Source organism: Saimiri boliviensis, chromosome 6 (assembly GCF_048565385.1).
Source record: "Saimiri boliviensis isolate mSaiBol1 chromosome 6, mSaiBol1.pri, whole genome shotgun sequence".
Taxonomy (NCBI): Eukaryota; Metazoa; Chordata; class Mammalia; order Primates; family Cebidae; genus Saimiri; species Saimiri boliviensis.
In genome coordinates, this window is record NC_133454.1 from 84,131,145 (window position 1) to 84,189,029 (window position 57,885).

The 57,885-nt window shown below is 38.2% G+C and overlaps 1 protein-coding gene, 1 non-coding gene and 1 pseudogene across 2 annotated transcripts; 2 read left to right on the forward strand and 1 right to left on the reverse strand.

The window, feature by feature from the left end:
- Nucleotides 1-6,240: 6,240 nt before the first annotated feature.
- COPB1 (COPI coat complex subunit beta 1) lies at nt 6,241-55,116 on the reverse strand. The gene is made up of 22 exons (XM_003919862.3): nt 54,970-55,116; nt 54,134-54,281; nt 51,283-51,512; nt 50,603-50,772; nt 47,393-47,507; nt 44,664-44,756; nt 42,213-42,350; nt 38,949-39,068; nt 36,650-36,757; nt 36,419-36,565; nt 35,230-35,375; nt 32,382-32,478; nt 31,249-31,409; nt 29,972-30,092; nt 19,442-19,669; nt 18,125-18,304; nt 13,532-13,676; nt 12,486-12,605; nt 9,164-9,309; nt 8,175-8,264; nt 7,250-7,405; nt 6,241-6,623 (listed from the first exon to the last, which is right to left on the reverse strand). The coding sequence occupies exons 2-22, from the start codon at nt 54,222-54,224 to the stop codon at nt 6,564-6,566; spliced, it is 2,862 nt and encodes a 953-aa protein (XP_003919911.1). The 5' UTR covers nt 54,225-54,281; nt 54,970-55,116; the 3' UTR covers nt 6,241-6,563.
- On the forward strand, nt 20,945-29,589 carry LOC104651059 (geranylgeranyl pyrophosphate synthase pseudogene; annotated as a pseudogene).
- On the forward strand, nt 34,583-34,644 carry LOC120364790 (U7 small nuclear RNA). The gene has a single exon (XR_005579930.1). It is a non-coding gene; the product is annotated as a U7 small nuclear RNA (small nuclear RNA).
- Nucleotides 55,117-57,885: the final 2,769 nt, after the last annotated feature.

Consider the following 57,885-nt stretch of genomic DNA (forward strand, 5'->3'; position numbering starts at 1 on the left):
TTTGGTCACTCAACAAATATTTATTAAACATCTACTATCTACTGGGTACTCTGGTACAGACTATAGACACGCCACTATTGCTCATTTTGGAGCATCTTGACCATTTTTCATTTTTATTATTAAAAATATTACTAAATCTTTGGACTTTTTTTTTAAAATAGTATTAGCAGGGAAGAGTCTGACCAAGTCCAAAAACTGTACAGATACTGTTGTATGTGATCAATATTAAGGCATAGGCTTTAACTTTAAAATTATATGTGAAATTTATGGTTAGGCTACTGTAGTAGACCATGTTAAGGATGACAAGAGTCTAAACCAGGACAATGGCACTGGGAGTAGGGAAAGAAGATTAGAAAAATACTGAGGAAGGGAAAAAATGAGGCTTGGTGTTGGATGAGATATAGGAGTGAGGGCAGAGTTTTAAGGATGACTACTGGGTGTCTAGCATAAATGACCGGAGAACACAGTAGAGGAACAAATTAGGGGAACAAGATAAATTCCATTTCATTTTGATGTACCCGTTGGTAACATCCAGGTAGAGAGATCCCAGTTGATTTATAGAGCTTGTTGAAGAGGTAGCTGTAAAAACACAAGGCTTTCTTGCTCCTTGTTTATGGCAATAAGGATATTTTTTAAAAGATAAAAACAAAACCAAGAATAAAACAGAAGGCTTTTTAGTATAGATTTTTAAGCTAGAAACTCAGAAAGTCTGCTCTCTAAATTATTTCATTTTACAGATAAGGAGATAGGTCCATACAGGGACACCTGTCTGTTTTCACAAAGCTACTTAGTGAATTGAGAAAAGATTTAGAAAAATTGATTCAGGACTGTTTCAGTTCTCCATGCTGCATTCCATTTGTGTATCATGTTGGTTTTACAATTGTGATGGTTAATACTGAGTGTCAACTTGATTGAATGATGCGAAGTATTGATTCTGGGTGTGTCTGTGAGGGTGCTGCCAAAGGAGATTAACATTTGAGTCAGTGGGTTGGGAAAGGCAGACCCACCCTTAATCTGGGTGGGCACCATCTAATCAGCTGCCAGTGCGGCTAAAATACAAAGCAGGCAGAAGAATGTGAAAAGACTACACTGAGGCCGGGCACAGTGGCTTGCGCCTGTAATCCCAGTACTTTGGGAGGCCAAGGCAGGCAGATCGCTTGATGTCAGGAGTTCAAGATCAGCCTGGCCAATATGGTGAAACCCCATCTCTACTGGAAATATAAAAAATTAGCTGGGTGTGATGGCGGGTGCCTGTAATCTCAGCTACTCTGGAGGCTGAGGCAAGAGAATCATTTGAACTCGGGAGGCAAAGATTGCAGTGAGCCGAGATAGTGCTATGGCACTCCTGCCTGGGCAACAAGAGCGAAACTCCATCTCAAAAAAATACTAGACTGGCCTAGCCTTCCAGCCTACATCTTTTATCAGTGCTGGATCCTTCCTGCCCTTGAACATCAGACTCCAAGTTCTTCAGTTTTGGAACTCAGACTGGCTTTCCTTGCTCCTCAGCTTGCAGATGGCCTACTGTGGGACCTTGTGATTGTGTGACTTAATACTTAATAAACCCCCCTTTATATATACATATCCTTTATATATATCTATATATATCTTTTATATATATCTCTATATATCCTTTATATCTATCTATCTATATATCTCCTATTAGTCTATCTATCTCCTATTATTCTGTCCCTCTAGAGGACCCTAATACAATAGTTATTCCAAAATATATACAATACAAAGTTTTCTCAGAATCCTATAATTACAAACAGAGCCCTACATAAAAGACACAAATCCCACTTGCATTCTTTTGTCACTGCATGACTGACTTCTCAGAGATTCTGCCACTGCTAGATGGAGAAAATAAAGAGAAAGTGGTCAGATTATTAGAAGTGACTTTTGATCACAGTGAGTAACCCCTAAACATCACACTGTTACTGTAACCTGGGCTCAATTTTAAAGAACCAGTCATTTGATTGTCATTCTGAAAGTAAACAAAGCCAGTATGTTCATCATAGATGATCTATCTTCATGTGAGGAACATGGGTTATGACAATCACGTTTAGCTAACAAGAGTTGATAGGTAAAAGTGCCAAGAGCTTATTAAATGAACTACACAACAAATAGTTAAAAAGTCAAGGGCCAATGATACCTCAATAATTCTCAAGACATGAAGATTCTTTTAAGTAAGTTACTGATGTTATAAAACAAAAGCATTCAAGTACAGTATAAAATGAAGACCTAAATTCTGAGGGAAGTATAAAGATAATGAAAACAGGATTCAGTTTTCTCCACAAGGTAAGGAAGGTGAATGGGGGTGAAATGGAAAGAATATTTACTGATGAGCATCCACTGTGTGCGAAATATTCATTAAATACATGATTTCATTTCATTTTCATATTACCTCCGTGAAATACATGTTAAAAGGACCTTACAAATGAGGAAACTAAGGTACAAATTGATTAGGCTGTGGTGTCAACGTGTGACTAGTTGCACAGGCTTTAGTGTCAGATACCCTGGCTTTATATCTGAGTTTGTCTTACTGTTAAGCCTTGAATAAGTGACTTAACCTCTTGTAAGACTTTAATCATCATCTGTAAATGACTATATTAACATTATTTGCCTTAGAGGGTCATTGTGAACATTGTAAATGTCATGGAAAAAGCACACAGTTATATTTGGCACAAGGAAGCACTAAGTTAGCTATTTACCATTGCCTGAGACTACACAGCAAATAACTAGCAGATTGGATTCCATACTTTCCTAACTCTAAACTGAACTTCTGTATCATACCTGGTTATTTCTGTAGGCTCCTGAGGTCCCAGAAGTAGAGAATGGAGTTGGGTGACACTGACGGCGTACTAAGAATCTGGGGGAGGAAAGCAAGGCAGGGCGCTGGTATCCCTAACCCTGTTTTGAGGACAGCATTCAGAACTGTTAAAAGATAAACTATAATTTAAAGTCAATCTTAAGAGAAAGGCTATACGTTACTAGCTAATTGAGTAGAACATTCATCAATGCGGAAGGAACAGTTCACAAATAAAAATACTTACTTTACCCAATACATAGCACAAACATTTCACCTTTGATACTGAATTTCTAAAGCTACTGTATTTTGGTTCTCTTTCTGATACTCCTAAAATTAGAGTTTGCCCCTCATGTTATTTCTCACTTAAGTAGAAAAGTTTCTGACAGGTGGCAAAATATCACTATCAATCTTGGCTTTCTGTTTGTTTGTTTTTCTGAGACGGGTCTCACTCTGTGGTCTAGGCTAGAATGCAGTGGGGTGATCACAGCTCACTACAGCCTCAACCTCCTAGGCCTTACTGGTCCTCCCACCTCCCCTTCCTGAGTAGCAGGGACTACAGATGCATGCCACCACACCTGGCTAATTTTTGAACCCTCAGGCTCAAGCCATCTGCCTGCCTCAGCCTCCCAAAGTGTTGGGATTACAGGTATGAGCCATTGTGCCTGACCTTAAGTTGTTTTTAAAAGAAGAAAAAGCAAGTTTTCTATTAGTAAGGTTAAGTAAACAGCTTAATGTATCTGCCAACTATATTAGCTTGCTTCTCTTTGTTCTCCTTATTTATGAATTACCTTGCTCATTGAAAAATAGCCAGGTGCAGTGGCTCACACCTGTAATCCCAGTACTTTGGGGGCCAATGTGGGTGGACTGTTTGAACTCAGAGTTCGAGACCCATCTGGGCAATATGGCAAAACTCAGTCTTTACAAAAAACACAAAACTTAACTGGGCATGGGGGCATGTGGCTGTGGTCCCAGCTACTCAGGAGAATGAGGTGAGAGGATCGCCTGAGCCTGGTTGGTGGAGGTTGCAGTGAGCTGCAATTGTGCCACTGCCAGACCCTGTCTCAAAAATTTTTTTTTAAAAAAGGAAAAATAATCTTGCTTTTTCTTTTTAAAAATTTTTTTTGAGATGGGAGATCTCTTTGTTGCCCAGGCTGGTCTTGAACTCCTGGGCTCAAGTGATCCTCCCACCTTAGCCTCCCAAAGGCTTGGGATTATAGGATTAAACCACCATGCCCAGGATTTTTTTTTTTTTTTTTTTTTTAATTTAAAAGAGAGGGTGTCTGACCTTGTCACCTAGGATGGACTGCAGTGGCACAATCATAGCTCACTGCAGCCTTGAATTCCTGGTCCCATTCCTGCTTCAGCCTGGGAATACAGGCACATGCCACCATGCCAGGCTAATCTGTAAATTTTCTTTGTACAGACAGGGTCTCGTTATGTCGCCCAGACTGGTTTTGAATTCCTGGCCTCAATCTATCTACCAGCCTTGGCCTCCTCAAAGTGTTGGGATTACAGGCACGAGCCACCACGCTTGACCCTTTTTCTTCTTACAAAACAACTTAAAGTGCGAATCACTTCTAATTGCAAAATGAAAATTACTGCATAGAGCTCCCTCTAGTGTTGTTATATTAGTGCAATGCAAGCCATTTAATTCTCTTGTAAGCTTTACGAGTTTATCCACATTCAATATATTAATATATTAAACTTTCATTTGGTATTGAATAATCTTTATTCTCTTACCAGACATTATGGTCCTAATTATATGGTATCTTATAATGTGAACAGCTACTACCCTTGAATGTATATTATATTCTAAATAATAAGGCATAGTATAAACAGTTTCTCTAAACAATGTACTGCTATCCAATTCAGTTCACATTTATTACATGCACAAAGCTAATGAAATGCTAATGAAGTAAACAGTTTAATGTATGTGATAACTTTGTTAACTTCTCTTTGTTCTCCTTATTTATGAATTTAAGAAAATGGCAATGTGAGGCAATCTGATTCCAGCAAAAATGGTCTCAATATTGTCAGGCAGGCAACTTTCTAAGAATATCAACAGAGATATATTCTAGGATGTACACATGCATAATCCTTCAGATCTGAAATATGATATTGGTTGACTGTGATTACAAAACTAGTATCATTAACAGGCTAAGTCACTTTTCTTGTCCCATATATTGTCAATAGGTCATGGAAAAAGGATTCCCTGGTAAAGTAAGATTAGGATATACTGGGTTAAACCAAACTAATCTGCTTTCCTCTCAGAATCTCTGGCATGCTAATGTGCACCATGAATCCCTGGTGCAGGACAGCACGAAGCTTTTCCCAACTTACTTGACTATGGAACTGCTTTTTCACTCAGAATATCTAATGACATCTAAGGAAACTAACGTTCAGTAGAACAGAGTTTGGGAAACGATCTAATCCAAACAAAGTTGCACTGGCTCCTTTGCTCTCACTGCAAATCTCTACCCTTGAATCAACATCCCTTCTCTGCATTCCCAGTATCTTTCCCATTTGATAAGCCGGGGCTTTGTTCTAAGATCTCAGTGCTGTGGAATCTCAAATGCCCTGTAATCTTCTGGGTTTTTTTTATTTTAAAGCAAGTAGCTTCACATACAAGGTATCAATCTCGTTGAATGCCAAACAAATTATTTCATTATTACTGAAACAGGAGACGCTGCTTTCAGTCCTTCACAGACCTTAACTATAGACTCATAGGGAATGCAGCCTAAAGCCTAGCTGGTAGACAAATAACAGTCTTTTCACTAAAAAAAAATCAGACTATCTCAGTCATCCTCAGTGAAGGTAAAAGCCAAAAGGACAGCACAATCAGACTCTGGGAAACTTAACTTGGAGAAGCATTTGGAATTATACTGCAGTGTGATGGTATCCAGCCCGTGTGAAGTGAAAAAAGGGGGAGGAGTGAGTAAGGCATAGACGCAATAGAGAAGACAGCTTTTTGAATCCTCTACAGTTGAATCCTCCCAGTTCCAGCTTCAGTAATTGGTTAGAACCAATTTAAATCCTCACAAACATAGAACACCCCAAACTAAATGTGAATGATTAAAAAATCTATTTTGGATTATCTGCTATTCATTATGATTCAAGTATATCTATTTCAGTCAGGGTATATAATACTTCTTTAAACTGAAGAGTGATCTGTTTTCTCAATTTATTTTGATACTTTCTCCCTGGAGCTAAATTTGGGAGAAAATCACTTCAAAACACGATAATGCATTTTTAGAGATAGCAATGCTGGAATATTAAATAAGTAAAAAACAACCAAGTGAATCAAGGCCTACCTTATTTTATGTCATTGACTTTGTAAATTCTCTGAATATGAGCTGTATAAATTCACAACTCAGCAATTTAAATTTATAATAGAAATTTATAACCCAACTAAAAGAAATCCATTGCTACATAACTAAAATTATGTAATCATTTATTTATAAAATAACAAATTTATGAATAGATCTGTTTATTGTCCTGTGAAAAGGGTCTTGGTACATGAGAGGAACATTATATACTTTGAGGACAGCATTCAGAACTGTTAAGTAAGACAAAAGACAAACTATAATTTTAAACTCAATCTTGATTTAAGGGAAAGGCTATAAATTATTGGCTGGAATGCATTCAGCATGAACTCAGATTCTATATAACATATAAGCATGAAAGAGTACAAAAGATGTTGGAGTCCAGTAAGCCCATACCTAAATTTTAACTGTAAAGCTTCAAGAACTTTTTATTTTTATATACTAGTTTTCTTCTGTGACAAGTTGATTTTATCTCCAAGACTTAAGGCCATTCCCTGTAAAGAAGAATGAAGATATTTATATTTATTTAAACTATATATAAGCAGTAGGTTATTCCATATTAATTAAGCCCCCATTCAATGACACCATTATCAACAATAAATCAAAGACATACCAAACAGACTCACCAAAACTTTACTGGGTTAATTACTTTTTAGTGCTAGATTTTCAAGTAGTCACGACTTTTTTTTTTTTTTGAGATGAAGTCTCACTGTTACCCAGACCAGAGTGCAATGGCATGATCCTGGCTCACTGCAACCTCCACCTCCCAGGTTCAAGTGATTCCACTGTTTCAGCCTCCTGAGTAGCTGGGATTACAGGCATGTGCTACCATGCCGAGCTAATTAGTAACTAGATTTATACCTTGGCTTTCAAAAAATTCTAGAGAACCCATTTCACAAACACTCCATAGAAATCAATCTGGTTTTAGGCAAATATCCCAGAATGAGGGGCCCAAAAGGTGAGAAATTTTAATGAGAAAGGTTATACTTTACAGCATACTATTATTATATATGTATAAGCATCTAATGCTAAAAAGATATTACATATAGAAATAAGAAAGTCCTAAATTCCTCCTCCCTTTGTTCTGTCCAGAGATACTCTCAAAAAGAGGAATCATTACCTGACTCTTTGCACGAATTCTTATGTGGCCAGTAACAGCAGCATCTGGTCCCTGGTGAATTGGCTTCTCAATGCTGACATTTGCAAGTGCATCTTCACCAAATATGGAACGAGCATAAAGGTTGGCTGCCATAAAGCCACAGTAACCAGAAAGGGCCTGGAAAAAATTTGTGAGAAATTCATTACTAGATACCTACATATAGGAAAAACCAAACAGCATAGGTGATTTTTTTTTTTTATTTGAGACAGAGTCTCGCTCTCCTGCCCAAGCTGAAGCTGGAGTGCAGTGGCGCATTCTCAGCTCACTGCAACCTCCACCTCCCAGGTTCAAGCGATTCTCCTGCCTCAGCCTCCCAAGTAGCTGGGATTACAGGCACATGCCACCACACTAATTTTTTATTTTTAGTAGAGACAAGGTTTCACCATGTTGGCCAGGCTGATCTTAAACTCCTGACCTTAAGTGATCCGCCCACCTCAGCCTCTTGAGTACCTGGGATTACAAGCACATGCCACCATGCCCGGCTAATTTTTATATTTTTAGTAGAGATGGAGTTTCGCTATATTGTCCAGGCTGGTCTCAAACTCCTGACCTCAGGTGATCCGCCCATCTCAGCCTTTCAAAGTGCTAGGATTACAGGCATGAGCCACCACACTTGGCATCAACTATTTTAGAATGTGCCTCTAGCTGAATAAGGAGATTGACAAGAAAACAAAAAAACTAATCTGACTATTCAGTTGAGTCACTGCACTAGGAACAAGTAGGATATTATATTCCAATAGAAAGAGGTAAGCAGATTCAAATATCCTATGAATGGCACTGCTTTTTTCATGTTGAATAACAGAAAATGTCCTAGAGGAAATACTGAAAGGCCAGGAAACTCCTATATAATTCCATCAGATTTAAGAGTTTCCTAGTCAAATTTTACCTTCTCTGGTGTCAGACATTTCATATTGGTTGACTTTAATATGTGCTGTAAGTAGTCATTTAAATCAATCATATTGGTGTTAACTGTCACCTGTAGAGAGGGGAAAAAAAAAGTCAAGATCATAAATCTTTTAGTGAGAAAGCTGTGAATTACTGGTATGTCATACTAAAAACTTGTTCCTACTGTTTAGGTTGGAAGGAATAGATACCAAGAAACTAAGTAACATCTATAAAATCCAATGAGCTGCAGGTTGGCATCAGTACTTCCCAATAAAGATAACTTCAGAGATTCTATATGAAGCATATAGAATATTTATTCCTTTTTTTGAGACAGCATCTCATTCTGTCACCCAGGCTGGAGTGCAGTAGTGTGATTTCAGCTCACTGCATCCTTGACCTCTCAGGTTCAAGCGATCCTCCCACCTCAGTCTCCGGAGTAGCTGGGACTACCGGCATGCACCACTACACTGGGCTAATTTTTCTAATTTTTTTGTACAGATGGAGTTTCACCATGTTGCTCAGGCTGGTCTAAAACTCTGAGCATGAGCAATCTGCCTGCCTCAGTGCCCCAAAGTGCTGGGATTACAGGCATGAGCTACCGCACCTAGCCTCATAAAGAGTATTTCTAATAAAAGTCAAGGCTTAAAGGGCCAAAGTTCCTCAACAGACCATGAACTTTGTAAAGCCTTTTTCAGACACTAGATTAAATGGTTAACTTTTAATCATACATAGAAGGGATGGAATATCATCCATAATGTCCAGACCTATCAGATTAGCTACAGAACTGCTACTGTAATCAATTTATAACAGCAAATTACCAAACTACTTAACATGATTTCTAGTTAAAGCTAATTTGCAAGAATAAATACTTAAAAGACTACTTGCTTTTCATTTCAGATACTTTTTAGCGAGATTAATTTTATTAGCAAACTCCTCAACATCAGGCAAAAGGAAGATAAAGGAGTATAAGAAAATCTCCCAAAGACTAACTTTGTTTTCCCATTCGAATTCGGCCCACATCTGACGGAATTCTGCATCAGTGCAAGTTGCAGGCTGGATATAGTCCATGATGTCAATGTGAATATCACTGAGGACCACACAATTTCTGTCACTTGCTGCTCCAGAGACATCATAAACTGCAATTACATATACAAAAAGATCCATAATCACTGGGGAAGCTTCAATTAAAAAAATTTTAATATCCAAATATCCAAACAACTACAATATTAACAATAAGATTGTTTATATAATACTATGTACAGAGCTCTATTCTACATGCTTTACAAATGTTACTTAATACTCCCATCAATTCTATCTTATAGTATTATCATCTTCCATCTTACACATGAAGAAATGAAAACACAGAGAGTTTTAAATAAGTTGTTCCAGATCACACAACTGATAAGTGGTGGGAACAGAATTTATTTTTTGTTGTTAAACCAGTAATTCAATTCAGTGAGTACTTACAAGGCAGTTGCAGCGTCCTAGGCACTGCAGTGGATATACAAGTAGATGATGTTCCCATAGAAGATGCTTAACTAATATTTTTGAATAAATATTGCTGACCCACACTACTTAATGATACAAGATTAGTCATCCCTCAGTATTAATAGGGAATTGCTTCCAGGACCCTCTATGTATACCAAAATCTGTAGATGCTCAAGTCCCTGATATTAAATGGCACAGTATTTGCATAACCTATACATATCTTCTCACATATTTTAAATCATTCACCAGCTTAATTAAAGTACCTAATACAACATAAATGCTATGTAAATAGTATACTGTATTGTTTAGGATATAATGACAAGAAAAAAATCTGTATGTTCAGTATAGATACAATCATCATTTTTTTCTTAAATATTTTTAGTTCATGGCTGATTGAATCCATGGATGTGGAACTCATGGATACAGAAGGCTGACTATATTTGCTTCTATGACCATCTCTTCCACAGTAGAGAGTTATAATCTGATTGGAGCCTGCATTTCTCTTTCTAGGCTCTTTTCTTGACATTCCGCCACATTTCTACTTTCAGAGAAAACTGAGGCTACCAAGAATGAGCTCCTTTAATTTTCAGCCCCACATCTAAAAACAAATCTCTCTCTGAATCAACTTTCACATCCTTCCCTCTCATACGTTATCAGAGAAGTACTGCCTCTTTTCTTCAAGATTAATACTTTCTGCTATCTGTGATCCCTGCTTTGGCACAGGACCCCATTCCAATCATTATCTCTTTCATTCTTACATCTTTACCTTCCCATTCTCTACCAACTTTCTTCCCTTATAGTCTATAAATATACTCAAGGTTGTCCTTATCTTCAAAAAATAAATCCTCACTCATTCTTGCCTTCTCTTCTTGGTACTACCCTTTCCTATTCCTAATTTAAGCCAAGTTCCTACACTCAGAATAGTATACACTACCTTTATTTCTTTATCTCCTATTTAGTCTTCAACCTACCACCAAGCCCAAGATGTCCCACAATAAATGTTTTTAAATCCCTAATAGCCAAATCCAAAAGACCTCTCTTTCAGACTTTAATAACTAGTTATTTGGTCCTGTGCAGCTTCAAATACTTCCTGAAGGTTTTTCCTTACTTTTCTAACCATACTTCAGATACCTTCGTAGGCTCTTTCTCCTCTGACCAAGCTTTCCGTATTGCTGTTTGCTTAGATTGTTTTCAAATCTCCCCTCTTTTTAGTCTTTATGCCCTCTGTGGGTGATTTCTTCTATTCCTGTGGCTTTTAAACAATGAGACAGAGCCTTGCTGTCGCCCAGGCTGGAGTGCAATGATGCGATCTCAGCTCGCTGCAACCTCCGCCTTCTGGTTCAAGCTATTCACCTGCCTCAGTCTCCCAAGTAGCTGGGACTACAGGCGTGTGCCACCATGCCAGACTAATTTTGTATTATTAGTAGAGACAGGGTTTTGCCATGTTGGCCAGGCTGGTCTCTAACTCCTGACCTCAGGTAATCCATCCACCCTGGTCTCCCAAAGTGCTGAGATTACAGATGTGAGTCACCACGCCTGATCTATCTCTAGTTTAGACCTCTTGTTCGAGTCCCAGACTCACATCAAACTGTCCTTGAATATCTTTAGACACTCTAATACCGAACCTGCTCAAAACTTAACCTATTATGTCTTTCTAAAGTTTGTTCTTCTCTCCTGTATATCCGGTTTTGGTAATGACATAAAAAACTCAAAAAACTCAATCTGGAAATCTGAGGGTTACTCTAGCCACTTCTTCTTTCACCACTAACCATACCCTTAACAAAATATTCATCCTTCTCTCCATTCCACTACTGGGTTGGCTCAAGTCCTCTGGCATCTCTCACTTGGGCTTCTGTAATAGTCTACTAGTTAATCTTCCTGCCTCTTCCAATCAATCTTCTATAGTACTGTCACAGAAAGATACAATGTTATAAGCCACTCGTTTATAATTGCTCAATGATAAAGTCTAAAATCCTTAGCATGACAAATAAAATAGGAAGGTTAGTTATCCTGCTAACCTTCCTAACTTCATTCTTTTCTTGCCATCATTCTCCAACCCATTCTAAACTCCAAGTATATCAAATCACTTGCATTTGTTCTAACTGCATCCTCATCTATGTATAGTGTTCTACTGAGCACTAGCTTCTCCATGAAATCTTTTCTAACCTTTTTCCCCAATCCCCCAACACTCTGACAATTGATCAAATCCCTTTACGGATTTCTACCTTACTTAGTACAGGCTTTTTTTTATCAAAGCACTTACCATTACTGATTGCACATATCTATCTATTTTATATGTCTGCTTTCCCATACTCGAACACAATCTATCATTTTTTCCTCACCATGGTAGCCCTATCCTTATGACAGAAATTGCAACAAAATAAGCTTATTGACTGAATGACTCTATATAAGTTGATCCCTAGGTCTGAAATACCCTTGTGTGCCTGGCAAAAAATGACTCAGGTCAAATATTATCCTTTGATAACATACCATCTTCCTTTATAAAGCCTTCCACGCTGTTAGCATTTTTTTTCGGAACCTCAAAGCATATAGTATATAAACCATCCTGTATCACATTGGACTATAATTATATATTTCCTTACCCATCTCCTTTTGCCTGACAGTTTTTTGAGGACAGTGACCCTATCTGGTTCATTTGTGTACATCCAGAACATACTACAATGCCTGGTACCATAGAGAGTGCCTCATAAATTAAGAATAAATGGATTTAGATCCTCTCCTCATACAATGTCCCCAGCTAGTCACTATAGAAATTCTTTAGTAAAAATATTCACACATTACATGCCATGAAACAGCACCTTACCTATATTACCAAAAATTATTCCATTTTCTGTTGATGCTACTTTGACATTAGCTTTAATATTTGCGAAATCATGAGGAGCAAGAGTCAAAGGAGATGGCTTTTCCACAAGTTTCAGATCCCCTGAAAGAAAGAGTTTGGATACGGTTAAAATATATATACATATATCACATTTAGCAAGATAAGATGTAATTTTTTTCTACACACACACACACACACACACACACACACACACACTCACCCCATAAATCCTTAAAATGTATGCAGCTTAACAGTTTCTTGTTTTCCCCTTGATATCCTGAAGTTCCTTAACTCTTGCATAAGCCATACGAAATTTGATGGGGGCACTACACTGTTCCCATAGACAATTTACATTTCCCAACCTCAAAACCAGATGTGAAAGTGAGCAGTCTGATTCATGTCTTTATTAAGAAGCTACACACATGCTTGTATATAGGTTTTATTTCTGGTTGAATCCCTTGAACAAGAGACAGTACCTTTCCCCTGCCCCTTTCATGGCCCATTTTATTGTCTACCTTTCAGTACTAAGTATGACCGTTCCTATCTCAGATCTTAATAAAAAAAAAATGCATTCAGGTTAAAAAAAAAAAAAAAAAGAAAAAAATACATATCTCATGTTGCTAAATGTGATATGATTTATTACTTTGGTCACGTGGTATCTAACAGTCATACATTCAGAAAATACTTAGTTCTGTAATGAGGCAATCAGAAATTTAACTAAGTGAGCCACCTGCTCAATCTGTGACTTAAATAGCTCTAATTATATCTAGAAAGACTGACATTCGCTAGATTAAGCTTATTAAATGAATGCATCTGAATGTGCCAAGAGCATAAGAAAGTCAGTATGACAGAGGTTCGAAAAACTGAAGTTGAAGGAAACTAAATGGTAATGAAAACTAAGCCTTGGTTCAAAATGTCAATAAAGGTTCAAGAAAGAATTTTTATACTGAAACCTGTGCACCTCCCTTAATCTGTCATAAAGATGTACTATGTGACAACATTCTTTCCTTAATGGTAAATTTCCTCACCTAGTGTAGCTAATTCTAATGTGCAGTTCTGCAAAGTATCACTGGTTTGGTTCACAACAAGTACATCCAGGACAATATCATATTGGTTGACATGAACATAAGCTTCTGCATATACAGGATCTGAGAAACCTGTCAACTGGGTAACCTGTCAAAACAAAAATAAAGATATAATCAAATGACAGCTGCAATTTCACCAAACATATCCTAGCCAAATGATTAAGTCTGATAGGTTATTAACAAAGTTGCTTCGATTAGAAAAGTCATTTTGAGATAGGTAAAATAAAATTGTTTTGTAATGCAGAAACGGAAATTGAAACTGGGACATCAGAAATAACAGGTCATAGAGGTTTTTTTTGTTTTTTTGTTTGTTTTTATTTTAAAGTTACTCAAACAATATAGAATTTAAAACTCTGATTTAAAAGATGGCATCCAAACATCTATTTGTTTTTAAGCTCAATAACTCAGTATAAGGTATTATATATGTTGAATTTTAAGCTTATAAATTCAGTAGCAGAAAGATGTTAAATATGTTTAGCAAACACATTAAACATTATCCCAATTTAACCAACTGAATACATTTGGATACACTTTCATTTAAATCCCTCAGTAAGTATCTAAACTCACTACTTGCTCTATGAAACACAGGATTCAAATAAAATTCAAATCATGTGGTAGTCCTTGCTACCTATACTCAGGAACTAAACAAATAATAAAGTAAGAAATGATGATAATACCACCAAGATAAAATTACAAATGCCCTCCCACTCTAAATTTAAACACACCCAAAGTATAGCACTTTAAAAATGTAATACTGTCACCAAAAGCATAGGCAATAAAAGAAAAAATAGATTAAACATCAAAATTAAATTTTTTTTTTTTTTTTTTTTTTTTGAGACGGAGTTTTGCTCTTGTTGCCCAGGCTGGAGTGCAATGGCGTGACCTCGGCTCACCGCAACCTCCGCCTCCTGGGTTCAGGCAATTCTCCTGCCTCAGCCTCCTGAGTAGCTGGGATTACAGGCACACGCCACCATGCCCAGCTAATTTTTAGTATTTTTAGTAGAGACAGGGTTTCACCATGTTGACCAGGAGGGTCTCGATCTCTTGACCTCGTGATCCACCCGCCTCGGCCTCCCAAAGTGCTGGGATTACAGGCTTGAGCCACCGCGCCCGGCCCAAAATTAAATGTTTTTGTGCATCAAATGATATTATCAACACAATGAAAAGGCAACCTACAGAACAGGAGAAAATATTTGCAAATCATGCATCTGGTAAGAGGGTTAGCATCCAGAATATTAAGAACTTCTGAAATTCAAACAAAAAAAACAAGCAACCCAATTTAAAAATGGGCACAGGACTTGAACAAACAGTTCTCTAAAGAAAACATACAAATGGCCAATAAGCACATGAAAAGACACCCAACGGCCGGGCGTGGTGGCTCAAGCCTGTAATCCCAGCACTTTGGGAGGCTGAGGCGGGTGGATCACGAGGTCAAGACATCGAGACCATCCTGGTCAACATGACGAAACCCCGTCTCTACTAAAACCAAAAAAAATTAGCTGGGCATGGTGGCGCGTGCCTGTAATCCCAGCTACTCAGGAGGCTGAGGCAGGAGAATTGCCTGAACCCAGGAGGTGGAGGTTGCAGTGAGCCGAGATCACGCCATTGCACTCCAGCCTGGGTAACGAGTGAAACTCTGTCTAAAAAAAAGACAAGACAGGGGCCGGGCGCGGTGGCTCAAGCCTGTAATCCCAGCACTTTGGGAGGCCGAGGCGGGCGGATCACGAGGTCAAGAGATCGAGACCATCCTGGTCAACAAGGTGAAACCCTGTCTCTACTAAAAATACAAAAAATTAGCTGGGCATGGTGGTGCGTGCCTGTAATCCCAGTTACTCAGGAGGCTGAGGCAGGAGAATTGCCTGAACCCAGGAGGCGGAGGTTGCGGTGAGCCAAGATTGCGCCATTGCACTCCAGCCTGGGTAACAAGAGCGAAACTCCGTCTCAAAAAAAAAAAAAAAAAAAAAAAAAAAGACAAGACACCCAACATCACTAATCATTAGGAAAATGCAAATCAAAACCACAATGAGATATCACTTCACATACACATTAAGATGGCTATTATCAAAAAAACAAAACAAGTATTGGCAAGGATATGAAGAAATTGGAACCCTTTTAAGAATGTAAAATGGTGTAGCCACTATGCAAAACATCATGGAGGTTCCTCAACAAAATTAAAAGTACAATTACCATATGATCCAGCAATTCTGCTTCTAGATATATACCCAAAAGAAGTGAAAGCAGAAACTTGAACAGATATTTGTACATCTGTGTTAAAAGCAGCATTCTTCATAGCAATCCACATACCCAGGGACGGATATATGGATAAACAAAATGTGGCATATACTTAAAATGAAATATTTATTATTCAATCTTAATAAGGAAGGAAATTCTGATATATGGTAAAACATGAATGAATCTTGAAGATATTATACTGAGTAAAATAAGCCAGTCACAAAAGGAAAAATACTGTATTGTTCTACCTCTTTTTTTAATCATGTTTTATTTTATTAAAAAATATTGTAAAGTAGTCATTCTGAAAAATTTAAATATTTACCAATATGATCATGCTCTTAACCAAATTTGTTACATTTTTTTAAATGGTCCCTTCTAGTCCTTCTGCAGAGGCAAAAAGTTGAACATTTGTGTGTTTTACATTTATAAGAACTTGAGAGACAATGTCTGGGGAATTTGTTAGTTTTATGGTCAATAAATCCATTAACTATACAAATAGCTTTCATAATAAACTCTTGTGAGAATATAATGGGTTGTTATAGATAAAACAAGTTTTTTTTTCCTTTTGGAAAAGTATAAAACCCTTAGCTGATAGTGATGGTTCTGGTCATGCTTACCTGGAATTCTCTCATCAGCCCTCTCCCCAGCACCCAACTTCACATCTCTTCACCCACCTCCTCACCTTCTTCCACCTCCTGTGTTTCTCAGCCCTGGGTTCTCAGGTCCTGCTTAAGACCTGGGGCCTTCTAAGGTTCATGCATCCTTAAGTTGGAAGGCTCTAGGTGGCAAGAGATTTGGGAACCTGTTTGCTCAACTGCCTAAAGTGACAGGTGAGAAATCTAGGGTCCAGAGAAGTGCCGTGATTCACTCAAGTTCACACAGCTAGCAGAGAGTAGAACCAGAAGTCAAACCCAGGGCTTTCTGGTCCCATCTAGTGTTTTTGCTGCCCACTTCCTGGGAACTTCAGATTCCCTGAGCAGGAGAATCAACAAAATGTTTAAGGAAATGATTCTCCATGTAAAAATACTTCATCTCTCCACCTTTTTTCTAGTCCTTCTCCATAAGCATTCTATGAGGTACTTAAAATAGTCAAAATCACAGAGACAGAAAATGGACTGGTGGCTGGGGGGAAGCAGGGGTTGAGTGGAAGTAGGAATGTGGAGTTATTGTTTAATGGGCATAATTTCAGCTTTGCAAGATGAAAACAGTACTGGAGATGGATGCCTAACAATGTGAATGTGTAACAATGTCAATTTAATTAATACCAAAGAACTCCATACTTACAAATAGGTTAACATGGAAAATCTTACGTAATTTTTATAATTCAAAAAAATTTTTTTAATTTTATAAATGTAATATTATTGATATCAATTCCCAATTTTAAGGGAGAGAAATTGTTTCAGTAGTTCCAATTCTGCTACCAACCTTACCTTAAACAAAATCAATGTAAGACTGTTCACTCAATCTAATAGATGAGGGATTAAACTAGATCACTGATTCTTAAATTCATATATTTAAGAAAATAGAATCATTTTCCTAATAAAATTCTATATGGAACTCAATATATTAAGAATATAAAAAGCCAGGCGCGGTGGCTCAAGCCTGTAATCCCAGCACTTTGGGAGGCCGAGGCAGGGGGATCACGAGGTCAAGAGATCAAGACCATCCTGGTCAACATGGTGAAACCCCGTCTCTACTAAAAATACAAAAAATTAGCTGGGCATGGTGGCACGTGCCTGTAATCCCAGCTACTCAGGAGGCTGAGGCAGGAGAATTGCCTGAACCCAGGAGGCGGAGGTTGCGGTGAGCCGAGATCGCGGTGAGCCGAGATCGCGCCATTGCACTCTAGCCTGGGTAACAAGAGCGAAACTCTGTCTCAAAAAAAAAAAAAAAAGAAAAAAAAAAGAATATAAAAGTAAATTTGCTCTATTTCAACTAGTGGGGAACAAGAGAAGTTGAGGTCAAGATGTGGGAAGAGGCTAGGGTTCTGCCTGTTCAGCCTCCGTTTAAAAAGTTCAGTTAACTTTTAAGGATCCCCTCCTTTCAACTTCTATTTATTGGTCTATGATTTTACACACAACTAGATCAAATCATAAAACCATCTGATGGATTTACAGTACTATCACATATAGCAGTAAAGTAATTCATTAGCTTCTGAGTTTCAAATGAGGTTTAATGGACCTATCACAGTGACTTGATAAAAACTAATGCTGTATAACTATTTTTCTTTTAAAAATGGCAGGACTAACAACTTCCTTAAGGAGCCAATTTAAATAATTTAGAGTCTATCGGACATTCTGTTACCTTGTTAAGTTTAGACGCTAGAGGATCTGCTGCCTCTTTCCTCTGTGTGTTACCCATTGCTGCCAGCAAACTCAACTGAAACTGATCTTCCTTGCAGTTCATTTCATTCTTAGCAGTTAGTTGCATGAAGGAAATGGGGTCATCAGGCTGTACTGTCACATTCCTCTTTTCAGATTCTTTCTGTGTTGAGAACAGAACAAAGTCACTGTTGGTGGGAGTGTAAATTAATTCAAACATTGTGGAAGACAGTGTGGCGATTCCTCAAGGACCTAAAAATAGAAATCCCATTTGACCCAGCAATCCCATTACTGGGTATATATCCAAAGGATTATAAATCATTCTACTATAAGGACACATGCGCACGAATGTTAATTGCAGCACTGTTTACAATAGCAAAGACCTGGAACCAACCCAAATGCCTATCGATGATAGACTGGATAGGGAAAATGTGGTACATATACACCATGGAATATCATGCAGCCATCAAAAACGATGAGTTCGTGTCCTTTGTAGGAACATGGATGAACCTGGAAACCATCATTCTCAGCAAACTGACACAAGAGCAGAAAATCAAACACCGCATGTTCTCACTCATAAGTGGGTGTTGAACAATGAGAACACATGGACACAGGGAGGGGAGCACTACACACTGGGGTCCGTTGGAGGGAAATGGGGGAGGGATGGGGGGTGGGGAGGTGGGAAGAGATAGCATGGGGAGAAATGACAGATACAGGTGAGGGGAAGGAAGGCAGCAAACCACACTGCCATGTGTGTACCTATGCAACAATCTTGCATTTTCTTCACATGTACCCCCAAACCTAAAATGCAATAAAAACAAACAAACAAACAAGTCTCTCTTCAATAAGAAAAGATAGTTTTTAGAGGCCTTTAATAAGGACAGCCCTCACATATAAAGACTGAAAAATCAACAAAACAACAAGAAAACCCACAAAGCACTTTTTTTCTTTTCTTTCTTTCTTTTTTTTTTTTTTTTTTTGAGATAGTCTTAACTCTGTTGCCCAGGCTGGAGTGCAGTGGTGTGATCATAGCTCACTGAAGCCTTGAACTCCTAGGTTCATGTGATCCTTCTTCCTCAGCCTCCCAAGTAGCTGGAATGACAGACACATACCACCAGGCCTGACTAATTTTCTCATTTTTTGTTGAGACAGGGGCTTACTATGTTGCCCAGGTAGGTCTCAAACACCTGGCCCCAAGCAGTCCTCCTGCCTCACCCTCCCAAAGTGCTGTGATTACAGGTGTGAGTCACTGCACCCAGACACACAAAGCACTTTTGTTGCCTCATCATAGATACCTTACCTTTTGGGATAATTTCTCTTCTTCTAGTTTAGCAGATAACATGTGAGAAAGGGACTGTCTGCATTCCTTATTGAAAATGTCATTCATTAAAGGTGAACATTCAGACAAGACCTTGAGACACAGGGAAATTCGATCCACATCATCATCAGTAATTGGCTTCTTAGGAAGAGAAGATTTTCCCAAATGCAGGATAGTAGCCATGAGCAACATAGCCTCAGCAACAAAAGACTGAAAAGTAGAGAAATGGATTACTGACATTGTCATGATTCTCAGATTGCAATCATGTCACTTAATTATAACTCACAATCCAGGAAATAAACCTAAATTTTCACTTTACCTGAGTAAGACTTAAAATTCTTTGGATTTTATGTCCGTATCTGTTTTTGCATCCTTCTCTTTTCTTTCTACTCTTAAATGCCACTCTCTAAGATCTGCGTTAGTCCTCATTTTGAGACAGCAATGGCTTTTTAACTGTTTTCCCTTGCTCCAGTCCTTCCCTGTTACCACTTCACATGTTGATGCTGTCCTTTTTAATCCCAACTACGGGAAAGTTAAAACAATGATACACTCTACTAATTGTTAACATTTTGCCACATTTGCTTACCTATTCTATATATATATACGCTTATTCTTTTGGCTGATATATGAAAGAGTCTTCACCTCATAAATACTTAGCATTCATCTCCTAAGAGTCAAAAGAGTTTCCTACAAACCACATATATCATTTTCTCACCTGAAAAATACAACAATCTTAAAATATATCTTCTATACTCTGAATCCAAATAAATCTTCCTAAACTGCCTTAAAATGTTTTTTATTTTTTAAATCTAGGATCACCTTCATGAATTTTATTTTATTATTTTTCTCTTTCATCCCTCTTAATCTAGACCAGTTCTCTGCCTTTTTGTTTTTAATTGCACTTTTTTAAAGAACTGAAGCCAGTTGTTTTGTAGAACATCCCACACTTTTGACCAGAATACTAGATAGATGATGTTTTGTATTTCACATGGTACTGCATCACAAGTACCTAAAATTAGGCTGTCTCATTATTGGTACTGCTAAGCATGATCACCTGCTGCTGCTACCTTAATTTTTATACTACACCAATAATTTCACTCCCCATGTAAACACTTATAATGATTGTCAGCCTTCATATCAAGATCCATATTACTCAGCCTGCTTTTCAAAGTCTTCTATAAGTGATTGCAACTTACTTTTTTAGTCTCATGTAGCATTATCCTGACACAATATGCTCTATGTGTTTGCCAAATTGCTTTGGCTGAATATTGATCTGCACACATGCATGCAAAACTACTGGAGGCCTGGGGAAAAACCTGCAGAAGACTAAAGTATGAATCCTCCAAACTTGGATGCTGTCTCCAAAAGGAGAGGAAAGAGAGGAGGGGACAGAAAAAAATCTAAGGAAATGAATGAAAATTTCCCAAACTGATAGAGACATAAACCTGCAGACCCAACAAACTCACTGCAGACCCAACAAAATCAATGAACCAAAAGTACAGCAAGCATGAAGAAAACCACACCAAGAATCCTATACCTACAAAGGTAACTTTCAAAACTATACAAAAAATAAACTTTTTCCAGACAAAAACTGGGAGAATCTGTTGCCAACAAATCTACACTGTAAGAAATTTTAAAGCAAATTCTTTAGGCAAAAGATATATGATACCAGAAACTCAGTCCTACGCAAACAAATGAGGAGTGTTGGAAATGGTATGAATGAAGACGCACCAGTGAGATAGGCAACCAAACTTCCTTCTTGTACCAAACACTGCAAACACTATTAACTTGGTATGTTACAAGAAACTGACTCTTTTAAGGAGATATCAGCAAACATTTTCCCAACTTCCAGAAGTGACGCAACCAAGAGAGGAAAGCAAACTTAACTCTGAGATACAAAGTATGTTGGAGGCTTTAAAAAAGCATACTTTAAATATTGCCCTGTGACCAGATCTGAATAAATAAATGCCCACAAGAGTTTCAACATAAATTACTGCTCATAAATCAAATCAATTGATAGGGGATAATATACCTGTAAATTATCTGGCTCTCATTTATGGCTTTTCTTATGATGGAATTAAAAAAAAGAAAAACCCTTTGAAAATCCCCAATCTAAAATGGAAATGCCCAATTGTATTTAAGATTAATGAGCCGGGCGCGGTGGCTCAAGCCTGTAATCCCAGCACTTTGGGAGGCCGAGGCAGGGGGATCACGAGGTCAAGAGATCGAAACCATCCTGGTCAACATGGTGAAACCCCATCTCTACTAAAAATACAAAAAATTAGCTGGGCATGGTGGCACGTGCCTGTAATCCCATCTACTCAGGAGGCTGAGGCAGGAGAATTGCCTGAACCCAGGAGGCGGAGACTGTGGTGAGCCGAGATCGAGCCATTGCACTCCAGCCTGGGTAACAAGAGTGAAATTCCATCTCAAAAAAAAAAAAAAAAAAAAAAAAAGATTAATGAAGGGACCATACACTTAATGGACTATTACATAGCTATTAAATATTGTGATTATGACTAAGAAGAGTTTATAGGAACATGGGAAAATGTTATAATGTTAAGTGCAACTGCCCTATTGTAAAATACAAAACCATTACTAGTAGGGGAAAAAGTCATTTACAGATAAAAGCCAACTTAAACCCTTTTTGGAGGAAGGAAATATTTCAATTTTTATATCTGGTAATGTAATTCTATCTTTTGATGTTTCTATCTCTTCCACAATATTAACAAGATTTGCACTTGAGTGCTATAACTATCAGTAACTTTTTTTTGTAGTTTTAACATCATTCCTTGTTTGTTTTAGTAATACCAAAAAATAAATGGAAAACAACATTCACAATTCTATCATAGACTTTTTAAAAATGGAGGCAAAATAAAGACTTTCAGGCAAATGAAAGCTGAGAGAATTCTTTTTTTTTTGAAACGGAGTTTCACTCTTGTTACCCAGGCTGGAGTGCAATGGCACGATCTCGGCTCACCCCAACCTCCGCCTCCTGGGTTCAGGCAATTCTCCTGCCTCAGCCTCCCAAGTAGCTGGGATTACAGGCATGTGCCACCATGTCCAGCTGACTTTTTTGTATTTTTAGTAGAGACGGGGTTTCACCATGTTGACCAGGATGGTCTCGATCTCTTGACCTCATGATCCACCCGCCTCGGCCTCCCAAAGTGCTGGGATTACAGGCTTGAGCCATTGCGCCCGGCCAGTGTAAAAGCTGAGAGAATTCTTAACCAGTAGACCTGTGTTATAAGAATGATCAGTTATTTAGGCAGAAAGGAAATACCAGATAGAAGTCTGAATTTACACTAAAGAAAAAAGAACACATAAGTGGTAAAAATGCAAGTAAATTATATAAGGCTTTTTCTCATACTAAAAAAATCTTGAGTCCGGACCCAGTGGCCCACATCTGTAATCCCAGCACTTTCGGAGGCAGAGGCGGGCAGATCACCTGAGACAGGAGTTTGAGACCAGCTTGGCCAACATGGTGAAACTCTGTCTCCACCAAAAATACAAAAATTAGCCAGGTGTGGTGGTGCATGCCTGTGATCCCAGCTACTCGGGAGGCTGAGGCAGGAGAATTGCTTGAACCCAGGAGACAGAGGTTGCAGTGAGCCGAGATCACACCACTGCATTCCAGCCTGGGCAACAGAGCAAGATCCTGTCTAAAAAAATAAATAAATAATAAAAAAACTTTAAAAGTTATTTATAATAGACAAATGGATAAACAGAAAGTGGTATATACACATATGTACAGTAGAATGTCATTTAACCTTAAAAGCAAGAAAATTCTGATATGTTAACAAGGATGAGCCATGAAGACACAATGTTAAGTGAAGTCAGTTAGACACAAAAGGACACGTATTATATGACTCCTCTTAGATGAGGTACCTAGAATAGCCAAGTTCATACAGACAGAAAGTATAAGGTTACCAGAGGCTGGGGATGGTGGAGAAAGGAATGGGGAATTGTTATTTTCTTGGTAGAGTTTCAGTTTGAAATGATTAAAAAGCACTAGAGAGCCAGGCATGGTGGCTCATGCCTGTAATCCCAGCATTTTGGGAGACTGAGGCAGGCAGATCATGAGGTCAGGGGTTTGAGATTAGCCTGACCAACACAGTGAAACTCCATCTCTACTAAAAATACCAAAATTAGCTGAGCATGGTGGCGCGCACCTGTAATCCCAGCTACTCAGGAGGCTGAGGCAGGAGAATCGCTTCAACCTTGGAGGCAGAAGTTGCAGTGAGCCAAGAGTGTACCACTGCATTCCGGCCTGGGCGACGGAGCGATACTCCACCTCAAAATAAAAAAAAAAAGCACTAGAGATGAATGGCAGTGATAGTTACGCAACAATGCGAATGTACTTACTGAACACTTAAAAAAGGTTAAAAAAGGTTACTTATATGTAATGCGTATTTTATCACAATATAAAAAGAAAGAATAAAAAACACCCAGAAGGTACTTAACTCCACCCTGCTCCCAACTCTCAGCTTACACCTGGCTATGCATGTTCCCTTCCCATTTCAGTCCAGACACTATAAAAATAACTCCCTCCATATAGTTATTTTTTTAAAAAAAGCAAGAACTGACAATTTAAAACAAAAATAACAATAATATATCATGGTTTATAACATGACAAAGAGGACAATAGCATAAGGATGGGAGTAGGGACTGGGGGAATGGAAGCACAGCTAATCCCTCAATACAATCAGTTCCAGGAACTCCCTCAGATACCAAAATGTGTGGATGCTAAACTCCTTTACATAAAACAGCATAGTCTTTACACATAACCTATGCATATCCTCCCATATACTACAGATCATCTCTAGATTACTTAAAGACCTCACAGAATGTACAGGCATACCCTGGAGATATTGCAAGTTAGGTTCCACATCAAAATAAAGTAAACATCACAATACAGTGAATCACATTAATATTTTGCTTTCCCAAGGTTTAAAAAAGTTATGTTTTACATTATATTGTCATCTATTAAGTGTGTAATACATGTGTAATAGCATTATGTCTAAAAAAAAATGTATGTAAAGGCTGGGCGTGGTGGCTCGTGCCTTTAATACTAGCACTCTGGAGGCTGAGGCAGGCAGATCACCTGAGGTCACGAGTTCAAGACCAGCCTTGCCAACATGGCAAAATTGTCTCTACTAAAAAATACAAAAATTAGCTGGGCGTGGTGGTAGGCACCTGTAATGCCAGCTACTTGGGAGGCTGAGGCAGGAGAATCCCTTGAACACAGGAAGTGAAGGTTGTGGTGAGCCAAGATTGCCCCACTACACTCCAGCCTAGGAGACAGAGCCAGACTCTGTCTCAAAAAAAAAAAAAAAAAAAAAAAAGTACATACTATAATACTGTAATTTAAAAATACTTTGTGCTGAAAAATGCTAACAATCACCTAAGCCTTCAGCAAGGTATAATCTTTACACTGGTGGAAGGTCTTGCCTCCATGTTGATAGCTGCTCCCTGATCAGGGTGGTGATTGGTGAAGGCTGGGGTGGCTGTGGAAATTTCTGAAAATAAGATAATGAAGTCTGCTGCATCAAATGACTCTTCCTTTCACAAAAGACTTCTTTATAGCATGCAATGCTGTTTTATAGCATTTATCCACAGCAGAACTTCTTTCAAAATTGAAGGCAATTTAAAAATCCTGTTGCTGCTTTCATCACTAAGTTTATAAAATATTCTAAATCCTTTGTTGTCATTTCCACTTCTTCTCAAGGAGTCAGCATCTATACAAGAAGTAGATTCTATCTCAACAAAATACTTCCTTTGCTCATCTATAAGAAGGAACTCCTCATCTGACAATTTTCTTGGTCTCGTGAGAAAATATCTTCAGGATCCACTTCTAATTCTAGTTCTGTTGCTATTTCCATCACATCTGCAGTTACTGTTTCCACTGAAGACTTGGACCCCTCCAAAGTCATCTATGAGGGATGGAATCAACTTCTTCCAAACTCCTGTTAATACTGGTATCTTGGCTGGGTGGGGTGGCTCACGCCTGTAATCCCAGGACTTTGGGAGGCTGGATCACCTGAGGTCAGGAGTTCAAGACCAGCCTGACCAACATGGCAAAACCCTGTCTCCACCAAAAATACAAAAAATTAGCCAGGCTTGGTGGTGCATGCATGTAATCCCAGCTACTTGGGAGGCTGAGGCAAGAGAATCACTCAAACCTAGGAGACAGAGGTTGCAATGAGCCCAGATCACCCCATCGCACTCCAGCCTGGGCGACAAGAGCAAAACTCTGTCTCAAAAAAAAAACAAAAAAAACCTTCCACAAATCATGAATGTTGTTAATGGCATCTAGAATGGTGAATCCTTTCCAGAAGGTTTTCAATTTACTTTGCCCAGCTCCATCAGAGAAATTACTGTGACAGCTATAGCCTTTAAGAAATGTGTTTCTTGAGTGTGACTAGGATGGCACATTTTCTTACAGCAAGTAAATGTGGTGTTGCTAGCGGCTGAGTAGTGGAGAGTTCTGTCGTGAAGTAAAGGGAGGGATTCATGTAGGTATTCATGTAGCCTTGGTCTGAACTATAAAGAAGTAAGCTGATGCTGGTTCTCAACAAAGACGTTCTCAACATGGTCCTATTCCAGGACCAGCAGAGTGAATGTCATGCTATCATTGTTGAATTACCAGTTTGAAATTTAAAAACAATAAAGACTCAAGAAACAGTCCAAAGAATTCTAGAAATCTTTAAGTACATATTTCAGTTACCAGGTAAACAGATACGAACCAAACTTTCGCAGGCAATTTAATCACTGGCTGAAAGTTCCAGAAGACAAACTATAGATTATCACTGAGGTGACAAAAATGTGGCATTTTTGTCACCTCAGTGATAATGCCAATTTACCCATCAATAATATCGAAGACAACTCAAAACTCCAACATGGCTTCTTGTGGCACACAGCATCTATGGAATTCCATCTGTCATCAGTTGTGCCTATTATGTATATTTCCTTGGCTTAAAGAAAGCCTTAACCCTTGATCATTCAGATGCAGTGAAACTTTTTACTCTTCAGCTTCTAGAACTTCATCAAGGACAAGGCCTACAGTATTTTCTGGAGGGATAATAATGCCTGTATCATTGTAGAAAACTATAAGCTACAATGTGCAAAAGACAGGTGAACTATTTGGATTAGCAGTAGGCCTCATGAAGTTGTTCTCTGATTACAAAGTAGATTTAAAGTTACTATTAGTGGACTCCTTTTTCCCAATTAGAGATGATTATGCTAATCTACAATGCAGGGAACAATATGGTGAAACCCCATCTCTACTAAAAACACAATTAGCCGGGCGTGGTGGCAGGCGCCTGTAATCCCAGCTATTCGGGAGTCTGAGGCAGAATTGCTTGAACCCAGGAGGCAGAGCTTGCAGTGAGCCAAGATCGCGCCACTACACTCCAGCCTGGGTGACAGAGCAAGACTCTGTCTCAAAAAAACAAACAAAAAGAGCTTGAATCTAAAGCCTATAAATAAGATATAATGTACATCATTCAGCTAATGTTTACACTAAAAGCCCAGACATCACCGCTATGTAATAAATCCATGTAATAAAGCTGCACTGTATCCCTTAAATTTATATAAATAAAGCCTGTAAAGAAATTGATATACATGTTGGTAACCACGTGCTAGAAGCTCTAATAAAGCACTTAAGTACAATGTTCAAAAAAAATGAATACTAAGCCATTCTTGACTGGCCCTGGTAGCTTATTTTAGCTACTTATTTTTTTCTTTTTAGCCTATCAACTTTTAAACATTTTAGACCAGGCCGAGTGCGGTGGCTCACACCTGTAATCCCAGCACTTTGGGAGGCCAAAGCGGGTGATCACCTGAGGTCAGGAGTTTGAGACCAGCCTGGTCAACATGGTAAAACCCTGTCTCTACTAAAAATACAGAAAACTAGTGTGGTGGCAGGCACCTTTAATCCCAGCTACTCGGAAGGCTGAGGCAGGGGAAGTGCTTGAACTGGGGAGGCGGAGGATGTAGTGAGCCAAGATCATGCCATTGTACTCCAGCCTGGGCAACAAGAATGAAACTCCGTCTCAAAAAAAAAAAAAAAAAAAAAAAAAAGCTGGGCGCGGTGGCTCACGCCTGTAATCCTAACACTTTGGGAGGCTGAGATGGGTGGATCACCTGAGGTCAGGAGTTCAAGACCAGCCTGGCCATCATGGTGAAACCCCATCTTAAAAAAAAAAAAAAAGTAAAAAATAAAATAAAAAAATTAGACCAACCTGTTATTCTCCAAAAACTAAGGAAATAAGAGTGATGTGAATGAAACTGTTTCAATTTAGAAATCTGCTGTACAAAAAAACCAACATAACACAAAGCTGAAGGAATCAAAAGGAGTCACATTTATACAGGCCCAATGTGAATGTTAGAAATTGTTGTGATAAGACATTGTGACAAACTCTGCCCTACTACCACAAGTGTTCTATGGATTTTGTTTCATAAATAATAAGAGTTGAAACTACTCCTTCATCTGTTGCTGCAGAATGGATTTTGTGAAAACATTAATTTCTTTCTATATCACCATCAGAGCTCTTGGGCGACCAGCTAAATTGACAATGAGCAGTAATCTTTTTAGCAGGGCCAGGGTTTAAAATTAAAAATTATAAAATGAAAATAAAATTAAAAAAATAAAAGGAATTTTTTTTTTTTCTGAGCAGGAGGTCTCAATGGTGAGCTTAAAATACTTGGTAAACCATCCTGTAAAGAGATGTGCTGACAAACAGGCTTTGTTGTTCCACTGACAGAGCACAGGCAGAGTAGACTAAGCATAATTCTTAAGAGCCCTAGGATTTTCAAAATGGGAAATGAGTAACGGCTTCAACTGAGCCACTGGTTGTATTAGCCCTTACCAAGAGAGTCACCCTATCCTTTGAAGCCAGGCACTGACTTCTTCTCTCTAGCTTTCAAAGTCCTAGATGGCATCTTCTTCCAATATAAGGTTCTTTAGTCTATACTGAAAATCTGTTGTTCAGTGGTCACCTTCATCAATGATCTTGGCTAGATCTTCCAGATAACTTACCACAGCTTCTCCAACAGGACTAGCTACTTCATGTCAAACTTGTACATTCTGAAGACAGGCTTTTTTCCTTAAACCTCATGAACAAATCTCTGCTAGCTTCAAACTTTTCTTCTGGAAATTTCTCACCTCTCTCAGCCTTCATGGAATTGAAGAGAATTAAGGTCTTACTCTGGATTAGGCTTTGGCTTAAGGGAATCTTGTGGCTGGTTTGATCTTCGATGCAGACCACCCAAACTTTCTATCAGCAATAAAGCTGTTTCTTATTCACGTGTTTACTGGAGTAGCACTTTTAATTTCCTTCAAGAGTATTTCCTTTGCATTCACAAGTTGGCTACCTACTTGGCAAAAGAGGCCTTGCTTTTGGCTTAGCTCAGCTTTTGACATGTCCTCCTCACTAAGTTTAATCATTTCTCACTTTTGATTTAAAGTGAAAGACGTGTGACTTTTCCTTTCACTTAGAAGCCACTGTAGGATTATTAATTGGCTTAATTTCAATATTGTGGTATCTCAGGGAATAGGGAGGCCCAAGGAGGAGAGAGATGGGGTAACAGCCAGTTGGTGGAGTAGTCAGAACACACACAATTATGTTTACTGTTTTATACAGGAATGGTTCCTGGTTCCCCAAAACATCTGTAATAGTAACATTAAAGATCAAAGATCACAAATTACCATAATAGATGTAGAATAATGAAAGAAGTTGAAATACTGTAAGAATTACCAAAATGTAACACAGAGATATGAAGTAAGCATATACTTACTTAGAAAAATGGTGCCAACAGACTTACTCAACTCAGGGTTCCCACATACCTTCATTTGTAAAGAAAAAAAAAATGCAGTATGTGCAAAATGTAATAAAATGAAGTATGCCTGTAAATGCTATGTAAATAATTGCTACACTGTATTGTTTTCAAATTTCTACTTTTTTTTGGTTTATCATTTTTTTAAAAAAGGTATTTTCGATCCACTGTTGGTTCAATCTGCAGGTGCAGAAGCTGTGAATATGGAGGACCAACCACATACCACTGTCAATCGGTGTTCGGTCAAAACAGTCAGAAGCCACAATGAAGGTATGAACTACGGACGAGAATAATTCAAGAGACATTCTGGATAAAACAGAAAATGACAGACTGGATGCAGAAGCTGGAGAGGACGACATTTCCTTCACTGGTCCTGAACTAATCCTAGCAAACCAAGGTGACTTCGTAAATCCATGAATCTCTTCCACAGGAATAATCACATGACATTATTATTGTATTACTTTGTTAATTTTAATTTTTTTTTAAAGCCAAAAAAGAAGAGGAATATACTTTATCAATTTTAAAGTAATATATTGCTGTGTCCACTTCCACTATTAAATAATTAACTTTTCATGATAGAAACCTAGCATTAATTTTTGCATCCCTTACTGTTCAATGTATATAGTAGGCACTTAATATTTAGTTGTTGGATAAATGTACAATAGATGAACTTACATTTTGCTTTTTCTTCTCCTGAACTAAAGCTACATAGCGCAATGCAATCTTGGTCAGAGTTGTGGCAAGGGAGGCAGCAACAAAGAAATCTCCATCCAGAAGGAATCCTCTCAAGGGAGGTCTGGAAAGCAATCAAGGAAAAATCAAACCCACCAACTTGTTAAGCAGCATGCAGCTTTTGCATAAATGTTTTATATACTCTGATTAAACACTTTTACTACTATCCCTCAGTGATAAAAATACCTCAGTTAACTAACTCCTTAGCTCCCAGAAGGAAAAAGGAAAAAGAAAAATAATACATGACTTTAAAATGTTATCTTTGGCCAGGTGTGGTGGCTCACACCTATAATCCCAGCACTTTGGGAGGCTGAGGCGGATGGATTACCTGAGATCAGGAGTTCAATACCAGCCTGGCCAACATGGTGAAACCCTGTCTCTACTAAAAATACAAAAATTAACTGGGCATGGTGGCACATGCCTGTAATCCCAGCTACTCAGGAAGCTGAGGCAGGAGAATTGCTTGAGGCCAGGAGACAGAGGGTGCAGTGAGCTGAGATCACACCACTGAACTCCAGCCTGGCCAATAGAGCAAAACTCTGTCTCAAAAAAAAAAAAAAAAAACAAAACCAAAAAAACTTACCTTCGAATGATACAAGAGCCAACAGAATACGGAAAGAGTAAATATTTAATTAAGAGCATATGTAATTGCAGCTAATGAAGTACATCCAAATTCCAGCTTACCTATTTATTTATTCGGTAAGTCTAAAATTCCTCTTCTGTAAAATGGAGGTAATATATTCTATCTCAAAGGCCTATTATCAAGACTATATGAGACAAACTACTATGCACAATGCCTAGCACACAGTGGGTATTCAACATTTTAGACAGAAATTTCACCATTTTCACCATTAAAATTTACTTAACAGAAAAATGCACAATTTTATTCCATCATTTAGAAACTGAAAAATCTTGAAAATGTTTTCAGATGCTAATAAACAATAAAACCCAAATATCATCAGTTTCACCCACTTAGCATTTTCTGAGTAAAAATAATTTGAGTTTAAACAGAACAGTTATTTCCATAAAAACACTGAAAGGGACAGAGGATTAAAACCATCAGTACAGTTCCTAGGGGGAAGAACTTAAACATCTTCCTCTTCTCAAGTAACTGTAAAGATTTTCACTTTGGTTGCAAAAAAAAAAATCATTTGACTGTTTTACATACAAGAGTAATAATAAAAGTAGTACAGCTGGCAGGGTATATGTGCCTAAATTACCTGTCTTCCTCTTTCTTGGTGGGTCTAGAACTGCTAAGAGCACTCTGAGTTGCATAGGTACCCATTTCAGTAACCAATTTCTGAACTGGCCCCACAGTTATCTCTTCTTCAGGTTTTAATTCGCCAGCTTCTTTCTTTATTTCTGACTCTACAATTGGGATCTAAAAGTCAATTGGAAATATCATTTTAGTAACAGTATCAACAGCAAACAAAATTATATTTAAATATTCATTTAAATATTTAATCATTTCTCTAAAAAAGGCATTACCCTAACGGAACTTTTGGAACTAGGAACTTTGCTTTCAATTTCTTTCCTTCCCAGAATAATGTAGTAGATAGAATAGGGGCTTTAGAGTTAGATATTCCAGGGTTTGAATTCTCTCCGTGCCACTTACTACTTTAGACCTCAGTTTCTTAATCGGTTGAGTGGAAATCTTAATTCTTTCCACACATTTTACCTACAAGAAAAATGCATTTGACAGTGCCTAACACAAAGTAGATGCTCACTAAGTCTTACTCCTCTTCTTCATTCCCTTCCTTGAAATTTTAACCAAAACAGTACTCATCCTTCTAAAATAAAATCCTTTTTATTTGTACATAATAACTTCATTAACTATCTTTTAAATTAACTGAATGGCTATTATGTATTTATTATTCAATACCAGCCCATCATCTAATGTAAGAGCACTAAGAGTGTTTAATCATTACCTATTTTAGTTTCTTTATTTTATAGGTGAAAAAACTGATGTTCTGTTAGGTTGAGGAACTTATATTCAAGGTCCTCCACCTAACTGTTGACAGAACAATGACTAGAACCCAACTCTCCTGACAATTAGTCCACTGTTCTTTCTATTCTACCGCAAAGTTGTTAGGATGAAGAATACTGTCAGTTTTAGTACATAAATATTCTAAAGTCAGACTTACTCTAAGGCATTCTTTCTTCAGAATATAGGCTAAAGCAGAATTTTACAAGCTGCTTCTTTTTTTTTTTTTTTTAATAAACACAGAACATTTTGTTCAAACAAGATCCAGAAGTGTAAATAATGTAAATAAAAACAAGCAAATCACCACAAAAAAGTCAGATTTTCTAAAGTAAAAACTACCAAAGTAGCATTTACTAAGGCAAAACATACCTCTCCAAGAGATCTGCGGATCTCAGTCATCACACTCTGAATGTCTTCCTTGGTACTACAGTATTCTCCCAGGATCCATAATGCTCCTCGGTAAATCCTAGGACAGCAGAAGAACTGAAATATGAACTTGGCAAACCAATCTTGAAGCAGAGATCTTTCTTTGTGAATTTAAGCTCAAATAAAAAACAAGGGCCAGGCGTGGTGGCTCATGCCTGTACTCCCAGCACATTGGGAGGCCGAGGCCAGGGGACCACTTGAGTCCAGGAGCTCAAGATCAATCTGGGCAACATGGTGAAACCCCATCTCTATTAAAAATACAAAAATCAGCCATGTGTGGTGGTTCATGCCTATAATCCCAGCACTTTGGGAGGCTGAGGTGGGCGGATTACCTGAGGTCAGGAGTTTGAGACCAGCCTGGCCAACATGGTGAAACCCGGTCTCTACCTAAAAAAATACAAAAAAATTAGCTGGACACAGTGGCACGCACCTGTAGTCTCAGCTCCTTGCAAGGCTGAGGATGGGGAATAGCTTGAATCTGAGAGGCACAGGTTGCAGTGAGCCGAGATCATGCCACTGCACTCTAGCCTGGGCACTGGGAAACAGAGCAAGACTCTGTCTCCAAAAAAAAAAGAACTGCTTGAACCCAGGAAGCAGAGGTTGCAATGAGTTGAGATTGCGCCAGCCTGGGCGACAGAGTGAGCATCTGTCCCAGTAACAAAAAAACAAAAAACAACAAGATTCTGCAGTTCTAAAGTATTTTAGGTAAACATTTCTGAAAGAATCTAACAAGAACTAGGTTTCAGTTCTCTCCAGAAATCACAAAGATTAAAAGTAAAATAACTGTTCTTATTAAATATTATTAGGAACATTCTAAAACTGGTAAACCTAGCAGTAAAAATAAAATACCAAATGTTTCCCAGAAAAGTGATCATTTAGGATACAGTGAAGGTAAATTTGGCTTTATCACTTACTACTGTAAGAAATATATTATTTTATGGTCAGGCAAGGTGGCTCACGCCTATAATCCCAGCATTTGGGGAGGTTGAGGAGGGATGATTCCTTGAGTCCAGGAGTTTGAAACCAGCCTGGGCAACATAGCAAGACACCATCTCTCTAAAAAAAAATAAATCAAAGTAAAAAAGCAAACAGACTGGGCACGGTGGCTCAAGCCTGTAATCCCAGCACTTTGGGAGGCCGAGGCGGGTGGATCATGAGGTCAAGAGATCGAGACCATCCTGGTCAACATGGTGAAACCCCGTCTCTACTAAAAATACAAAAAATTAGCTGGGCATGGTGGCGTGTGCCTGTAATCCCAGCTACTCAGGAGGCTGAGGCAGGAGAATTGCCTGAACCCAGGAGGCGGAGGTTGTGGTGAGCCGAGGTTGCGCCATTGCACAACAGCCTGGGTAACAACAGCGAAACTCCGTCTCAAAAAAAAAAAAAAAAAAAAAAAGCAAACAAACCCAGAATATATTATTTTAAAGTAAAAGTAAATCACTTTTTATTTTCAGTCACTGAAAAGCCGAGGCAAGGTGCCTCTTCAATGAATAAAACAATGAATACAAAACAAGTACAAGGGATCAGTTAAGAAAGTAATAGTAAAGAGGCTGGGCAGTTGCTCAAGCCTGTAATCCCAGCACTTTGGGAGGCCGAGGCGGGTGGATCACGAGGTCAAGAGATCGAGACCATCCTGGTCAACAATGGTGAAACCCTGTCTCTACTAAAGGTGCAAAAAATTAGCTGGGCATGGTGGCGCGTGCCTGTAATCCCAGCTACTCCGGAGGCTGAGGCAGGAGAATTGCCTGAACCCAGGAGGCGGAGGTTGCGGTGAGCCGAGATCGCGCCATTGCACTCCAGCCTGGATAACAAGAGCGAAACTCCGTCTCAAAAAAAAAAAAAAAATAGTAAAGAAAGCAACCATTCATTCATTTAGATTAAAATATATAGAGAGACAAAGCCTCACCACGTTGCCCAGGCTGGTCTCCAATTCCTGACATCCAGCAATCCTCTTATCTTGGCCTCCCAAAGTGCTGGGAATACCGGTGTGAGCACCATACCCAGCCAACAATTCTTTAGTTTAAAATGCTAAACTGAATAAAGTCAAGTCATCTTTCCCCTAAGATTTTAATTAAATTTATTCAGAAAAAATTAATTATAGAAACCAAAGCACTAAGAGATTATGGCTGTCAAAAGCAAATCCTTAGTTTTACAGCTCTTTTAGAATTTGTTTAGCAGGCTTTCTGGTATTTGCTGGAAAGCCACTCACCAAAAAAAAAAAAATTATTATTTTTCTTCTCACAAGGAAAGCAAATCCTGCTCACTTCCACAAATATATTTTCATATCATAAAAACAATCTTGTACTTGTCCTTTCCTTCCTATCTAAGTAGACATACTTCAAGTCTGTTACAGACTATCCATCAGATGCTTTAAATGAAGCAAAACTTAGATGCAACAATCCTTTCTCATTAGCAAAGGCTCTCTGAAGGAACAGATTTAGGTTGCATTTTCAATTTTTCTCTTTATTAAATGTGAAAGGAAAATATAAATAATAGTAATATCCAAAAAGTGACGCTATTTAAAAATATGTTCTTTAGTTACTTTAAGATTCACAATGTTTTAGAGATAATAAAAAATTGAGACACTGAGCTAAATCAGTCCTAAAAAACTTATTTTAGGCCATAAATTATAGATTAACTGAGAGTGGGGGTCGCGTGATGTTTGTTGTTACACTTGTTATATTTTGGCTTGATCGTTCTCTCCATTCTATTTTCCACTGACTGACCCCTTAAAGATAAAAACTGATAAAATGCTTACTTGACCTTACTTTTAAATGTATTTTAAACCTACTTGACAGATTTAATAGCATGAAAGACTTCAAGCATCTTCTCAACAATAAGCATTCTCAGGTTATCAAAGCGCTGAATGGCTTCACGAACAAACTCCAAGACATCAGCAGCTGCTGCTTCATTATTGTCACTGAGAAATTCCATTAACTAAAAGAAAAAAAACAGAAAATGGAACGGACAATTTTCCAAAAGAAATTTATCTAGGACAAGAAATAAATGAATAAAGAATGTAATTCTTTTTTTTTTCTAAGGTACAGGATCTTGCTCTGCTGCCCAGACTGGAGTACAGCGGCACAATCATAGCTTACTGCTGCCTAGAATTCCTGGACTCAAGTGGTCTTCCAGCAGCCTCAGCCTCCCCAGTAGCTAGCATTTCAGGAATGACACTATGCCTAGCTAACATTTTTTACTTTTTTTGTAGAGGCAGGGTCTCCCTATGTTGTCCTAGCTGGTCTTGGACTCCTGGTCTCAAGTAATCCTCTTGCCTAGCCCTCCCAAAGGGAGGGCTTGACTTGACTTGACTTACAGACATAAACCGCCATGCTTGGCCCTTGAAATTCTTAATAATTTTCAAATACACAACAAAATGTAAATTGAGAGACAAGTACTATTACGTAAACAAAGTCACAATGACTTTCCTGTTTTATGTGCAACAAAATTTATTATAAAATTCACTATAAAAGATAGGCTAGAGACTCAAAACTCAAAATAAATTAATTAGATCCTCCTAAATTGTAACTAAAATAAAATCATTTTAGAGAACACTCAGAACTCAAAGGCAAAAATCAAATTATAATAACATACCTCACTTATCTGACAGTGACAGAAAGCAAAATATTTATAGGTACATGAATTTTTCCTATAATCGATTCCTTTAAGAGCTAAAGCTATTTAAAATATATACACAGCATAATTTTACTTTAGGTAACTATAACATCAATTAAAATAATATGCAAAGCTATTTCTTTAGTCACTGTTTTTGTTTTTTTGATGAATATGTAAATGAAAGAAGTCAGAGTCCTCATTCTTCTAAGCTTAAAGGTAGACGCAGACATAAAGATCACTTCTGACCATGAGATTTAATGGTTCCAGGCAGTTGAGATTTCTGGAGTTTGACTGTCGAATAACTAGATTTTTAAAAAAATATTCTTTTAGAGAATTTCAAAATTAAAGTCATCAGAATTACATACCACAGGAATAACATTTGCAGCCATATCTGGAAATCGGACAGAACAGGAATGTAATGTTCGCACCAGGAGTTGTCTATATTTGTCAGTATCTTCATGCTCAGACACATTATTTGTTTTTATCACTTCCTTCTTCAGGACAATAACCAGCTATGGAACAAAGTAAAAATAAGTGAGAGTTACATCATATTTGGGCCTGGTAGCTTAAAAAGCGCTGCCAGAATTTCGTTTTACCTCTTCAACATTCCTAGAAGAGACAAGATCCAGTGCTAACTGCAGAGTTTTCTTTCGTACTTCTAGGTCTGGTGTGCTCAATACTCTTAGGATATCCATAACCAGATCCTGAAAAAGGACAAAAAAATCAAGAATTAACATTGATCTTTATGGTCACAAGAAGAAAGTCTTCACTGCAGAATGGTGGGCTTTATCCATCATCACTTTAATCCTTTAATCAACAACAAAACCACTAGCGGTGGAAAAACTAGATATTTTGGCTCTCCTAATATACTGCAATATGAAATAATAGTACATGACACATTCAAACTGACAATGTTTACTCTGACTCTGTCAAGCTTTAGCCCCAACTTAACGGTTAATATAGAACAAACTAAAAAACATAAGAAAGTAGCCATACACATCCATAAAGAAGGGCATTTTATATTATTACTGGTCTGGTCTCTTCAACATATCAGTGTCATGAAAGAAAAATACTGTCCAAAATTAAGAGACTGAAAGGGCATAACCACCAGATATGATACATGGTCACAAACTGGACACACTAAACAAAAAGGGCTTTTACGAAAACTGGGAAAATCTAAATATGGATGTGGTATTAGATAACACTAATAAATTATTAACAATTTTATTGTGATAATATTATTTGGCTCCATAAGAAAATGTAACATTTAAAAGATGCAAGACAATTAGAAACTGATAAAAAAGCTCTAAAACGTCTAAGAATAAACTCCTGTATATCCTTCACCTACATTTACCAGTTAATATTTTCCCACATTTGCTCTTTTCTTTTTTTTTTTTGAAATGTAGTCTCACTCTGTTGCCCAGGTTGGAGTGCAGTGGCAAGATCTCAGCTCACTGCAACCTCTGCCTCCTGGGTTCAAGCAATTCTCCTATCCCAGCCTTCTGAATACTTGGAACTACAGTCGCATGCCACCACACCTGGCCAATTTTTGTATATTTAATAGAGATGAGGTTTCACCATTTTGGTCACGCTGGTCTCAAACTCCTGATCTCAGGTGATCCACCTACCTCAGCCTCCCAAAGTGCTGGGATTACAGGTGTGACCCACCATACCCAGCCCACATTTGCTCTTTACTGCTAGTCACTGTAGTGTATCTCTCTCAAGGATAAGGATAATTTATTAGATAACCACATTATAATTATGAGAGAATTTAACACTGATCAATACTATTAATATACACATTATATTCAAATTTCTCAATCTGTCCCAATAATGTCCTTCATAGCAATTTGTTGTGGCTCTTGTTCTGATCCAAGAACAGCATTGCACTTACTTGTCATGGGGTTTTATTTTTATAACCACTATTATTCTCATGGATTCAACAAATATGATGATAACTTTCTAGAATCTGATCATGTTTTATTTTCAATTGGTATAATGATTTTCCAAGAAATGTAAATTATATTCAAATTAAAATGAATATGTCACAATTGCTAAGAATAGTCAGCCAGGTGCAGTGGCTCACACCTGTAATCCTAGCACTTTGGGAGGCCGAGGCAGGAGGAATACCTGAGCTCAGGAGTTCAAGACCAGCCCAGGTAACACAGTGAAATAACTTCTCTACTAAAATATAAAAAATTGGCCAGGGGTGGTAGCATGCGCCTGTAGTCCCAGCTATGCAGGAGGCTGAAACAGGAGAATTGCTTGAATCAGGAGCTGGAGGTGGCAGTGAGCTGAGATGGCACCACTACACCCCAGCCTGGACAACAGAGTGAGACTCCAACTCCAAAAAAAAAAGAATAGTCAATATAGTACAAACTGAAAAGACAAAAAAGAGAATACTGATTCATTTTAGAATTTTTTTTTTTTTGAGACAGAGTCTCACTCTGTTGCCCAGGCTGGAGTATAGTGGCGCAATCTCGTTTCACTGTAACCTCTGCCCCTGGGTTCAAGTGATTCTCCTGCCTCAGCCTCCCACATAGCTGGGATTCCAGGTGCACCCCACCACACTCAGCTAATTTTTGTATTTTTAGTACAGACTGGGTTACACTATTTTGGTCAGGCTGGTCTCAAACTCCTGATCCACCCGTCTCGGCTCCTAAAGTGCTGGGATTACAGGCATGAGCCACCGTACCCAACCATTTTAGAATATTTTTTATGGTAAAAGTAATACCCCAAAAAGCAGTGATGACTCAATAATTACACTTTAGCTGATCAAACTGTAAACTGCTCAGTTTTCAAGCATTTAGGTTAACCAAGATGGGCAAAGCTTCAGAATGACCTAAATTTGAAAAATATTTTATTTAGGATCTCTCTGTTTCAGATAACTCTTACCTGTAGTACTCGTTCATGAGCAGGATGCTCTTTTAACTCTATTAAGCGATCCAGAACTATAAGTTTTACATTGTTGTCACTCTCCTTAATAATTAAATCAATGTAACACTGAGCAGCGGCCTATATAAAAAAAGATATACATTTTAAGAAGTTATTCATCTATCATAAACATAAAATCTGAAAATAAGCCGGATGCGAACATGTGCAAACACAAACACACACACACACGCAATGTCCCATGAAGCCAAATACACTCATTAATCCCTGTACTAGGGTTTATGCATTTTGTTCTGAGGAATGGGTTCCTCTAGTCCCTTGTTATTTTTCAAACTTACAGAAGATTAGAAGCATTACAAATTAAAAGGATGAAAAAGGGCTGCTACAGGTAGAAATACTAACAGCCGAAAATTAAGGGTTGAAACTAAGGAACAAGCCAGAGAAAAGAATCCCAAGAAGTACATCTATTAAGCATATTTTAGTTTAGAGGCAAAGTCTAACTCATCTGCATTGCTGGACAGAAATAACTAGAATATAAAGATCACCCAGAGTTATTAAAATATTTTAGTATTTATAGTAATTATTAATAAGACTACAAATGTGGCCGGGCAAGGTGGCTCACGCCTGTAATCCCAGCACTTTGGGAGGCCAAGGCGGGTGGATCACGAGGTCAAGAGATCGAGACCATCCTGGTCAACATGGTAAAACCCTGTCTCTACTAAAAATACAAAAAATTAGCTGGGCATGGTGGTGTGTGCCTGTAATCCCAGCTACTCAGGAGGCTGAGGCAGGAGAATTGCCTGAACCCAGGAGGCGGAGGTTGCGGTGAGCCGAGATCACGCCATTGCACTCCAGCCTGGGTAACAAGAGCGAAAACTCCATCTCAAAAAAAAAAAAAAAGAAGAAAACTACAAATGTGTGAAGTATTTTAGAATGATAGAATATCCATACTGATAGGAAGGAAGAAGGAAGAAAAGGAAGGGAGGGAGAAAACAGAAAGAACAGCCCTTCCTTGCCTAAGAATTCCAATTAGTAAGTATTGAATGAGAAAAATAGAAAACCCACCATTAGAATACCACAGTCATAATTGCTCTAAGAAAATCCACTGATGGATGCTAAAATAAGTAGGAATGAATTTGAGGAACAACGGTACATTTGCATAGTTTCAAAGTATCTTCCCACACAATGCTTACACATTACACTAGAAGAAATCATAAAACTGGAAAATCTGGCAGATAGCACGTTACCAGTAATAAGATACACAGACATCGTAGGCCAGGCACGGTGGCTCATGCCTGTAATCCCAGCACTTTGGGAGGCCAAAGTGGGCGGATGATGAGGTCAGGAGATTGAGACTATCCTGGATAACACAGTGAAACCCCATCTCTACTAAAAACATAAAAAATTAGCTGAGCATAGTGACACATGCCTGTAGTCCCAGCTTCTTGGGAGGCTGAGGCAGGAAAATCTCTTGAACGCGGGGGGCGGAGGTTGCAGTGAGCCAAGATCAGGCCACTGCACTCTAGCCTGGGTGACAGAGTGAGACTCTGGCTCAAAAAAATAAAAAATACATAGATAGATATAATGTACTCCTTGAAAAGGACACATTATTTCTGTGATATTCTTTCCAAAAATGTACAACCTCAATCTGAGAAAACATCAGACAAACCCAAGATGAGGGATATTTTTACCAACAAACCAGCCAGGATTTTTCAAATGTGTCAAGGTCATGAAAAATAACAAACGACTAAGAACTATCACAGATCGGAGGAGACTATGATATGACCACTAAATGCAATATGGGATCCTAGATTAGATCCTGGAACAAAAAAAGGACATCAGTGGGAAAACTGATGAAATATGAATAAAGCCTGTAGTTTGGTTAACAATATTGCTCTAATGTTAATTTTGTAGTTTTGACAATTATACAATGATTATAGAAGATGTGAATATATGAGAAAGGCTGGGTGAAGAACATATAAGAACTCTGTCCTATGTTTACAACTTTTCTGTAAGTTTAACATTATTTCAAAATTAAAAATTAAAAAGAATTTCAAGTTTGGAGGGTAAAGCAGTAACTTCTCCAATTTAAACCATTTGGTTTTTAGAACAGCTCATTCCCTGAATAGACTAGGGGTTACTGATACAGTCTTAATAGACTAAATTGAAGAAAGGTAATATTCCATTACTGAAAACACTCACTAGAACTTAAAATATACATGTAACATATATCTTTCAGTTTTTACTTTTTAGAGACAGGGTCTCGCTCTTTCACCTAGGCTGGAGTAATCACAGTTCATTGCAGTCCTAACCTCCTGGGCTCAAGCTATTCCCCTGCCTCAGCCTTCAGAATAGCTGGGACTATAGGCAAATGTCACCATGCCCAGCTAATTTATATTGTTTTTCATCTTGCTCTGTCACCTAGGCTGGAGTGCAGTGGCACCACCATAGCTCACTGCAACCTCAAACTCCTGGTCTCAAACGATCATCCCACCTCAGCCTCCCAAAGTATTGGGACTCCAGGCATGCACCACCACACCTAGTACCAGCTAATTTTTTAAAAAATGTTCCCTACAGACAGTGTCTCTGTTGCCTGGGCTGGTCTCAAACTCCTGGTTTTAAGCAATCCTCCCAGCTTGGCCTCCCAAAGTGCTCGGATTTTAGGTGTCAGCCTCTGCGCCCTGCCACACATGCAACTTTTGACTCCCCAAAAACTTAACTACTAATAACCTACTGTTGGCCAGAAGCCTTACCAATAACACAGTTGATTAAAATATATTTTGTACGTTAAATGTATTATATAAGGTATTCTTACAATAAAGCTAGAAAAAAGAAAATGTTAAATCATAAGGAAATTATTTACTATTCATTAAAAGGAAATAGATCATTATAAAGGTCTTCATCCCCAACCTCTTTACACAGTAGGCTGAGGAGGAGGGGGAAGAAGAGGAAGAGGAGGGATTGGTCTTGCTATCACAGGAATAGCAGAGGTGAAAAAAAAGTCCATGCGTAAGTGGACCTGTAGAGTTTGAAACTGTGTTGTCAAGGGTTAACTGTACTCTCATTCTGTCTGCATCTGTATGTGTGTATGAAAGCAGGAAGGAAGAAGGGAAGACTGGACAACGTAAGGCATCAAATCGTTTTACAAAATTTGTATTTGTTTTCTCTGTGCCATATAACCACACGGTAAATTGCAATGTCACTAAATTACGAGTGCTAAGACAGAAAATCTATCATCTAATCTGGCCCCAAAAGGAATCACAGTACCTTGATTGCAGTTGGTGCACTGGAGAGTGTCACTAATGTCCCAGCAGCTTCATATTTTACAGCAGGGCTGGATGACTGTAATAAGTTATAGATGCAGCGAATAAAACGAGCTCTTTCTGATGGGTTAGCATGACAGACCTAGAGAAGAAAACATTAAGACCTCAACTTATTTCAGGAATGCTGGTTTTCCAATGGAATTTTTTTATGGATGTCAGCTTATGGGGTGCTAGTTTTCTCAATCTCAAAGCTAAGAACAGTCTTATGAGGACAGATGAAAATGTCAGCCAACACAGGATGAGACACTATGACATAACACTGGTAATTTCAGAAAGAAGTTAGATGCCAACAAAAACATAGATAAGAAATGGTTTCACTAGACAGGATAGTGTGAACAAAATGATTTTTACAGCTACTCACTCATTTATTCATCTTATAATTTATATTTTTAATGTTTCACAAAAGGTTTTCTGATGGCTTAAAATAATGTGTATGCTATACACAGTGAAAGAGAAAAAGAAAATGTAAAGTAACAAAAGCAAGGACACATTAACACACTAAAATAAGGGTACACTAAAATAAGGGTACACTAAAATAAGGGTACTGTCACAGGATATTAAATTTGGTCCTAAATTTTTATTCTGGATGCCCAAGAAAAACATGATGATGATATAAATCTCAATAGCTAATAAAAGCAAAATATCAGTTTTTCAAGCAAGAAAGATAACATAGTTTCCCCAAGTACTACTACTTCTTATTTGAGATGCTATTCAGTACTGGAGAGAAAACCACAAATTTCTATCCCATTCTAAATGCATCCTGATTCCTTTACTTGTGAAAAAAATGTCCCTTATTGGGCCGGGCGCGGTGGCTCAAGCCTGTAATCCCAGCACTTTGGGAGGCCGAGGCGGGTGGATCACGAGGTCAAGAGATCGAGACCATCCTGGTCAGCATGGTGAAACCCCGTCTCTACTAAAAATACAAAAAATTAGCTGGGCGTAGTGGCGCGTGCCTGTAATCCCAGCTACTCAGGAGGCTGAAGCAGGAGAATTGCCTGAACCCAGGAGGCGGAGGTTGCAGTGAGCCGAGATCGCGCCATTGCACTCCAGCCTGGGTAACAAGAGTGAAACTCCGTCTCAAAAAAAAAAAAAAAAAAAAAAGTCCCTTATTTCTCTTTTGAAGTCAGTATTTGTATTCGATTTTCCTAAAATACAGATAGTCAAATCTCTATTACATGAACATGACTTAAAAGCTATCCCCATTTACTATAACATGGACCCTACTAAACAAGTCATTAGATAGCAGAGAACTGCTAATTTTGAGAACCTCAGTGGCATCCTAAACTAAACACAAGAATTAAAAAGAACTATAGGCTGGATGTGGTGGCTCACGCCTGTAATCCAAGCACTTTGGGAGGCTAAGGTAGGTAGATCACAAAGTCAGGAGTTTGAGACCAGCCTGGCCAATGTGGTGAAACCGCCTCTACTAAAAATACAAAAATTAGCCGGATGTGGTAGTGCGCACTTGTAATCCCAGCACTCAGGAGGCTGAGGCAAGAGAATCGCTTGAGCCCAGGAGGTAGAGGCTGCAGTGAGCTGAGATCATGCTACTGCACTCCAGCCTGGGCAACAGAGTGAGACTCCACCTAAAAAAAAAAAAACAACTATGTATTTATAGTCTTGGTTTCATCTTAAATTTCCAAAATCCTGGCATCTTCTGTTAAGAGGAGCCCCTTTCTCACAGAAGCAAAGACAGCTATTATCAGTTAGTAGTGTCTACCGTATGTGTTTTGACCATAGTATTTAATAAAGCCATTCTGGACCTACATTTTGTTGGCCTCCAATGGATCAACAGCAAAGCTGAATCTTACTGTACCTTTTATCAGAACATTTACATTGTAATCAGCTCTTTCAAAGAATGTATCATATTAAAGTATTGTCAATATAGTACATCATTTAAAAATCCAAAATTCTTAACTGGTTTTAGATTTCCTGTCAATGGCTTACAATGTCATATTAACGTATTTAAAGTTTTTCTACTCTCTTTTTCAAACAGGGAACATAACAAGTATTTAAGGTCTTTTTTTTGCTTGATTTGAGTAGTCTGATATATATATTCAAGAAACTCTTGAATTTTATTCTAAAGCCTAATTCATAATCTATTCAGTGACTGGGAAGTTCACAACGATTTATTTGTAGCTGTACTTGCTCAAGCCATGGATTTTTACTGAAATCTTTATGGAGGTTTAGAAAGGATACAAGCAAGTATTCTACCTGGAAAATACAATAAACCAAAAGTAAAAGAAAAAAAAAAAAACTTTAATAGGCTATGCTATAAAACATTTATATTATTGAAATATATTATCCTAGCAATTATCATCCCAGAAAGAAACTAACCCTTAAACCGTCTTAAACTGCTGAGTTTATTTTACTCATCACAGATTATCATTCTTACCTTATAAATCAGTTCAACAATAACCAACTGCAGAATATCTCCAAATGTTTGAACTTGATCAATACAAGTACTTAAGTAATCCAAAGCTCGATCCTAAAAAAATAAGAATATATCATACTCCACCTCGTTCAATAGAAGGATTTAATCCATCTTAAAAAAATATACACATTACAACTCAATATAAAACAAATGAGGAGATCAGGGCAAAGAGAAATTAATTTAGAAAATAAAGAAGAAACCAAGAATAAAGTTAACACATAAAAGACATAAAGTTAAATGTATTTTCTGGAAATGAGCCACAAGCCTGGGGTCTAATTTTCTAGCAGCTAAACCAAAGAGGGAAAACACTATGTGTTGTGAGATTCATACAATCAAAATCAGTTGCTTAGGTGTATTATTCCTATTACTGAGACCTAAAAGAAAAATCTCCTATGTGTTATCATATATCGGACACTGTGATACAGAGAACTATGATGTTGAAAACATCTCTGCAGTAAAAGTATCAATAAATTTTATTGGACTATTTCTGATTATGTCCCTCAATGTAGGTTGACAACATAATGCCAAAAGCACTGGTTAGTAAAACCAATTACACACGAGGACAAAACACTGTGGCTGATAAAAGCAGCTTTCACAATCTTGTTTAGGAAGACAAAACAACAATATCGAATACCACTTCACCTGCTCATTAACATGGCTACTATTTAAAAAAACACAAAAAATAACAAGTGCTGGCAAGGATGTGGAGAAGTTGGAACCCCTGTGCACTACCAATGGGAATGTAAAATGGTACAGCTGCTGTGGAAAACAGTATGGCAGTTCCTAAAAAAATTAAAAGTAGAATCCACTGTATATCCAGTAATTCCACTTCTGGGTATATACCCACAGGAACAGAAAACAAAGTCTCAAACATATATGTATACATCTGTGTTCACAGCAGCATTATTCACAATAGCTAAAAGGTTGAAGCAACCCAAGTGTCCACCAATGGATGAACAGGTAAACACAATGAGGCATATATTTACAATGGGGTATTACTTAGCCTTAAAAAGGAAAAGAAATTCCAACACACGCCACAACATAAATGAACCTTGAAGACATTATGCTAAGTAAAATAAGCCAGTCACAAACGGACAAATACTCTATGATTCCACTTATCTGGAATACTTTTTTTTTTTTTTGAGACGTAGTTCCACTCTTGTTACCCAGGCTGGAGTGCAATGGCGCGATCTCGGCTCACCACAACCTCCGCCTCCTGGGTTCAAGCAATTCTCCTGCCTCAGCCTCCCGAGTAGCTGGGATTATCAGCATGCACCACCACGCCCAGCTAATTTTTGTATTTTTAGTAGAGACAGGGTTTCACCATGTTGACCAGGATGGTCTCAATCTCTTGATCCACCCGCCTCGGCTCCCAAAGTGCTGGGATTATAGGTGTGAGCCACCGTGCCCGGCCTATATGGAATACTTAGTGTAGTCAAAATCACAGAGACAGAAAGTAAAATGGTGGTTGCCAGGGACTGAGAGGAAGTGGTAATGGGGAGTTGTTTTTTTTTTTTTTTTTTTTTTTGAGACCAAATCTAACTCTTGTCACCCAGACTGGAGAACAATGGCACAATCTCAGCTCACTGCAACCTCCGCCTCCTGGGTTCAAGTGATTCTCCTGCCTTAGCTTCCCGAGTAGCTGGAATTACAGGCGCCTGCCACCAGGCCTGGCTAATTTTTGTATTTTTAGTAGAGATGGGGTTTCACCATTTTGGGCAGGCTGGTCGAACTTCTGACCTCAGGCAATCCGCCTGGCTCGGCCTCCCAAAGTACTAGGATTACAGGCGTGAGCCACCATGCCTGGCTATGGGGAGTTATTTTTTAATGGGTACAAAGTTTCAGTGTTGCAAGACAAAAAAATTAGGGGATGGAATGTAGTGATAGTTCTATAACATTATAAATGTACTTAAAATCACTGAACTGAACACTTAAAAATGGTTAAGATGGTAAATTTTTTTGTTATGTGTATGTTACCACAATTTTAAATAATTGGGGGGGAATTCATTAAAGAAAATCTGGGGGGGAAAAGTGACAGTATCTAGATTTAAGAGGAATGGAAGGACTCCGTATTTTTCAGTCTTCATGCATATCACTGCCCATATTTTGGTGATAAATACTTGCTAAAAAATTTCGAGATTAGATGGCATCAAGGTGTACAGAGTAACTGCTAACCAAAAGTAGATCCATATACTTTAACCACCAGCAGACCAGGATGTAGAGTTGGCACCCACGTATGAAAACTGAAGAGTCTAACAGGATACACATCTACACTGAAGGCCACCCTATCTCCACAGGCAAGGCTAAGGGTATACCTATGCAAAGCTACTGCTTTTCTCTACTAAACAATTTTAGATCTCTACTAACATAAGAAAGAACAGGCAACCAAAGCCCCAAAATAGAGGACAATAGCACACAGTCATAATAATTTTAGTTTTTAAAAACTGTAAGGTGGTTGTTCTAAAATACCTCTTCAATGTTTAACTGGAAAAAAGAATGCATATATATGCATTATTTTAGAGAAAGGTTAAGAAAAAAATGTATTTTTATACAAGTCCAAAAATCTAAAAATACCAAACTATATAAACCACATGAACTATAAACAAAATTACTAAAATCATGATTAAGCCTATGTAATACTTTTCTGACTTAAATACAGTTATAAAAGTATTTTTTAAAAAGTACTTCACCTGATCTGCATGAATTAGCATCATAAATGCATTCCTTTTGCAACTTGCATCCTTCTCGTTCACCAGAAAATCATGTATCAGTTCAGGAGCATCAGGTATAAGATGTTCAAAATTTCTTTAAATAAAACAAGTAACATCCATATTTAATAAAAACCTACTTTACTATTATAGTAACTCTCTGGACAATACCAAAGTTAAATTTAATCAAACTTTGATGTTCAAAATTTCTTTAAGTAAAACAAGTAACATCCATATTTAATAAAAACCTACTTTATCATTATAGTAACTCTCTGGACAATACCAAAGTTAAATTTAATCAAACTTAACAACATAAATGATTCTTATGCTTTTTAAGACTTTTTTTTTGGCTAGAGTGCAGTGGAGTGACATTGGCTTACTGCAGTCTCCGCCTCCCAAATCAAGGGATTCTCCAGCCTCAGTCTCCTGAGTAGCTGGGACTATAGGCATGCACCACCACGGCTGGCTAATTTTTGTGTTTTTGTAGTAAAGACAGGGTTTTGCCATATTGGCCAGGCGGCTGGTCTCATACTCCTGACCTCAAGTGATCCACCTGCCTCAGCTTCCCAAAGTGCTGGGATTACAGACATCAGCCACCACACCCAGTCTGCTTTTTGAAACTTTAAATCAATTAGAATTGGTGGAAGGGAACACAAAGTTACACTTTCACCTATTAAGTTATCAAATTATATGTTTTCTAATTCAATACAGAAAAAGGTGATTTATTCAACACGCCATCTGTTAACTAGTATCTCTAATATCTGTTGTACATACATTTTTTTTTTTTAGAGTCTCGCTCTGTTGCCCAGGCTGGAATGCAGTGGCATGATCTCAGCTCACTGCAATTTCCAACTCTTGGGTTCAAGTGATTATCCTGCTTTAGCCTCCCGAGTAGCTAGGACTACAGGTGCCTGCCACCACACCTGGCTAATTTTTGTATTTTTAGTAGAGATGGGGTTTCACCATATAAGCCAGGCTGGTCTCAAACTTCTGACCTTGTGATCCACCTGCCTTGGCCTCCCAAAGTGCTGGGATTACAGGTGTGAGCCACTGCACCTGGCCGTTGTACATACATTTTGAGCATATCAATATATTAAGAATTACATTAAGAGGAAAAAATAGTCCCGTGAATTTTATTAGTTGTGCTCAATATTTACTTACAGACTCGCCTCTTCTTTTGGAAATTTAGAAGTATTAGTATAGAGAAGAGTGAATACTAGCTTAATGAAATCCATCACCTTGCTTCAACAATTACTAACTCATAGCTAGTTTTGTTTCATCTATATCCTTGTCAAATTTCCCTCTTTTCATATTATTTTGAAGTAAATCACAGGCAATGTATCCTTTCTTCTGTAAATATACTGGTAGGTTTCTCTAAAATCAAGGACTCTTGCAAAACTAATTATTCCTCATCATATCTCACAAAATTAATAATTTCTTAATATGTCATAGACAGTGTTCAAATTTCCAACTCTTATAAATGTCCTCGTTTTTGTATGTGCACTACAGTTTAAATTCTAAAATTTGTGTAGGCTGTATGGGAACATTAAAGGAACTAATCTACATTATTAACCAGAATACCACTTGCCTTAACAGACAAAATCTAATAGTAAAATAACTATAAAATTATATCTTTTTTTTTTTTTGAGACAGAATTTCACTCTTGTTGTCCAGGCTAGAGAGAAATGGTGCAATCTTGGCTCACTGCAATCTCCACCTCCTGGGTTCAAGCAATTATTCTGCCTCAGCCTCCCGAGTAGCTGGGATTACCAGCATGTGCCACCATGCCTGGCTAATTTTTTATAGTTCTTTTTTAGTAGAGATGGGGTTTCACTATATTGGCTAGGCTAGTCTCAATCTCCTGACCTCATTACTTGCCCACCTCAGCCTCCCCAATTAGGAGTGAGCCACTGTGCCTGGCCTAAAATTATACCTTAACCAACAAATCTACTAAAGTACAAAGATGCTTATAAAAATTACATTGTAGAGCAGGCACAGTGGCTCACGCCTATAATACTAGCACTTTGAGAGGCCGAGGCGGGCAGACTGCCTCAACTCAGGAGTCTGAGCCAGCCTGGGCAACATAGTGAAACCCTGTCTCTACTAAAATACAAAAAAAAAAAAAAAATTAGCCAGGCATGGTGGCGTCCTCCTGTAGACCCAGCTTCTCTGGAGGTTGAAGCAGAAGAATTGCTTGAACCCAGGAGGTGGAGGTTGCAGTAAGCTCAGATTGCACCACAACACTCTAGTCTGGGCAATGGAGTCAGACTCTGTCTCCTCCCACCCCCCCACCCCCCAAAAAATGACATTGTAGTTCTTAATGGATTGACACCTGTGACTGTAAAAACTGAGCATTCTAGCTTCATCTAACTGGTTCCTTAAATTGGTTTAAAAACCCAAAATCTCAGCCAGGTATGGTGGCCCATGTCTATAATCCCAGCACTTTGGGAGGCTGTGGTGAGTGGATCACTTGAGGTCAGGAGTTCGAGACCAGCCTGGCCAACATGGTGAAACCCTGTCTCTAAAAAAAAAACAAAATTTGGCTGGGCATGGTGGTGGGTGCCTGTAATCCCAACTACTTGGGAGGCTGAGGCAGAAGAATCACCTAAATCCGGGAGACGGAAGTTCCTGTGAGTTGAGATCACGCCACTGCATTCCGGTCTGAACAACAAGAGTGAAGCTCCGTCTCAAAACAAAACAAATAAAAACAAACAAAAATCCAAAATCTTCAGCTAAGAATTAGAATCAGAACTGAAGCCCTTCTCATTTAAAAAGTTTCCCCCTCAAAGCTTCTAATGATAAAAAGAAAACACCAACATTCCACAAAAAGAATTCTAAAACAAGGTCAAAAGTTCAAAGCTTATAGAGACTAAGCAAGTGAACATATAAAGTGGCTTGGAGTAATATGGTTCAGAATGATAGGCACTGTCATAAACTGGAAAGTATATAATGTATTTAATGGGGTTCTGATATTCAATTTCAGCAGAATGTTGTCATGTGGAAATTAAGGCCAGCGCTGCCAGATCTTTTGACTTTTCAATGTTGTTAATAAGAAAACACACAGTGCTGGCCAAACAAAACGTATCTCCAAGCTATATTCAGTCTGTAAGCAACCATTTTGGAACCACTAGTCTAAAAGATTAAGACTAAACGGTCCTCACAGAACGAAGCCAAAGCAGTTTCTTTGTTTACCTATAGATGGTATAGATCGCCAAAACAGCATTTCTTCTAACATAGCTGTGTCGATGCTCCAAACATGCACGAATAGCTGGCATTAAAGGTTCTAGCAATTCTGCTTCTTTCAATTTGCAAAGAAAACGAAGAGTAGATCCTCGAATAAATTCATTAGGATGTTGAAGATCCTGATATAAAAATTTAAATATGAAATGCTGAGTTTCAGCCTTTTACAAAAAGAAAATTTTGATACAAAACTTTCCAGTGAAAAAAATCAAAATAAGCTTGATTTTTTTTGAAATTATCTAGATTACCAGATAATTTCCTTCATATTCTTGTTGACTGAATCAATTTTTACCTATCTCATCAATATCTTACATGTGTATCTCTGTTTTTTAATTAATATATACACATAAAATGCATAGAAAATGTCTGAAGAGTGACAATAAAACTTCTTTTTTTTTTTTTTAAGTGGAAGCAAGTTTATTAAGGAAGGAAAGGAATAAAGAATGGCTACTCCATAGGCAGAGCAGCCAACAATAAAACTTCTTACAATAACTCTTTACAACTTTAATTCCAAATCTCTACAACTTACATCTTATCAAAGAATCAATTTTAAAAATTAAAACAAAGCCCATCCTACCAATTTTACAATTAAATTCAAAGCAATATTCAGAAATAATTATAATTTGGTTTACCTTTCTGTATGCATCACATACAAGGATCATCTCATGTAGAAGTCTCCCATCTGGAGTTGTTTTAGGAACAATTTCCCAAAATACCAGAAGTAATTTCTTGATAGTATGATCCTGAAGAGGTAGCACAAAACGAATGATGGTCATCAGAAGTCCAGGAAGTTTTTCGCCATTCAGAATCATAATGATTACTTTCTTCAAAGCTTCAGTCTTTGACTTTACATCTCCTTTTTCTGAATCAGAAATTTAAAAAAAACAAAAAAAGCACAATTATTTCAAAAGAAAACTCATCACATAAATTTAAAACGAATTAACAAAATAAAACGTACCTTCTTACTTTGCTATCAGCAATGGTAATAAAGGTACAAACCCAAGTGACAAGAGTACTCTACCTGGCTCTGTCACAAACAAGCTGTCTTTGCTCAAGTCATTTATCTCTGGATCTCAGACTCTTCATATATAATATGACGGCAATAGTTTAGATTTCTGGTTCCTAACCAAGTTAATGTAGAAACTAGTCCCTTATCTCTCAACTTATACTAAAATAAAATCTAAATGGATTAAAGCCTTAAATCTAAGACCTCAAGCTATGAAACTACTACAATAAAACATAGGGGAAAATCTCCAGGACATTGGTCTGGCCAAAAATTTCTTGAGTAATACCCCACAAGCAAAGGTAACCAAAGCAAACATGAGCAAATGGGATCAAATGAAGTTAAAAAGCTTCTGCACAGCAGAGGAAGCAATCAACGTAATGAGACAACCCACAGAATAAGAGAAAATACGTGCAACTACCCATCTGACAAGGGATTAATAACCAGAATACATAAGAAGCTCAAACAATTTTTTTTTTTTTTAAGAGACGGGGTCTTGCTATGTTGTCCAGGCTGGAGTGCAGTGGCTGGCTATTCACAGGCACGATCCCACTACTGATGAGCACAGGAGTTTTGACCTGCTCCATTTCCTACCTGTGCCAGTTCACCCCTCCTTAGGCAACCTGGTGGTCCCCCGCTCCCGGGAGGTCACCATATTGATGCCGAACTTAGTGCGGACAACCACATCAGCATAGTGCACTACAGCCCAGAACTCCTGGATCAAGTGATCCTCCAGCCTCAGCCTCCCAAATGCTGGGACTACAGGCAGGTGCCATTGCACCTGGCAGAACTCAAACAATTCTACAGAAGAAAAGAAATCTCATAATCTAATTTTAAAATGGGCAAAAGATTTGAACAGACATTTGTCAAAAAAAGATATACAAATGGCAAACAGACATATGCAAACATCAGTTCAACATCACTGATCATCAGAGAAATGCACATCAAAACTACAATGAGGTATCATCTCAGCCCAGTTAAAATGGCTTTTATCTAAAAAACAAGCAATAACAAATGCTGGAGAGGATGTGGAGAAAAGGGAACCCTCATACATTTTTTTTTTTTTTTGTGAGAATGTAAATTAGTACAGCCACTATGGAGAACAGTTGGGGGATCCTGAGAAAACTAAAAACAGAGTACTATGATTCAGCAATCCAACTGCTGGGTATATATCCAAAAGAAAGGAAATGAGTACATCAAAGAAATATCTGCACTCCTGTTTGTTGCAGCATTGTTTGCAACAGTCAAAACTTGAAAGCAACCTAAGTGTCCATCAACAGATAAATGGATAAAGAAAATGTGGTACATATACACAAAAGAGTACTGTTCAGTCATAGAAAAGAATGAGATCCTGTAATTTGAAACAACAAGGATGGAACTGGAGGTCATTATGTTACGTGAAATAAGTCAGGCACAGAAAAACAAACTTCACATGTTCTCACTTATTTGTGGAAGCTTAAAATCAAAACAAACTCATGGAGATAGAGTAAAAAAATGGTTATCAGAGGCGGGAAGGGTAGTGGGAGGGAAGTAGGGATGGTTAATGAGTATAAAAAACAGAAAAAATAAGTTAGACACAATATTTGATAGCACAACAGGGTAACTACAGTCAGTAATTTAATTGTACATTTAGAAATAACTAAAAATATATATAATTGGACTGTCACACAAAGGATAAATGCTTGAGGCGATAGATAATCCATTTTTCCATGATGTGATTATGCACTGCATGCCTATATCAAAGCATTTCATGTACTCCAAAAATATATATACCTACAGTGTACCCACACAAATTAAACATTAAAAATATAAAATTCAGAAATACAGTTTTCTTATTTGCAAAACTGCTTAAAAAGATGAAAAGTTAAACCTTACTGGAAAACACGTTTATTCCAGTGTTAACTGTTCTTTTGGTTTTACAAGCTAAGTAACATGAAGTTAAGTGCACGATGGAAATAAGATATTCCAATACACATCCTCAACCTGATGCCTAAAAAAAAAATAACCAGCTACATTAAATATATCGAACTGCACAAAAATTAGGACATTTTGAAGAATATCGAAACTATTACAATTTCTTTATAACCCAAAGAACAAAGTTATTTTGGTTTTACAAGCTAAGTAACATGAAGGTAAGTGCAGGATGGAATTAATATATTCCAGTATACATCCTCAACCTGATGCCTAGAAAAAATCATTAGCTACATTAAGTATAATATATTGAGCTGCACAAAAATTGGGACACTTTGAGGACTATCTAAACTATTACATAGATAAACTGAGATGTTCTATTTCAAACAACCAATATTTAGTCTAAAGAAGTTCACATTTTTAATAAAAGGTCTATTGAAGAGATCCTAGAAAAACTTATTTAGACAAAAAGTAAGCATTTCTAATTATAAAAGAATATGAAATATGAGGTTTCTATTTTCGTTTTTTTCCTTTTTTCATTTCATTTTCAAAATAATATCAAAGTTTACCTAGATCGTTTTTTAAGCTAATTTCAGATGGTGGTTCCGAATCCATTGGCACGTTAATTAACGTGTAGCACACGTTCTCAGCAGCCGTCATGATTTCTGGTTATGTTATAATCAATCCTTGATGTAAGATTTAAGGATGTCAGATAATCTAGAAAAATAAACACAGGGATATCATGACATTTTTTTTTTAACCCACAAACCAGTAACTATAGTGATCTTTAAAGTATTAGAAAGGGCAGGTCAATCTACATCGTGTTCCCATAAAAATAAATTTTAGTAAAAACCACACTGCCAGCTCCAGCATAAGGTATATTATCTATCACTCCCTCATCGAATCCCGGTCCGGTGTTTGAGAATGTTGTACAGCAGAATGAAGGCCCACAGAGCCGTGACAGTCCCCCAGCCCCACCCAACAATGTTATGGAACATAAGATTTTTTACACAACACACAATCTGCACGCTCAAGTTAAGAGACCCTGTGCCTGAATACTCTGCCAAAACCCTAAAGCGCTTTATCGCAGTCCCTGGTGGGTTCCGACTGTTGTCTGCGGGTCCCTTAATCCGCGCGTGAAACCCCCACCTCGGCCCACCTGCTTCCTCCTCCCCTTCCTATAGCAAAGCAGGCCTCGGCCAGAAAGAGTAAGCCTCAGGGTCTTGGGAGGGAAAAGACCCCCCCTGGCCAATACAGAGGGCGGGATGGAGCGTCGGACTCGGAGCTTCCTAGCTCCCCGCCCCCACCCGGTCCCCTTGGCCAGGCCCAGACGCAAGCGGCCTAGTTGCTCCCCTTCCTCATCTTCCATCTGGAGAGCCAGTTCTTCCGACTCTGGCCGACCCACCAAGCGTTCGGGATTGGAGCCTTGTGGCCCACGACGAGGCTCCGAGGGGCAGTGGTTGGGGCAGCCGCGGACCCGTCTACTCCAACTCCAACCCGCAGCAGCGGCGGCGGCTCCAGAGTCCTCGGCTGACGTGGAAGGGGGTAGGGCAACGACGGAAGCCACAGCCACCTAGCACCTACGGCCACTCAGAGAGGACACGCTTTCTATGTTGAGCGCTTGCGCGCTTCAAGCATACACTGTTTTCTCCCTCTTCTCTCGTCTAGGGGTGGATTAGGCCGCAGAGCAATGAAACCGCTTATTTTATAGTTTCTCCTGCAAGCCAAGCGCTGAGTTAAGCACGGTCTCATTTAAAAGCTAACTGGAAATCGTTCCTTCTTAAAATAACAGTCAAGGGGAGGAAGTGCTTGGAGAGAGGGAAACTTTTACAGGGCTGTGTTCCCGTGAAAAAGACCTCAGGACTGGAAAGTGGAAACCCAGGAATCCTTTTTCTTGCTCACCTGCTAATAAACTGGAAAAGTAACTAATACTATTGGGAAAGTAATTTCAGTTATTTTATTAATGATCGCTAGATTAAAATCCTTTTCTGTTCTTAAATCGCTAGTAGTTTAAATCTGCCTCTATGCAGGAAGGGCTGGAGTTACTTGAACATCGAAAGTCACATTGGTATAATTTCTGCTCTTTATTTAATAATGACTTCTTTCGTGATCCTTTCTGAGCACCCAGTAGATTAGAAAAAAAAAATTTATGCATAAAGGGACATAATCACTGTTTTAAAGGATTTTACATATCTACGAAGACCTAATTGTTAGCAGCTGCAATCAGCCATAGTAACTTTCAGTTTTGCCCATTTGAAGTTCCATAACACGCCCCACCCCTACACCCCCTCCCCTCAAAAAGGTTTTATGACCAATTATTAATAAAAAATATTTTAAAGCTTAAGAAAAATATTGTGAATAAAAACAGGTCTGGCAGAAACTGCCCTAGTTAACAGGTTCATCTCAGGGAGATAGAACACAAAAAGTGCCTCATTTATGCAGGATCCAGCTCTTTTGAGATTTCTCTTTTTAGAAACATCAAGTAAACTATAAATTCTTTGAGCACACAAAATGTATCACAAAGGTCATGTGTTGACAGCACTTTGATTGCCCCCCTGTGATTCTATACATTCATTTTTAAAAACATTTAGTCTTAATTGTAGAGTGACAAGAATACAGAGATCCCATATACTCTTTACCCAGTTTCTCCCAATGGTACATCTTGCATAGTTATAGTACAATATCAGTTTCAGGAAATTGACAGATGTAATTCACCCAACCTTATTCGGACTTCAATAGTTTTACATGCACTGGTTTTTATGTTTACTTGTAGACTTTTTTTTTTTATCATGGTTATATGTGTGTGATCACCAACCCAGCTGAGACACTGAACAATTCCATCACAAGGTTTCTCATGCTGTCATTTGTTAGCCATAGCCACCTCCCTCTCCAACCTGTGGCAACCACTAATAATTCTCTATGATTTTTATCATTTCAATGTTATATAAATGGAATTATACAATATAATCTTTTGAGACTGGGTTGTTTTTACTCAGCATGATTCCCTTGAGATCAGCCCAAGATGTATGTACAACAGAAGTCTCGCTCTGTCACCCAGGCTGGAGTGCAGTGGCATGATCTCGGCTCACTGCAACCTCCACCTCCTGGGTTCAAGCAATTCTCCTGCCTTAGGCTCCCAAGTAGCTGGGACTACAGGCGTGTGCCACGACACCCAGCTAATTTTGTGTATTTTTTTAGTAGAGACGGGGTTTCACCGTGTTAGCAAGGATGGTCTCGATCTCCTGACCTCATGACTGCCCGCCTTGGCCTCCCAAAGTGCTGGATTACAGGCATGAGCCACCACGCCCAGCCTGTGTATTCGTTTTTAACACAGAAGTTTTACAAATGCAGTTATCTCATTTCCAAGCCCACTTGACTTACCAAGAAGTGACAATCTGTCAACAAGAAATGAGGCCAAAAAAGGTATAAAAACTAGTATACACTAAGAAAACTCAGTTTAGGGCCATCATGGTGTAGGACTTAAACCATACAGACTTCATTTGCCTCAGAGGTTCACTGTGTTACAGAATAACTTTGAGGTTTTTCATAACTCAAGTCATTAAGGAAAGTATTAAATATGAAAATGCAAGACAATGTAATGTTTTACATATTACTTAGATCTGACCCTAAAATTGTCATTGGCAGTGTGTATGTTTTTCCATATTCTTAAGTACAAAGAAAGCTACTTAAATGGGTATCAGGACCTTAATATTGGCCTCACTAACTCTTCCTGACCTGTTGTAAAACACACTTTGTTTTGGGCTTTTTTACTCTAAGATATAACTCTATCACTTTGAATGCCTTTTAAATTATAAATGCAAAGACCCTGTCATTAGATCAAGGACCATAGAAATTGTGGTATCTAAGAAGTCAAGGCCTAGAGAATAGGTACTTGCCCCAAATCACATAATGGCCAAAGAGTTAGAACTAGGACCTGAATCCTGTTACCTAGTTTACTTATTATTTTTACTATTTTGAGACAAGAGTCTCACGCTGTCACTCAGGCCAGAGTACAGTGGTGTGATCATAACTCATGGCAGCCTCAGACTCTGGTTCAAGCGATTCTCCCACTTCAGCCTCCTGAGTAGCTGGGACTACAGGTGTGTACTGCCACGCTCAGCTAACTTATAAAAAATTTTGTAGAGATGGGGGTCTCACTTGAACTCCTGAACTCAAGTAATCCTCCCACCTTGGCCTCTCAAAGTGTTGGGATTATAGGTGTGAGCCAACACACACAGCCACTGCCTTTTATTCCATGCCAGTTCTTCAGAGCTGTACATATACATGTTCAATAAATTCCAGGTGAATTGAGTATCTTTGT

What these genes read in the sequence shown, in the direction of transcription:
- COPB1 (XM_003919862.3), bottom strand. Translation starts at nt 54,224, where the DNA reads ATGACGGCTGCTGAGAACGTGTGCTACACGTTAATTAACGTGCCAATG. An exon ending in GCGATCTATACCATCTATAG is followed by an intron (nt 47,508 to 50,602) that starts GTAAACAAAGAA and finishes TTTTATTTAAAG; the next exon opens with AAATTTTGAACATCTTATAC. An exon ending in CTCATGAACGAGTACTACAG is followed by an intron (nt 36,758 to 38,948) that starts GTAAGAGTTATC and finishes GTCCTTTTTCAG; the next exon opens with GATCTGGTTATGGATATCCT.